Source organism: Eurosta solidaginis, chromosome 1, assembly GCF_040869045.1.
Source record: "Eurosta solidaginis isolate ZX-2024a chromosome 1, ASM4086904v1, whole genome shotgun sequence".
Taxonomy (NCBI): domain Eukaryota; kingdom Metazoa; phylum Arthropoda; class Insecta; order Diptera; family Tephritidae; genus Eurosta; species Eurosta solidaginis.
The window spans coordinates 56,326,269-56,387,216 of record NC_090319.1 but is presented as its reverse complement, the minus strand read 5'-3'; the positions used below and the strand labels follow the sequence as shown (position 1 = coordinate 56,387,216).

At 38.7% G+C, this 60,948-nt stretch overlaps 1 protein-coding gene and 1 long non-coding RNA gene across 2 annotated transcripts; one reads left to right on the top strand and one right to left on the bottom strand.

The window, feature by feature from the left end:
- Positions 1 to 1,382: 1,382 nt before the first annotated feature.
- Positions 1,383 to 24,097, bottom strand: Elp1 (elongator complex protein 1). Its single transcript, XM_067791189.1, has 6 exons — positions 23,413 to 24,097; positions 21,730 to 23,352; positions 20,767 to 21,599; positions 20,291 to 20,698; positions 1,953 to 2,311; positions 1,383 to 1,860 (listed from the first exon to the last, which is right to left on the bottom strand). Exons 1-6 carry the CDS (start codon positions 23,977 to 23,979, stop codon positions 1,796 to 1,798), a joined length of 3,855 nt encoding a protein of 1,284 aa, XP_067647290.1. The 5' UTR covers positions 23,980 to 24,097; the 3' UTR covers positions 1,383 to 1,795.
- Positions 24,098 to 28,042: 3,945 nt separating this feature from the next.
- Positions 28,043 to 35,123, top strand: LOC137253786 (uncharacterized). Its single transcript, XR_010953887.1, has 3 exons — positions 28,043 to 28,669; positions 34,315 to 34,639; positions 34,734 to 35,123. It is a non-coding gene; the product is annotated as an uncharacterized lncRNA (long non-coding RNA).
- Positions 35,124 to 60,948: the final 25,825 nt, after the last annotated feature.

The following is a 60,948-nucleotide window of genomic DNA, read 5'->3' as shown; positions in this document are numbered from 1 at the left end:
AGATACAAGTGACTGCTTAGTATCGGCTTAGAGATGATATTATGCCTTAGTGTTGCTAATATTCGTCACAATATGTTAAACCTTGTTTTAGCCTTTTGCAGAGGTTAGACTAGAAAATATCATTTATTTTATTTACAAGGACAACCCTAGTGTATAAATGTGTGAATCCTAATGTAATTACAACTGTTCAAAAACTACAAATCTCTAGACACTAAGTTGCATTAAACTCAATCAATGGCGTGTTATTTATAATATGAAAGATAAAAGATATTATATATGAAAGATAAAAGATATTATATAAAAGAAAAAGTAGAAAAGAAGTAGTAGTGGAAGTAGGATTAATGAAGACAAACAAAAAACCGCTGTGGTGGCTGAATGGTTATAGCAGCGGCGCCTAAACGTTGCCGATGAAGGAATTTAGCAGTTCCCGAAATGGATCTATACAACGAGCTTTGGCAGTTGTCTAAAATTTTTTCTTTCTTCTATTCTAATTAAAAAATTTTTTCAATTAAGAAAAAATTTATCATAACAATAATAATGATAAAAAATTATTGTTAGGCCTCGATTCGAACCCGCGATCTTAAAATCAGTAGGCCGATATAACAACAAAAATTGTTAATACATCCCAGAGCACGGGGAAAAAAGTGTCAATAAAATATGACACTATGGCAGCACCGTGGCGGCCACCGTGGTGTGATGGGTAGCGTGCTCCGCCTATCACACCGTATGCCCTGGGTTCAACTCCCGGGCAAAGCAACATCAAAAAAAAATTTTAGAAATAAGATTTTTCAATTAGAAGAAAATTTTTCTAAGCGGGGTCGCCCCTCGGCAGTGTTTGGCAAGCACTCCGGGTGTATTTCTGCCATGAAAAGCTCTCAGTGAAAACTCATCTGCTTTGCAGATGCCGTTCGGAGTCGGCATAAAACATGTAGGTCCCGTCCGGCCAATTTGTAGGGAAAATCAAGAGGAGCACGACGCAAATTGGAAGAGAAGCTCGGCCTTAGATCTCTTCGGAGGTTATCGCGCCTTACATTTATTTTATTTATTTATGGCAGCATTGCCAACAAACAAGTCCAATTTTCACAGCTATTCTGCAACAGATGTCGCAGTGTTGTGAATATCAATTGGCACGAACCAGAATGGAAGTAGGATTAATGAAGACAAACAAAAAGCCGCTGTGGTGGCTGAATGGTTATAGCAGCGGCGCCTAAAAGTTGCCGATGAAGGAATTTAGCAGTTCCCGAAATGGATCTATACAACGAGCTTTGGCAGTTGTCTAAAATTTTTTCTTTCTTCTATTCTAATTTAAAAATTTTTTCAATTAAGAAAAAATTTATCATAACAATAATAATGATAAAAAATTATTGTTAGGCCTTGAGCTCGATTCGAACCCGCGATCATAAAAGAAAAAGTATTTTAAAATTTTTGCATAATCTTTGCATTTACAAATCGTAAAAAATTTCACTTTCTGTTTTCATCTTTAAAAAATCTAGCGCATACATAAATACCTACATATATGCATACACAGTTAATATGCAATGCTTGTAACATTTGATTAACTTGTATACAAAGTTTTCATGTAAATACAGAGTTTTGATTAATTCCTAAAAATATTTTAATACATTAATTTATGCTTTATGCTAGACGATTAAACACTAGGCTAAGCAATCAAAACATGTATGCTCACTTAAACATTAAAAGTGATCCGTTAAGTGTTGGCTTGTTTTGATAAGTGTTTTCTTTTACTTTTCATTTTTATTTTTGGTTTATATGTACGTATGTATGTTGCGTTTACTCAGGCCAATATTTCACATTTCCAATCAATAAGATTAACTTGTGGCTTAAAACGTTTTTGTGGAGCTGTAAATAGTATGTATGTATGTAGATAGAAAAGAAAATGCTTTTAAAATAATGCATTTATGTGTTTGTTTGCATGCCATCAATAAACTTACCCAACACACCATAACGTTGTTCATTTTGTAGTTGTGTATAATCGGTGTTTGGTGTGGGTTTGTACTGTGGCACCGCTTGTGCATTCACCATTTCTTCGGTCCAAATTGCATCGTAGGAGTCTTGTAGCAATTTCAACAATTGACCATATTGCGTTTGAAGCTTAGCAGCCATCTCATCTAGGTGCAATTCGATTAAAGCTTTGCATGTGTCACGCATCTGTTGTTGCTGATTAAACAATTTTATAACTTGATTATATAGTGCATCGATGAGTGCCATATCTTCGAATGGATTGCCGGGCTTAAGACTTAATAATTTACGTTCGTGCTTTCGACGATTCTTGCTTGAGCGGAATGTTTTGCTGTTAATTGAATTTGAAAAGTAAAATTTAAAAATTACACATGTGCATACATATATGAATAAAAAATAGTTAATTCGATTATGGAGAAAAATTATTTAAATCGTAAATTTTCAAAACTATAGCTTACAATTTTTAATATTTTTATTTTATTTTTTATATTTCTTAAGCTTTTTTAATTGATTGTTAAATCTTTTTTCACTAGAATTTTGAAAATCTAATACGTGTATTTCAGATCAAAATTAATAAAATGATTAATATTTTGAGTCCAATATCAACCATAAGAGAAAAACTTTTTTATAAGAAGAAAAAAAGAGAAAAAAATTCGCCATAGCATTTTAGCATCAAAATACTTTTTTTTAATATTTATTTAATAAGTTCCCCTTTTTATAAATTTTTGGAACATTATTGATGATTTTTGATAGCCTTGTAAGTACTTGTTATTATAAAAAAAAATTTGAGCTGATAGGCCTTAGTTAAATAAAACACAATATTTAAAGTTGTATTTTAGTTTTACTTCGTCGATATTTCGATTTCAGTCTGAAATCATCTTCAGGACTGTCAAACACAAATAGAAAAAAGGACTATTAGAATAATATTCTATTTTGCATATAGGTATATAATAAACGAACTTACACATATGACTATGTTTGATCGACTGATCAGATGTTCAAAAATTAAGTATAATAAAGCATAAGAACGAAAGTAAACAATAGAAAATACCGCAAGTGTAAACAAATTTTTGCAATAACAATAATACATAGGACAAGGAACAATAAGACAGAAAAAATTACATGAGCCATAACTATGGTGTTTAGTTGTTGTCATTGGGTAGATTTTTAGCGGGATGTTGGCTGGACGCTGTTTGAATTTGCTGAGCACCGTGAAGCTTGCACTGCATGTTGTTGTTGCTTCAGCAATAGGCTCTGGCGACCCCAAGCTCCTCATGGAACTTGGGGGTAGGGAGGGAGGGAATGGCCTGAAAGTTTAACGTGGCCACATAAATCGTACCAGAGATGGTCGGGCTAACACCTTAATGGTGCTATGGTACCATCACACCGATAACACTCCCCAAAGCCTTCGGGGAGCAACCTTATCGCCACAACAACAACAACAACATAATTCATTACCAAAGACGGATAAAGCGATGAAACTTGGTAGGTGAGTTGAACTGATGACGCTGAATAGAGAATTAGTAAAATTTTGTACAATGGGCGTGGCACCGCCCACTTTTAAAAGAAGGTAATTTAAAACTGTTGCAGGCTGTAATTTGACAGTCGTTGAAGATATCGTGATGAAATTTGGCAGAAACGTTACCCCTATTACTATATATATGCTTAATAAAAATTAGCAAAATCGGAGAACAACCACGCCCACTTTAAAAAAAAAATTTTTTTTTAGTCAAATTTTAACAAAAAATTTAATATCTTTACAGTATATAAGTAAATTATGTCAACATTCAACTCCAGTAATGATATGGTGCAACAAAATACAAAAATAAAAGAAAATTTCAAAATGGGCGTGGCTCCGCCCTTTTTCATTTAATTTGTCTAGGATACTTTTAATGCCATAAGTCGAACAAAAATTTACCAATCCCTTTGAAATTTGGTAGGGGCATAGATTTTATGACGTTAACTGTTTTCTGTGAAAATGGGCGAAATCGGTTGAAGCCACGCCCAGTTTTTATACACAGCCGTCCGTCTGTCCTTCCGCATGGCCGTTAACACGATAACTTGAGCAAAAATCGACATATCTTTACTAAACTCAGTTCACGTACTTATCTGAACTCCTTTTATCTTGGTATAAAAAGTGAACGAAATCCGACTATGACCACGCCCACTTTTTCGATATCGAAAATTACGAAAAATGAAAAAAATGCAATAATTCTATACCAAATACGAAAAAAGGGATGAAACATGGTAAGGTAATTGGATTGGTTTATTGACGCGAAATATAACTTTAGAAAAAACTTTGTAAAATGGTTGTGACACCTACCATATTAAGTAGAAGAAAATGAAAAAGTTCTGCAGGGCAAAATAAAAAACCCTTGAAATCTTGGCAGGTATTACATATATAAATAAATTAGCGGTATCCAACAGATGATGTTCTGGGTCACCCTGGTCCACATTTTGGTCGATATCTGGAAAACGCCTGCACATATACAACTACCACCACTCCCTTTTAAAAGCCTCATTAATACCTTTAGTTTGATACCCATATCGTACAAACGCATTCTAGAGTCACCCCTGGTCCACCTTTATGGCGATATATCGAAAAGGCGTCCACCAAAAACTAAGCCCCACGCCCTTTTGAAATACTCATTAGCACCTTTAGTTTGATACCCATATTGTACAAACGCATTCTAGAGCCACCCCTGGTCCACCTTTATGGCGATATTTCGAAAAGTCTTCCACCTATAGAACTAAGGCCCACTCCCTTTTAAAATGCTCATTAACCCCTTTCATTTGATACCCATATCGTACAAACAAATTCTAGGGTCACCCCTGGTCCACCTTTATGGCGATATCTCGAAACGGCGTCCACCTATACGACTACCACCACTCCCTTTTAAAACCCTCATTAATACCTTTAATTTGATACCCACATCGTAAAACACATTCTAGAGTCGCCCACGGGCCACCTTTATGGCGATATCTCGAAAAGGCGTCCACCTATAGAACTAAGGCCTACTCCCTTTTAAAATACTCATTAGCACCTTTCCTTTGATACCCACATTCTAGAGCCACCCCTGGTCCACCTTTATGGCGATATTTCGAAAAGTCTTCCACCTATAGAACTAAGGCCCACTCGCTTTTAAAATGCTCATTAACCCATTTCATTTGATACCCATATCGTACAAACAAATTCTAAGGTCACCCATGGGCCACCTTTATGGCGATATCTCGAAAAAGCGTCCACCTATACAACTACCACCACTCCCTTTTAAAACCCTCATTAATACCTTTAATTTGATACCCATATCGTACAAACACATTCTAGAGTCACCCCTGGTCCACCTTTATGGCGATATCTCGAAAAGGCGTCCACCTATAGAACTAAGCCCCACGCCCTTTTAAAATACTCATTGACACCTTTCGTTTGATACCCATATTGTACAAACACATTCTAGAGTCACCCCTGGTCCACATTTATGGCGATATCTCGAAAAGGCCTCCACCTATACAACTACCACCACCCCCTTTTAAAACCTTCATTAATACCTTTAATTTGATACCCATATTGTACAAACGCATTCTAGAGTCACCCCTGATCCACCTTTATGCCGAAATCTCGAAAAGGCGACCACCTATACAACTACCACCACCCCCTTTTAAAACACTCATTAATACCTTTGATACCCATATCGTACAAACACATTCTAGAGTCACCCCTGGTCCACCTTTATGGCGATATATCGAAAAGGCGTCCACCAAAAACTAAGCCCCACGCCCTTTTGAAATACTCATTAGCACCTTTCGTTTGATACCCATATTGTACAAACGCATTCTAGAGCCACCCCTGGTGCACCTTTATGGCGATATTTCGAAAAGTCGTCCACCTATAGAACTAAGGCCCACTCCCTTTTAAAATGCTCATTAACCCCTTTCATTTGATACCCATATCGTACAAACAAATTCTAGGGTCACCCCTGGTCCACTTTTATGGCGATATCTCGAAACGGCGTCCACCTATACGACTACCACCACTCCCTTTTAAAACCCTCATTAATACCTTTAATTTGATACCCATATCGTAAAACACATTCTAGAGTCACCCATGGGCCACCTTTATGGCGATATCTCGAAAAGGCGTCCACCTATAAAACTAAGGCCTACTCCCTTTTAAAATACTCATTAGCACCTTTCGTTTGATACCCATATTGTACAGACGCATTCTAGAGTCACCCCTGGTCCACCTTTGTGCCGATATCTCGAAAAGGCGACTACCTATAGAACTAAGGCCCACTCCCTTTTAAAATGCTCATTAACCCATTTCATTTGATACCCATATCGTACAAACAAATTCTAGGGTCACCCATGGGCCACCTTTATGGCGATATCTCGAAAAGGCGTCCACCTATACAACTACCACCACTCCCTTTTAAAACCCTCATTAATACCTTTAATTTGATACCCATATCGTACAAACACATTCTAGAGTCACCCCTGGTCCACCTTTATGGCGATATCTCGAAAAGGCGTCCACCTATAGAACTAAGCCCCACGCCCTTTTAAAATACTCATTAACACCTTTCGTTTGATACCCATATTGTACAAACACATTCTAGAGTCACCCCTGGTCCACATTTATGGCGATATCTCGAAAAGGCCTCCACCTATACAACTACCACCACCCCCTTTTAAAACCTTCATTAATACCTTTAATTTGATACCCATATTGTACAAACGCATTCTAGAGTCACCCCTGGTCCACCTTTATGCCGAAATCTCGAAAAGGCGACCACCTATACAACTACCACCACCCCCTTTTAAAACACTCATTAATACCTTTGATACCCATATCGTACAAACACATTCTAGAGTCACCCCTGGTCCACCTTTATGCCGATATCTCGAAAAGGCGTCCACCTATAGAACTAAGCCCCACGCCCTTTTAAAATTCTCATTAACACCTTTCGTTTGATACCCATATTGTACAAACACATTCTAGAGTCACCCCTGGTCCACATTTATGGCGATATCTCGAAAAGGCCTCCACCTATACAACTACCACCACCCCCTTTTAAAACCTTAATTAATACCTTTAATTTGATACCCATATTGTACAAACGCATTCTAGAGTCACCCCTGGTCCACCTTTATGCCCAAATCTCGAAAAGGCGACCACCTATACAACTACCACCACCCCCTTTTAAAACCCTCATTAACACCTTTCGTTTGATACCCATATTGTACAAACACATTCTAGAGTCACCCCTGGTCCACATTTATGGCGATATCTCGAAAAGGCCTCCACCTATACAACTACCACCACCCCCTTTTAAAACCCTCATTAATACCTTTAATTTGATACACATATCGTACAAACAAATTCTAGGGTCACCCCTGGTCCACCTTTATGGCGATATCCCTAAATGGCGTCCACCTATAGAACTAAGGCCCACTTCCTCATAAAATACTCTTTAATACCTTTCATTTGATACACATGTCATACAAACACATTCCAGGATTACCCACGGTTCATCTTCCTACATGGTTATTTTCCCTTATGTTGTCACCATAGCTCTCAACTGAGCATGTAATGTTCGGTTACACCCGAACTTAACCTTCCTTACTTGTTCTATTTGTGTTTGACAGTCCTGAAGATGATTTCAGACTGAAATCGAAATATCGACGAAGTAAAACTAAAATACAACTTTAAATATTGTGTTTTATTTAACTAAGGCCTATCAGCTCAAAAATTTTTTATAATAATAAATTTTTGGAATTTAAAAAATTTTATTTAATAATAAAATTAAAAAATTGCTTCAAATAAATGTTTTCAAACATTTAAAAAACCATAACGGGCAATCCCCGATTAAATTAAAAAATTTTAATTATTTAAAAGGTTTTTTAAATTTATTTAAAGCAATTGTTTTTGTTTTATTTAAAGCAATAAAGAAGGACCCCACATAGCTGGTATTACTGTATATATTTTCTTAATCCCTTTTGTAATCTAGTTTTTATTTGTATTTTAATTTTAACTTTCTTATTAGTTTTATTTTACATTTTTATTTTCTGTAATTTTATTTTTAATTCCAAAACTTTTTTTTCATACCAAGAATTGGTTTAAAACAAATAATAAAAAGGTGTTTGGTTTTTTTTTGTAAACATTTATTTAAAAGTTGGCTAATAATTCTTTTCCTTATTTGTCCGGTATTTTGTTGTTAAATTATTCACAACAAGGACAATACTGGTTTTACGATAATCAGATTTTGGCATTATTTGAATAAAATTTTATTAACATAATTATTGGAATGAATATGCATCTTAAGAAAATAATTTTAAAATACTAGATCCATGAGTAAATTATCATTGAATATATTTTTTATAGATAATTCATTTTTGAAAAGTTTTCCGATTGAAAATTCGTTTCAAAAACTCATAGTTTGCTCATTTAAATATGAAGCAAAAAAAAATATTTTTTATATTCACTGCAAGGCGAATCTATACTAGGTGGTGGCAAAGCGAATTCAACCAATTCGCCGTGCAGAAGAATGTCAAGTCAAAAGAAAACTTTCATTGATTTCGATTAACTGACTTGTTGTAGTACAAGGTGCTGTATGGAAAATTATCAAGACGAAGCAATCAGCTGATGGGATAACACCACCTATAATGAATTCGCCTTGATTCACTGAAAGAAAATGAGTGTTTCTTTTCTTGTTTACTTATTATTCGAATAACGAACAAAATAATTTATTTGCCACTCAAAGAAATTTCTTTGAATAAAAAAACTATATGTATTTGTAATAAGCAGAGCTGCTCAAGCCCCATGATTCAATTTTCAATGATGACAGAGCTTTGACGCTCCCAAATTTAAAAATTTGGACGGGTTGCTTTTACGAAGTAAGGAAAATGGGGAATAACTCAATCCCCTTCATCCAAAATAGTAGTAGAAAAGTACCTTAGTAGTATATTAGTAGTGATAATAAATTTGAAAAGCCAACAGGTTTTGTGGGAAATAATTAATTTTCTACTAAATATTTCATGAATCGATAAAGAGTTATGTTGGTTTGGTCATTCTTTCAGAATTTGTTTGAAGAATGCTGTAGGTCAGAATTTTATTCAAAAATACACTATCTCAAAATTTGTTTCAAAAATTCCCTATTTGAGCGTAAGTTCAATGCATTTTAGCTGGAGTCATTGGTGCCGTATGTCGTATCGCTGTATCCGTATCCCTAACGTAATCAGCTGTTTATCGTTACGACGGTAACCAAAACCCAATTGGTTGGCTACGATACGGTTACGACCTTAGCGGCACCAATAATCGATTGCATTGATTCTCATAAGATTGGTTGAATCAGCTGTTAAAAGGTTACCGATACGGTTATCGATAAAGCACCAATGTCTCCAGCTTTTGACATAAGAGGGAGTTAATTAAAAGAATTCTGAGATAAGGCGTTCTTCAATCTAATTCTGATATAGAGCGTTCTTACGACAAATCCTGAAATGGGAAATTTTTGAAAAGTATTTTGAGATAGGGCGATTTCGAATTGGCAGCCGGCATGGGGTAATACTCTACTAATCAGCCGCAATGAACTGACAAAAACAAAAAAATTTAAGAAAATGGCTTATTGATTTAGAACTTTATATTCCGGCCTTGACTCTGGCAGAGGAGTTAAGCTTTTGTGCGGTCCTGCTACACAAGGAGTATTTACCTTTTTATTCTGAAATTTCGGAAAGCTCTTTTCCGTTTAAGTATTCAGGGAAGTGCTTCTGATGATTTAGAATATCCGAAACACGTTCGTTTGATACTACCTCACGGGCTCCGAAAATTCTTAAATGAAGACCAATGTTGAGAACATACGGAATTAATGAGTTAACATGCTCAATGAGTACATTTCGTTATGGCAACTCCATTATTTACTAATGACATTTTTACGTGAATCGATTTACTAGTCGATTTTTTGACGTTGAACCAAAGAGGATAAATACAATAAGAGGCGTCACTCGTTATATTTTTGGCATTTACTCGATGTATACTGAGAGGTAGTCGCTACTTTTTTTTGGGCGAGATGTTTATAAATGTCTTCTATACATTTTCGTGGAGTATTTGTGTTTATTTTTCGACTGTATTTAATTAATTTATTTAATTCTCTTTCCAAAAATCACAGTTGCACAAGGGGCCTACACGGCATGGATAAATGCGAGACAATTAAAAATGTCCCTCTCAGAAAACATTCGGCATCAATTTTTTCAATTTCCAGCGAGATACTCGCCACAAAATAACGAGTGACGGCTCTTATTGTATTCATCCTCTTTGGTTGAACGATGAATTTTAAATCTGTTTAGGTTTCGTATGTTCATAGGTTTACGAAAGTACACGATTCCTTGGTGTCGGTACTTTTCTATTAAATTACCTATGTTCAGCCACACTAATAGATCATCGCATAGTTAATATATTCCTCATAAAATTAAAAAATTGTTCCAAGGAATTATGCAGTTCAGTACTTATCGGGTATTTGTAAACTGATTTCTTCCTATTTCTACTACTAATATTTTTCGAAGAAACGCAAAGAAACAACACACCCAACAAACATTTAGGTTAGAAAACGATTAGAAGACGAATCGAATTCTAATGTATTTCTCTAAGGTAGAAGGTTAGACGACGATTTGCGAAACTGTCGGGAATTATAGCATTCTCGACAAAAAGGGGACTTCGTTCGCGATATCGAGAAAAGGGTTAGAATTCTAATCGAATTCTAACGTCAATTTCTAATATGTTTCTAATGAGAATTTTAAAGTGATGCGCAATTAAGTTCAATTATTTAAAATCAGCGAAATTTTCATTGTTTCATTATGTCAAATACTTTTGTTTGGTTATAAGCTTATGTATTAAGAATGAACATATTTCAAAGGCTTCTTCTATTATAATAAATTAAATTAAGTCTTTTAAGATTAAAGGTACTTTTTGCACATTTCATAATAAAAAATAGAACAAAAATAATTCAAAATCATATCGTATGTTTCACAGTTTTCAGTACTAGTTATTGTGTTGAAATTTTCGCTTCCACTTATTCCCTCAGGATTGAGCTCAGCGCGTTGGTTTGAGGTACGGATGAGGTAGCGTTTTCTTCATGCCATTCCAATAGCACTTTAATAATCTGCTCGTTTTCCTTTTTTTGATTCATTTTCACTTACTAGTATTTATTAGTATAAATAAATAAACTTATTTCGCAGCTTATATTTCCACACAGCTTTTCACTATTTTTAGGTGGTTTGTATAACACTAAGAATGAGTGATCATGTCGTGAAAATAATCGATAACTGTGACAATAATCATAACATCGCATTTCTAGTGTTATTGGAATCGTTTCGCAGTCGAATTCTAACCTAGTTTTCGATTCGAAATGCATTAGAGAACTACATTAGAATTCTAATTTAAAATTAAAATATTTCTCCAACGTTAGAAACTGTGTTTGATGGGCAGTTAACGGATGTCAACTCGACTTGGGAGCAAAATGGCTGCAATTGTCAAAAAATTTGTCAGCCGAGCAAACCTCTTGTAATTGAATCATGCTCAATCCCTATACACTTATATTAGTACTTTTGTTTTTGTTTTGCCTTGAAGAATAGGCACAGATACAAATTCACGCTTTGAATATAAAAAAAATTTCATATGGTTAGGCACTTCCATCTCATATGAAAATGCAAAGAAAAAGCCCTTCCATATGAAGCCCAGGCCCTTCGGTATGATATTCAAATTTACACTAAAAAGTTTACAAGAAAGAATTTTTCAAAAATAGTGTAGGACTGAGAAAAATTATAATTTATTCATTAAGCGAACCACCAAAACATCTAAAATAACATCTAAAATAATTTTTCTTTTGTTTTTCAATTTAAAAAAATTTCGGTGTACATATAATTTTGTATATGTACTGTGATTTGCACTTCAATATAAGAGTGTTTGAACAGCCCTGGTAATAACCGACAAAAAATTAATTTATCTTTTATTTGTTATTCGAAAAAGTTTTGCCCAACTTTAGCTATAACTATTTACAAATTCTTAGGTTATACCAAACTTTTTTTTATTTAAATTTTTTATTTATTTTCGGTTTTATGCTTTTATTTTCAATAAATTTTTTTTTAATTAACATTTGTTTTTTTTTTTTTTTTTTGTTACTTAATTTTAATTTTTGGTTTTTGTTACTTATTTTGTTTTTTTTTTTTGCGCGATAAATTTTTTTTAATACCAATTCACACTTTTTTTCATACCAGAAAAATTCTGTAACGTACTCTATGTTAAAAAACGTATAATGCAAGGCGCGATATTCTCCGAAGAGATTTTAGGCCGAGCTTCTCTTCCAATTTGCGTTAAGCTCCTTTTAATTTTCCTACAAATTGGCGGGACGGGACCCACATATTTTATGCCGTCTCCGAACGACATCTGCAAGGCTTGACTTTTCACTGAGAAGCTTTACATGGCAGAAATACACTCGGAGTGCTTGCCAAATCACGGCCGTGGGGCGACCCCGTTTAGAAAAACTCTCTTTTAAATTGTTTCTAAAAAAATTGTTTCTAAAATTTTGATGTTGCGGAACACTCTAGCACCACACCCTGGCGGCTGCCGAAATACGCATAGTCGGACGAAATATCGGAGATGTAAATTTTATACCAACATTGTCGCAACAGGAACTTTTCCATATGATTTGAAGCATTGAATGTTAGCTCCCATCCCTAAACCCGATAAAGCTTAAAATAATTTGATGAATGAACGAGTTTATATAAAAAAAAGAATTAAAAGAGTACTTGGGCTCAAATTTACCAAAACATTGCGATGGAACGAACACTGCAAATTTATAGCTGGCAGGCTTAACAATATAACAACGTCCTAAAAATTATCTGCTCGAGAAAAAAAAGGTCCACATAAAGAAAAAGCTTTAAGCATATGCCGATCACCTACTTCGGGTATAACACAACACTGCTTATCAATTTATGGTTGGAGAACTGCAGCTAATATTAGAAAAATAAACACCGTGAGCAACAAATACATATATATTGTAACGAATTTGCTGCAAATCCTCTTATTTGCCCTTTTGCTAGGTTCGTATCGCTAAATGTTGAATAAATAACTCCAATATTGAATACTGGAAAAATGGCCTTTATTAAAATACTTCACAATAACACTCAAACTGTGCAACGAATAGCTTAATAACCAAACTGATAGCTTAAATGAAACTGACTTTCAAAATAATACTGCTATTGCTCGCTAGATATCGTCTTAGTCGTAACCATAGATGAATGGATTTGCAACTCTTTGTTTCGAGAGAGCGCTGTCAAAATGCACATTTTTTATAACATTTATCAATGATGCCACTCCAAACAAAAATGAATAGATCTGAAAATGGGGATTTTTGACATACATTTCGGCGATTATAGTTTCAATAATTTAAAAAAATGATAGTCGTAAAATATTCATTTCTCTAAACTCATTTTACAATAATACTACTAGTTGGAGTCAAATATAAACAAATCTAAGTAAAATTTACATTTTGATTAAAGTAATTGGTCAAATATTGTAACGCATTTAACTCACAGTGAAAACCATATATTCTTTTGGAATTTCAGTAAATCCGACCTATGATATAATAGTTAACATCATTCAATGGTAGGGCCTATCCTACATGTCTGACGTTCCAGGTTCTGTGATCAAAATGGACTGGTTGCATCGGGACTTCATATTTACAGAACTTGTTTTTGTGATGACATTTGAATGGGAAATAATATTTACCCTTCGCCTTCGAACTAATAATATTTACACAAAAACAAGTATTTTTATCCTTTTTCCCATAATTTTTGAACGCTGTTCTACAGTTGTAGGTCAAACTAAAGTTTACCAAAATTTTTGGCACGTTTTTCGTTTTGGCTGGGACATTTTTTGTTCTGGCACCCGCTTCAGCTGGCGCGAGGGATTTATCTGTGATTGTTGCCAGCAACAACTAGAAGATAAATCCCTCGTGAGAGCGAAAATATGAGAGCGTAAACAAAAGATTCGTATCAATCTAATCTATGGTCGTAACTGCTTGACAACTCAAATCAAACTGAATTACAGCGCCTCTATATAGGTCGCCTTTTATACTCTTTGGTTTCCTCGTTCGCATTTTTCTAGAATCTACTAGCATTGTCCATGAGCTCTCAAACTTCTCAGCTATAACTAAAGTTGCACAATTTTATACATCTTTTAGGCGCTTCCAGAATCTACTAGTCCAGTAGCTCTCAAACTTCTCAGATATATGCATGTGTTAGTGTATTGACTCTCCGCTGCTCGTATACGTACATGGTACATATATGTAGACGCAGTTATTGTTTCGTTTATGTAGATACATAATGATTGAATTATTGATGTGAATGTTTGTACTTTACAGCATAGATTAGATTGATACGAATCTTTTGTTTACGCTCTCATATTTTCGCTCTCACGAGGGATTTATATCCTAGTTGTTGCTGGCAACAATCACAGATAAATACCTCGCGCCAGCTGAAGCGGGTGCCAGAACAAAAAATGTGCCAGCCAAAACGAAAAACGTGCCAAAAATTTTGGTAAACTTTAGTTTGACCTACAACTGTAGAATAGCGTTCAAAAATTATGGGAAAAAGGATAAAAATACTTGCTTAAGTGTAAGTATTATTCGTTCGAAGGCGGAGGGTAAATATTATTTCCCATTCAAAAGTTATCACTAAAAACAGGTTTTGTAAATATGAACTCTCGATGCAACCAGTCCATTTTGATCACAGAACCTGGAACGCCAGACATGTAGGATAAACCCTATCCATTAAATAATGTTAACTATTATATCATAGGTCCGATTTACTGAAATTTAAAAGAATATATGGTTTTCACTGCGAGTTAAATGCGTTACAATATTTGACTAATTAATTTAATCGAAATGTTAGTTTTACTTAGATTTGTTTATATTTAACTCTAACTAGTCGTATTATTTTAAAATAACTTTAAGGAAATAAATATTTTACGACTATCATTTTATTAAATGATTGAAACTATAATCGCCGAAATGTATGTCAAAAATCCCCATTTTCAGATCTATTCATTTTTGTTTGGAGTGGCATCATTGATAAATGTTATAAAAAATGTGCATTTTGACAGCGCTCTCTCGAAACAAAGAGTTGCAAATCCATTCATCTATGGTTTACAGTCTCTCGCGCACACATAGGCGTATAAGTAAATGCATCTGTGTGTGACATCTCTCGCTGCCTTATATATGTGTATACATGATTTGATTATTGACGTAAATATCGCTTAGCATGGCCTTAGTGATGGTATAGCTTAGTGAAGCTAATATCCGTGACAATATATATGTGTTGGCGACTGTCTTATCTATTTCTAAACCAACATGTAAAGCAAAAACTATGTCAGCTTATTAATCAAACGTTGAATAACTCTTGTTGTTGTTGTTGTTGTAGCAATGCTCGCCCCACCTAATAGCCGCGACCGATCACAAATTGTCATCAATATCCTCTAACGGGAGTCCAAGGAAACTTGCCGTTTCAACAGGGGTGGACCATAAGGAAAGGGGTGTTAGAGGCGTTGGTTCCACATTACAATTAAAGAGATGGTTGGTGTCATGTGGGGACACATTGCAAGCAGGGCATACATTTTGTATGTCGGGGTTGATTCTGGATAGGTAAGAGTTTAACCTGTTACAGTATCCAGAACGAAGTTGAGCAAGAGTGACACGCGTTTTTTTCTTCAAGTACTGGATTCACCGGGCAATTCCCGACATAAAGGTCCGACGCCTGTCTATGGAGTTCACCAAGGACCTGCTTGTGTTTTTCCGCTTCATACGGCTGGGTTCTCAGGTGCCGTATTTCCTCAAAATGCTTACGGAGATGACTCCTTAGGCCCCTAGGCGGTGCTGGTTCGTCAATCAGATGTCTGTTGGGATGCCCAGGTTTCTGGGTATTCAACAGAAACTGTTTGGTCAGCATCTCATTTCTCTCCCTGATGGGGAGTATTCTCGCCTCATTATGCAGATGGTGTTCTGGGGACATAAGAAGACAGCCCGTGGCGATTCTGAGAGCAGTATTTTGGCAGGCCTGTAGTTTCTTCCAGTGGGTGGTTTTTAGGCTTGGCGACCATATGGGTGACGCGTAGCACGTAATCGGCTGGCTAATTGCTTTGTATGTGGTCAAGAGCGTTTCTTTATCTTTTCCCCAGGTACTGCCAGCAAGGGATTTGAGGATTTTATTACGGCTCTGAATTCTTGGAACAATTGCGGTTGCGTGCGCACCAAAATGTAGATCCTGATCAAACGTCACACCCAAGATTTTGGGGTGTAGGACAGTCGGTAGCGTAGTGCCATCGACGTGGATGTTCAATATGGTCGACATTTGGGGCGTCCATGTTGTAAATAAGGTCACGGAAGATTTAGTCGGTGACAATGACAGGTTTCGCGAGGCGAAAAAACTGGAGAGATCAGGGAGATAGCCGTTTATTTTATTGCATAGCTCATCGATCTTTGGGCCTGGGCCTGTGGCCATTATTGTGCAGTCATCGGCGTAGGAAACGATTGTGACTCCTTCCGGTGGTGAAGGTAGCTTAGATATGTAGAAATTAAACAAAAGCGGGGATAGGACACCACCCTGTGGCACCCCTTGTTTAATTCTCCTTTGTTTTGATGTTTCGTTTCTGAATTGCACCGATGCCTGCCGACCACCCAGATAATTTGCGGTCCACCTTTTAAGACATGGGGGAAGGGTAGACCCTTCCAGGTCTTCCAGTAACGAGCCATGGTTGACCGTATCAAAAGCTTTTGATAGGTCTAACGCTACGAGTACTGTTCTATGGTTGGGATATTGATTCAAACCGCAATTTATCTGGGTGCTAATGACATTTAGCGCGGAGGTAGTGCTATGGAGTTTTCTGAAGCCATGCTGATGAGGGGCTAGCTGCAAATGTGCTTGGAAATGAGGGAGAAAAATGGCTTCAAGCGTCTTTGCCACTGGCGATAGGAGAGATATCGGACGATATGACTCACCTACGTTAGCTGGTTTCCCAGGCTTTAGTAGCGGGACCACCTTGGCCATTTTCCATTTCTCGGGTATGACAAAGGTGGAAAGAAACAGGTTGAAGACATGCGCTAAATATTTGAAACCCTCTTTTCCTAGGTTTTTAAGCATCGGCATGGCTATGCCCACTGCTTTGGATGGTTTAGCGCGACCAATGGCGTCCTCAACCTCTCTAGCGGTGATGGTAATTGGTGACGCGCTGAGTTTGTGTTTATGTGCACGTCTATTGGCTCTCCGTCTATCTTTGTCGACCGTAGGATGCATTATATATTGTCGGCAGAAAGCGCTCGCGCATTTTTTCGCATCCGACAGCACCTTATCGCCAAAGGCGATGGAAACTTTGTCTTTGTGCTTAGTCGGATTCGATAGGGACTTTACGGTGGACCAAAGTTTACCTACACCGGTAGAGAGGTTACAACCTCTTAGGTGCTCTTCCCATTTCGCCCGCTTGTGTTCGTCCACAAGCAATCTGATGCGTTGGTTTATATCCCTTATTTGGGGGTCGCCTGGATCAAGCTGTCTTATAAGGTCGCGTTCCCTCGCTAAGCTCGCGGCCTCCGCCGGGAAGTGGGGCCGGATTTCGGGAATTCTCCCGGCGGGAATGAAATGTGCCGAGGCGGATTCAATGACCTTACGGAAGGCACGCTCCCCTTGGCGGGCATCAGTCGGGATAGGGAGGGCAGCAAAGCTGCTGTCTGTTGCAGATTTATATTCTTCCCACTTTCCTTTTTTGAAGTTTATGAAAGTGCGTTTTTCGGTGACGATGAAGTCGGCGGTACGCTCGAACGAAATAAGTATGGGCAGGTGGTCGGATGCCAATGTTACCATCGGCTGCCAGTTGACGCAGTTTACGAGTTCTGCGCTCACGATTGAGATATCTGGCGAGCTATGACAGCTTCCTACAATACGTGTGGGGGCGTCTCCGTTAATTGTGCAGAACGTCGTTTCGTCTATTTGATCCGCCAACATCTCACCCCTACTGTCCGCCCGCAAGTTTATCGCCTAAGATAATGCGATTGTTGCCAGTGAGTAAGGCCTCGATATTAGGGCGGTATCCACTGGGGCAACAGGTGACAGGAGGGATGTAGATGTTGATGATTTCTAGATTTGCATCGCCTGACCGGACAGATAGGCCTTGACGTTCTAAGACATTGTCACTGCGGTCGATGCCAGGATCAAATATATGATATTGCACAGAGTGGTGTATAATAAACGCGAGGCCGCCTCCATTTCCGCTCTCGCGGTCTTTCCTGTGGACATTATAACCAGAGCAGGTCTGCAATGCAGATCTTGCTGTGAGTTTAGTCTCTTGAATCGCAGCAATGCGGATGTTGTGCCGCTTCATGAAATCGACTATCTCCGTAATCTTCCCAGTTAGTCCATTACAGTTGAACTGCAGAATTCTGAAGTGCATGAGGGGTGACGCCGCCACTCTAGGGGTAAGTGAGGGGTGACTACGCCTAGGTTGTGGAAGGCCAGGACGCAATTGCTGTTGTGGCCTTGGGACTGGGCGCCCTTGGGCAAGCATTGGGGTACCCGGATGATTTGGGTTTGCGACCTGGCAACATGGCGCGATGAAACCCGTCGAGGGGTTGCCGTCGCGGAGACCAGAACATCTAGGAAAGTGGCACCACCCAAGGCAGGAGCTGCATTGAGCGGATGTCGCAAACCTATATATTTTGTGCTGGCAGATGGTGCAAACGGAGGCAGGGACTAAGAGTCTGTTTCCCTGACCTGCACGATTGCTGACAGAAAAGAGGGGAGGAGAAGAAGACGGGGGGAGGGGCTGATGCTCAGCATTGCTACCAGCTCTACTACGAAGGTAGTAGTTATGAGTGGTATCAGCTGTTTGAGTTGTTGGCGCCGTGGGGCGCGAGCAGCAGCGGGTACTTGTTGTGGCTTGCTGAGCAGCGAAGCTGCTGGAAGGTAGTGGGAATACGCTTAGGCGTAGACTACGGGACGCCCTTGGGCGTGAGCAGCAAGGAGCCACAAAAGATTTATAAAAGTTACGTGGACGTCGGGTTTTGGGATCAAGCCCAGAACAACCTGTCCGATGCAACCATCCCTTGCACGAGACACACTGAACAGAGTATGACCGTCCTAAAAAGATTCTTTTCTGGCAAATGCAGCAAAACCATTTCTCAGGACCGGGGTGAGGAGACGGACCCGGATTGGGTTCGATACCTTCCCGGAGTAAGAGAATGTGTAGCAGTCCTGCTGCAAGGAGCTGCTGGGAGGATGACAATTTGTGGGAGGGACGAAACAAATTAAATGGGGTCACACTGATATGACAGTCCTTGGTCGGGAAAAATCCCGAATCGCTCCGGTACATAGAACCGACTGCCTTGGGAAGCGAAATAACTCTTCCCAACAAGTGTTACTTTGGACTGCGTAATTGAAAATTAAAGTTCTCTGGATGACGAACACAAACCACGCTCTACAATTCGCTTCAACAGACCTGTCCTGATGTATGGCTCTGTATCGTGGTTGGTGTCGAGAGAAGATGAGACGGCTCATGAGTGTTTGAAAGAAAAGTTATCCGGATGATTTATGGTCCTGTACGTGATAGCGACGGCGAGTATCGAAGGAGGTATAATAATGAAATGTATCAGGTTTACTTAGATCTTCTCTAGATAGCACAACGAAAAAGGTCCAAAGGCTTCGCTGGCTAGGTTATGTTAAGCGGATGGAAAAAGACGATCCGGCGGAAAACGTATTTCAGGCGACTCCGCTGCTAGGAAGCAGAGGAAGGGGGAGACCTGCACTGAGTTGGGGGACTCAGGTGGATGAAGACATGACTTCCTTTGGTGCCCCTGATTGGCGTCAGTTATCGCGAAACAGAATGACTTGTTACAAAACTGCCATATATTCGCTGAGGTGGTTAGGCGCTAATTAATGATGATGAACAACAAATGATTTAGAACCGCAGTAGAAGCTCAACTTGCAACTACTTTAGAAACACTCAAATAAGATATACCACGACTTCCAACAGATGAACGGTGGCGAGAAAAAATCTCTTACCAATCAAAGCCGAAGATATACAACCTTAAAGCAACGTCATTGACAGAAACCGGTTATGAATTGGCCCTCATAAAAAAGGTTTTAATAGTTACATTATTTTTATCTTTATCTATGTTAAATGAATGTTAAATTGCAATAAATTATACCGAACATTCCGGCATAAATCACATGACTAACTAAATAAACAAAGAAAGTAGCATCATATGTGTCTTACCCAGTGCCTTGCGAGCTACCTGTGTATCGTGATGAGCGCATACTCGTAGTATCTGATAGCAAATCTGCCTCATCAATATCATTTTCATAAAAATTTATTAGACCATCACGTTTTTGTTGCGCCAACACGCGCACTTCATTTAAACGCTCTTTATGCTCAACAAATAGATTTTCATCATCACCTAACTGCTCTTGCAATTGTTTACGGTATGCAAGCAGTTCTGGCTTTACCAGCTCCTCCAACAAATTAGTATCTTTACTATTCAAACGAACTTCTAGTATTGCCTGCAAATATAGATGGCCTTTGAGGAGGCACTGCAGAGATTCTTTGAAATTAGCGCCATATGCTTTATGTAACTGATGAGCAATTTCGTAATAACCTTGCTCCTGTAATGCTGGCACCATGGATCTAAACAAAAACGAAAAATTTAACAAAATTTTAAATATTTTAGATTAAAGAATGAATAATTTCCGTACAATGCTATTGCCGCTACATCTTGTCCATCGCGTTGCGCCAGCATCAAAACACGTCTCCAATCCAATATATTTTTTGCGCTGAGTAGCGCCTGTGTGACACTGCCGCCACGTTCGTACATAACACTCGCACTTTCAAGTTCACCTTTGGCACGCAGATGATCAGCAAAAGCTAAACATATTTGCTGTAGGCATTTACTCAAAGTATTTTCTTGCTCCTCATTATAGTATGTCGCCCCCTCGTACCTGTACAATTTTAAAGCTTCTTTGTAGAGCTCATGACGTTTAATGAATTCCAAAGCTTCATCGAACTTTTCAGTGCCACATTTTACGATATGCCCCAATGCTTTTTCGTGTCGCTTCAAATATTCATCAATTTTAAATTTACGGTAATTTAAATCCAATTTTTTTAGGTCATTGAGAAATGGCAAAAATTCTTTAGGGTCTTTTTGTGATTTTTGCGCAACAAAGAGTACTAATCCGAAATCGTATGTGCCCAGCGCCACATTATACAGCTCATTTACATCGACTAGATAGAGTAAATATTTGAGTGCATCTTCTGCGGGTGCTTCGTGTAAGGGTTCGTTTGGCTTGCTTTTTATATTTGCGCTTTGTTCTTTCTTCGCCTGCCAAACTAGTTGGAGTGCTTGTTCTAATTTTCCTATTTTGACATATGCTGTAATTATTGGGAGTCGGAAACGTTCATCGCCACTTGCGGCCATATGCGTACATAAGAGCGCAGCGAGGTATGTAACTTTGGATTCGATTTTGAAGTCTTCGGGATATGTTTGTTTGTCTGCAGTGTAGTTGCTTGCGTACATCGTTTTAGAAAAGTCCTGTTTTGAAAAAAAAAAAAAAAAAAAACAAGGTGATATTACACCTATTTTCCATGTAAAGAATCAATGTACTAATATCAACTAGTAATATTATTCAAATAAAGCTGATTGAATCACAGTTCACACTCACCTCATTTTGCAGATCAATCAAAAAAAGGTTCAACCAATGGGGATTTTTTATTTTCCGTAAAAATATGTGTACATTATTCACAAATCGTACCATATTATGATCACATAAAATATTTAAATTTATACGCTGTTTACGCAGCATATCAAAAGCCTCATGATAGCAAAAGCGGTCAAGCAATTCGCCCATTATCTCTAGCGCTAGTACACGTGGAGAAATGGCCTCCAAATTACCACGCGGCATTTGCAAAACAACACGCGCATCATTTTCTATGGTTGTCACCAATCTACCGCCACGTTCCATATTACGCGTGTAAACAATTTTACGTATGGAGAGTAATACAAAGTTCAATTCTGTCAATTTAGTATAGACTAAATAATTTCCTGCCAAACAGAAAGATGTCACGTCACCGGATATCAAGTCGCCATTAATATAGAGACGTTGATTGGGCAGCAAGGATATAAGGCAACCCGAATCGGAGGCTGCTGCTTTATGCCATTCCATACGTAATGATGCTTGCTCTAAATGTTCATACACTTTCTCCAACTTTAGTGTATTATCATTTTGTAATGTAATTTGTCTAATTTCGCCATTTATGGACTGTACAAAGAATTGACTCAATTTGGCATAACCCACGCAACTACTTGCCGCGTTGCTATTCAGCTGTAATACGTTGACAACTTTGTACGATTCTGTGGAAAGATCCAATACAAGCACACAGACATTACTATTTTGGCCAAAATTTGTATATGCTACTAAGCGCGATTCATCAAACCAGTACATATTGGTCAATTCGAGAGGTGAATTGTAGCTTTTAGACTCATTTTCCTTTCTTTTTAAAACACTTACTTTTTTAAATGTAAGTGAACTGCCAGAAACATCTGTGCAGTAAAGTTGTATATGATCTTCTACATCGTAAATGCACAATTGTAAATCATCGTGATTGCCCTCACCAATGGCGCATCCGTTGATGTATGCTTCTGATGCAATTTCTCGGCTACACATTGGCGGTGGCACAATTGCTTTGGAAAAGTCAGTTAATAATAACTTTTTACCATCTATAACTGCCACAATGCCACTGCGCTCGTAACGATCAAAGTCGAGACGCCACCTATAGATTAGATATGTACCATTTGTCAACCAAACATGTAATGTCTTTTCCTCGCCTATGCGTTGGTCCCACAAGTAATTTATGACAGCATTTGTTTTATCAAATGTGATCACCTGTTTCAAATACCAATGATAATTGCCGATGGTATAAAGATAAAGTAGCTGCTTTTCTGTGGATTTATTCATTGTTTCAATGGTAAGTATGTCGGAATCATTACTCCATTTCAGACTCTGCACAGGCTCGTCAAGCAATGAAAACGGTAATACAATTTCACGGTGTCTTAATCCATTCTTTTCAAAAAGCGAAATAGTACTTTTGTTTGGGAATAATTGAGGCACAGCAATCCAAGTGCCTGAAGGACGCCAAGCAATTGGTGGCTGTAAATCATTCCAACGTTCCGAAATATATGATAAGTCACCTTCTTTGTTGAACACTTTGAACATACGCCCCACTTCTGTACTCACAAAAGATACCGCAAAAAATGCGCTATCAGCACGCCAAGTTATTTGAATATCCTGAAATTTAAAAGCATTTCAAAAATAAATACTACACACAATATTAGCTTTCAGACTAACCTGTGGCAGTTGCTCTGTATTTGTTGGTGGTTTAAACTCACTCATTCTTTTGGCGGCAATCTTACCTTCTGTACCATGGAATTGTGTTTCTTTCTTGCCCCATCCTACATTCACGAATTGATTGTCGGGATCACATTGCTCCGTTAGCAAATATTCGGTTATAACATCATAGGTGCAAGTCATAACTACTACACTTCCGGGTTTTGTAATAAAAACTGCAACTTCCTGATCTGGACTCCATGCCATAAGTTGCAAACCGACATCACAAAACGTGCATTCTTCGTGTGCATCAGTGCTTGGGTTCACAGCCAAGACTTCACCACCCTCGGTAGCCAAACAAATCTCATTATTTAAAGCTAAATATTCTGCGGCCACAATACCAGGCACTGTAGTGATTAATTTTGTTGCACCTGTGCTTGTTTTTATTTCAAATAGATCGAACTCAGTCACTGCATAGAGGGGTGAATCTATTTCCTTGTCACTTTCGCTTGGATCAAGTAAATAGTATTTAAATTCGGGTCCCTTTATATTCAGCTGCTGACAGGACTGTAGTTTGAGATTTCTCATTTTATGTATTGATAACTATAACTATTTTATTATAATCCTCTAGTTAAATTTAGAGAGCAGCAAATACAAAATGTGATGAAATTTTGGCTTTTTAACGTGCACAGATTAATATAGAGATTCCAAATCATATTCGATATATAGTAATATCGATTCTGATAAGTGTAAAATTTTCCCGTTCAATTTCGCATAACTGAATTGCTAAAGGGCTGATTAAACTGCTTTAACCCTAACGCCATAGTCGTAACCATACACATATCCATAACTATCTCCAATGTGTCGATTAATGGTGCCTTAACATAAGAATCGTGAAATTTTCATAAAAATGAAGAAAACGCAAAAAATTATGCAAACATTCCACAAAAAATAAGTCTATGAGTCATATGTATCCAAAACAGTGAATAAAATCTACAAAAAGTTATTAATTATATTATAGTGTTAGCGTTATGGTATGGAACCATTAATCGATTACATTGATTTCCATAAGGTAGGTTCGATCAGCTGTTTTATGTGGTTATGGTTTTATGATTATAAGGCACCATTAATTGGCCTTTAAGGAAGTTTAAATGACCCTTAAAACGGCTACGTTTTGCAAGACAGCACATATTATAATCTACAATACATCAACAATAGCTGTGTTTTTCTTTTCTATATAAGTTTACGCTTACACTTTATATGGACTGCTAAGCGTTAAACTTTATTACTCTTCTGAAATTGCTAACTGAAATATGTGTCTATGTTTCACCTCTACACTAATTCTGTGTATAACCTCTACAAATGGTGTGTGACCACTATTCATCGCAACCGATTCATCTATAGGTTTACACAGGCATACAACAGAGGTTTGGGTCTCCGCTTTTCGGTACAATATGGTATGTAGCTAGTTGCCGCTAGATGGGTCTTCTAAGTATTATCTAAGTGAGGATAAGCTTTTTTTTACGCGCATACGTAGGCGTATATACGTGTAAAAAAAACACGGCTACATTGCATTCTCTACCCTACAAGAAACGCTGATAGTTTTACTAATACACTCACACTTGTAATTGACAATGCTGATCCTGCGATGACGTAAACATTGATACTCAAATTTATGTATGTTCCTACGATCGCTCACGCATGTCCGCATGTTCCCAACGACAGCCTATAATCATGAAAAAGGACTCAAACTGGGAAAGCTTCGGACACCTGGTACAGAGCAAAAGAACATACAGCAGATACCACTATGCATGTGAGACAGATACATAATTCTCAACGGAATTTTATGTATGCGAGAATAGTTTATCCGATTTAATCATGTTGTCACTACTGACTGTCATATGACAATCAAATGATTATCACGGTTGTTTTGTTATTTTTTAAATTCCGCCAATTTTAACCGACGAAAACCATATAAAAAATAAGTTTAAAAAATGAAAAAGAGAGCATTTCAAAGCCCCATGCTAAAAGAAAAAAATCGAAAATAATATTAAAAAATACCAAAATCTGTCGGAATGTATGGGGCGCACTCAAAAAATTTATACGCGAAAAATAATAGTGGTTAGTGGTGATTCATTTTTGAATGTGTTTCCGCATGAGGAAAGCGCTCTTCTGTTGTTTTGGTATTTTCTGAATTTAAATTGAACATTCTGAACTCGAATTCTTATAAAACTATTCATTTTAAACAAATAAGAAACACGTATGCTTGTTTCACGTACAAAATTAAAAACGTAATGAAATAAAGTAAATAAAAAGCAAAAAGCATTGTTTCATTTTTGGTGGAATATAACAATGGTCATTTATGATAGTATACCAGTCAAACCTGATATCTACAGTAAACTATCATTTATGACACGTTTTGATAGTTAGAGGGTCAGAACTGATCCAGGAAAAGGAATGAGAGTGAGCAGTACGGCTATATACTTAATCAGTAGGCGATGTTGGTGTATAAGAAGGAGACAAAAACTCACACGTACACAGATGTTTACATCACATTTGCGCAAGTCCCCTTAAGTTTGTGATAGAAAGTTTGTATGAGGCGCTGATCGTTAGGTTGACATTGCTGACAATCAGATGATAGTCATATGATAGTCATATGATAGTCAGTATTCTTGTAGGGTATTTATCTTGACAATCCCTACGCCAGTACAATGAAAAAAAAATAAGATCAGCTGATAAATCCTGCTATATTTAACAGGTAGGGATGAAAATGGTGGAACTATAATATAGGAACTCAGAGTGATACTGATTGACAGGTCAGCCTATTAAAAACGTCTTGCAGAAGTTTTCTGTAAAAATGACACATGTACAAATTGTACGACAGCAACCGAAATTGCCTATATGACACTAATTTATTTTGTCTTGGATTCCAAGTTAGAACAATTTACGAAACTTTATCGGAACTTCAAAACACAAAAAAAATTTCTACCATGAGAACACGAGACCACTATTCCCCCCAAAATTAGTGAGTTTGACATGTTTTTGTTTATGTTTTAAATTTTATTTTTTATTAACATTTTTAGCAATAAAAACAATGCAAATAACACGGAAAATGATTTCGGTCTCTAATGGTTCACTTTTTTCACAAGAAAGTTGATTTTAGTTGTGTTTTTATGCACAAAATTTTCAAACTAAAAACAAAATTTTCATTTGTCAGAAAAAATAAAGGCAAAACGGCCGAACGTCAAAAAAACGTATCGAAATACCAACTGGCTAGTTTGTTTTTAATGAACTGGATAGTATTTTCCTTGTATTTCGTTAGTTTTTTGAAAAATAGCTTACATACTTACACCAGTACTGAAACCGTATTAGGAGGGAGGGCGACAAAAAAATATAAGAGAAAAAACAAGAAAAACAGAGAAATTAAACTAGCGTCATATAGGTAAATTGAATTTATTGCGCAAAAACATGAAAGCTCCGACACATAAGCAGAATTTCATATAGATGCGTTTTACTCAATCTTATGCACTATGAGTACATTGCACGTATTTTTATTTTCGTTGGTAACTTTTCTAACATTTTTGGCTATTAAAAACTGCAATATAACAAATGAAAACGACACAAAATATGTTAGCAAGTATTTTTTGTTGCATAGGGAGTATGTGCCGGGCAAAGTTTGTATGTGAATGGGCAAGGCGAAATAAACTTTAATTTGCCAAGTCTAAAGTCCTTAATATTTATACACGCGACATCTTGGTTGATTGTGGCGATGTTACTGGAATGCATAAACTTGTGTTAAACGCATCTACGTGAAAAGTTTCAATGTGCGGCGGCCTTAAATTAATTAAATCCTGAGCCAGATAAATAATTTTGCATGTAAATGCAACAAGAACGATTTGAGCCAGATATATCCAGATAGAAGTCTGGTTCAATTTGTGAGCCAGAGAATTTGTTAATTACTTCTTTTTAGGTTGGCAACGCGGCCTTTAATATACCTACTTTTTCAAAAATAGATGTCGCTGCTTAGCCCTTTCACCGTATGAGTTAAATAAAAAACAGCGGCGACATCTGCCTATCACATTTCACGTGTGCGAAAATTTCACGACATCTGCTTCTCAAGTCTCTCAATGATCCAGAGCATTCCCGTGAGAATTGAGCGTGAGCCGGAGCTGTAAAAATCACTGAAAGACGGCAAATGTCTGCAGCTTTACGTATATCGGTCTGAGCGTTGAGGAAAACGGACTGAATTTTTATTAGGTTTGCTTGTGACAGGCCGTATCTTTCGAAATTCACCATTTTATCCCCATTTGGCCCTAACATTTTGAAAACTACGGCAGCGCTGTGCTTCTACCCAAGATTTGTTGGTTGCGCCATCTTACGTGGAATAGCGAGAAAAGGTATGAGTTTTGTAATTTGTGTAACTAAAATTAAATGCTATATTAAATATATAAAATTTTTAGTAATGTTTCTATTGAAGTATGTATGTACAAGCTTTGCCGAATATGAATCGCTTTTATTAAAATTTACTCGCCAATTAATTTTGTGGAACGTTAACCGAATATTCAAACCTTTATCTGTGTTTATTAGTACTTTTTTGCATTTTCCGTAAAAAAAAAAAACAATATGTGGTGAATTCCTTATTAAAAGGTTGGCAGCGCTGTAGGTGTGTAAAGTATTTTCCCCAAAAGACAGCAAGAAAATATTCGAGCTGCTACATTTATGGACAAAAAGTTATTTAATCTATTATTTCGTTGCAAATGTTTTAAATATACATAAACGAGCTGACAAATTGCATGGTAGTATATGTAAAATTGTGAAAGAAAAGTTAAGCCGAAAGTTGCGCCGAAGAATTTTTGTAGGCCGTGCTTTTTGCTTTGTATTTTATTTTTTTTATTTTTCCACTTGTAATTATCCGCTGTTGTAAGGTGTGCAGCAATGAATACGTGGAGAATAGCGTAGAGCGAATAAACGAGTAAAACGAGACGGTAACGCGAATGCAAACGTATAAAATAATAAAAAAAAATAATAAATTATGTGAAAAATTAAGTGCAAAAGGTACGCAGATATCTTTAAGCGAAAGCGAAATATTTTAGAAGGAAAGTGTGAGTGTATGTGTAGAAAAATTATATGTAAAAGTGCAAGCAGAAAAAATACTTTTCCAATAAGAAAATTCCTGTATGCAGCTTATAACTGAAACACCAACTTCTTAGCTACAGCAGAAAAAGGAAAGCACTGAAAGGATTACATTTAACAGAATTTAAATAGGACTTATTTAAAGGTAAGTTTGAATAGCAATACCACAATACAAGTCACATCCTTGGATTTGTTAGCTACTGGGACCGCCAATTCGATACAATTTTCATCGCTTTGCGTTTGATTTGAGAACATGAAAATTACCAAGAAGGCTACAGGGCCATATTGGCAGCCAACGCTCATAATTATTGCACAATACACACATACATATTATAGGCAAATGCAGACGTCAAACAAATATATATACATATGTAGCTGCTTAAACACTGTAATTCTGTAGGAACTTGTAACTGCTGTTTCCCGACAGAACTGAATTGCAGCCCAAGCGGGTGCTTCTAAGTAAATTTAGTTTACAAAAAGCAACCTTCTTCCGGAAACAGGATATTACAAGTATAAAAAATTACAACTTTAAAATACCTAATCTTTTCATCTTCCCTTTGTCGATTCGTATGATAGCTCGCTTTTAAAACTTAACAGTGGTCGATGTAGCACATCTGAACTCATTCATTAGTGTCACAAATGTACACGAATAGTAGATGATAGTAGTCAACGCAAATCATAGAGATAAAAAAAAAAAAAATGAAATAAAAAGTGTAAATGGATAGATTGTCGTAGCCTCAACAACAAAAATTTAAGCAGGATGCAATGGACAACACGTTCGTTAGTAGTGGAGAGGGTTTTACGAATTTTCAGCGACGATGTGCTTTTGCCTTTTCAAATCTTTGCGGCTGACGCACTATGTTGGCTACGTCAAAAACGATTTTTTCTTTTAGACATATTGAGTGGTGGGGTGAGATGGGTGGGCGCTCAAAAGGAAGCTCATTCATGTACGGGGCATGTGCTAAAAGCAAAGTGCGTATTGCCTTGCTCTGTGCGCAATTGCTATTCCTTTTTTTCTTTTTTTTTTTTTTTACATAATTTCCCACCACCATATTGGTAACATATGTATGAATGTTTGCAATGGGCGCGCCTCGGCCTTGCATATGTATGTACATATTTAGCTCGATATTTTCCACACATTTCATTCATGTGCAATCAATTGTTTATTTTGTTGGTTACTCTGCATGTTACGATTCATGTTTATATTTATTGTAATTAAAAATTGTAAATGGCGTAGGATTATCTCTTGAGATTTCAGTTTTGAAATCTACTAATTCGTGATATACATACATATAAAGAGGGGAATAGCACTTCATCTTTCTTTATATATTTCAATATTGATTTGCCTAAAATCATTTGAAACCCTCGGAAGTTGAACACATCCGAAATATAATATAATAATGATCCCTTCACTGCGCCTCAGAAAATCGAGGATTGTACTCAGGACTATATCCCCCAATACTCTAGGCCTCGCGAGTCCGTAATGTGCCCCCACATGATACAACCATTTTTTCAATTATTATGTGGAACCTGCGCCTCTAACAACAACCTCAGTATGGTACACCCCTGTTGAAACTGTTAGTTTTATTTATTTATTTATTTATTTATTACGACTCGAAGAGCCTAGCTTATACAATTGAAAAAAATTATTGCATTAATTAACAATAGGTACAGTAGTTTAACAATAGGTACATCAGTTTAAATAGATATATGTAGATATATAAATTAGGAATACGTATCACAACCCTTTGTAAAAAAGACTATTCTGTTCAGATTCTGTTTTATAATTAGGTAATTTGAAATCATTTCTTTGTCTTGTATTTCTTCCATGGACATCATAATTAACTCTAATATTTGCTCTTAAGTATTCAGGTAAATTTCCGGTTTTTATATTGTATATAAACTTCATCGTACAGAAAAATATTTGTTGCTTCACGCTCATCCAATTTAAACTAAGTAGCATATCTTTTATTGTGGTATCATAACGTTTGTTTAAGATGAATCGCATAGCTTTATTCAGCATTTTTTGCAATTTATCGATTTGTGGATCTTTCATAACAAATAAAATTGTAGAGCAATATAAAAAGTAAGGTTCGACAATAGATCGATATACTTTAGTTTTATAGTAATTACTTAGGTTTTTGCAGGTTCTTTGAATAAACCATATTTTAGTTGCTATTTTATTTGTTATATAAGCGACATGGGCGTTGAATTTTAATTTACAATCTATTACGATACCAAGCTATTTAATAGTATCTACGTTTTCAATTTCTGAATTGTTTCTTTTGAGAGTACCAACATCGGAAACATTCTTTCTAGTTATTAAAATGTATTTAGTTTTTTCGATATTAAGTTTAAGTTTGTTAGCACACAACCAAATATAAAGGGCATTTAAGTCACTTTGTAATTTATTTCTTAAATCATTTTCGTTTCTACCACTTATCCAAATTAGTGCATCGTCAGCAAACAATTTTATTGAACTATTTTTCAAAATTGAATTAATATCATTAATGTAAATGTTGAACAAAATTGGAGCGAGGACAGAGCCTTGTGGAAGCCCAACCTTAACATCCACTTCATCTGACAACGATGAGCCAATGATTGTTCTTTGCTTACGCTTGCTTAAAAAACTTTTAAACCAGTCTAGTTCTAAACCTTAAATGCCTATGTCTGATAATTTTTCCACTAGTATTTTTATATCTATGGTTTCAAAAGCTCTTTTAAGATCAACAAAATTTGCTAAAATCGCCATTTTATTACTAAGATCATCTTTCCATTCAGCTAAAACCATATTTAAGGCTGTTTCACAGGAATGATTTTTTCTAAAGCCTGATTGTTGAGGTATAAGTATTGAATTTTTTCCTAAGTACTGTACCAATTGGTTCTTTACCACAAGTTCTAAAATTTTTTCATCGCTGGGCAATGAATTTATGGGCCGTAACTCCTCTGCTTTAATATTATTTTGAACTTTCTCTATAGGAACAATTGTTGAAGTTTTCCACATACTAGGCATTACGCCACTACTTAAACTTTCATTTACTATTTGAGAATAGAAGAAGCCCAAATAGGGGGTTGCCTCTTTCACCACACCATCTGACAATAATTTTTTTCCACCTCTCACAGCTTTGAACTTACTGATAAGTTCAGCGATGTCATCTGATCCAACTTTGACAAATTTAAAAACGCAGTTTCTTTGATTAGTTATATATAATTCTCTATTAAATACCTCTATATTATTACAAATATCAGTAATACTATCAACAAAATATTTATTTAAGTTGGCAGTAATTTCCGATTCGCCATTGTATATTTGACCGTTTATTTTTTTTTGGACCCCCGTTAGAGGACTTTGTTGGAGATTTGTGAGTTATTAGTAATATACGGTGTTCTCGAGATGGCATTCCATTCGTAAATATATCTGGAAGCAGTTCCATTTGCACTATCTCAGGAGGTAAACAGCACTTGCCTTAAAGCGTTGTGTTTTATGTTCCCCTCCATTGCCTTTGCCCATCGAAGTGTTTTGTTTTGAAACTAGCACTCATCTCAAGCCCTTACATATGTACATACATATATGCGGCTTATCGTATGCTGTATTCTGTGTGACCTTGACAAGGATGGTTCAGCCTCAGACCTTTTGAGCCGGATTTTTTTTTAATTTGTTAATATGTTTTCGCTCAGACTTTGTGGTCCGTGAATAAATATAAGAAGCTGGTGTTACGATCTGTTAAATTTGTTGATTTTTTAAATCACCCAAGGGCTAATGGTTCTTTCGTTCCTGTTTTTTTTTACTTCGGTGAAGATCTTAGCAATTCCATATGCTACGTATGGTTCGGTAATTGCCTAGGCATTCCAAACTAAAGAAGGCTGTATACAATTTTTTTATTTTATGACCTCTAGACTTAGATAATAATAATTTATTTCTACAATAACGTTCAAGAGTGACGTAAGCTGATAACAATGATAACACGTGGGCCAGGTTCATAAACCAGAATGTTAGGGATTAAGGCCGGCCAAGCCTGTTTTTTTCCGTAAACGCCTGTTTCAATCACCACTTTCCATATCAATGGTGGGATACACTCATCTATAAGGGCGAAGCACTGCTACAACCAACTTATTCACGCCTTCATAGCCATATAACTAGTTAGCCTTCTTCTAGCGAAAAGGTTTGTCCCACTAAGGTACCATTCCGAACATTTGGTGATACATTCATATTTGCGACAGGATTTGCCTAGCGTAGGTAAGATTTACAATTAGGTTGGAGAAGCCATAATTGTGCTGCACAACTCCTTGAATGTTAGTCTGTGGTTAACGTGGTGATACATCTGTATTTTTGTTTAAAAAAAAAAGTTGTTTTATTATGCATATATATATAAAATAAAACAATGCAAAATTCAAACAAATATTTAGAAATATGGTCAAACCATTTTTATGATTTTTTGTGCGACACAAATAAAAACAAAAAACTAGACAATAAATTTAATAAAAAGTTGTTTTCCGAAATGCGAAAGAAGCGACAAATCCAGTTTTAAAATCGCTACATACCTATGGCGTAAACAATTTTATAGATAAATACAAATATGTACATATGTATATTTTGGTACATTCAAATGAAACCGACTGTTGTTTGATAGATAGATAGATAGATTGATATTTATTATTAATATGTTTACATATTTTTTGATTTCACAATAAATTTTAAATATCACAAATTCATTTTCAATTCACAGACGTGTATGATATATATATATTAAGTAATAAAAAGTAAAAAGTAATAAAAAGTATTTTAGCCTCGAATAAGATCTATACATAGCCGTTTAAAATTCATAATATTATTCTCTCGTTTGATATAATCAGGTAACGAGTTAAATATGTTAAGGCCCTTATATAATAATGTGTTTGTTTACTGATGATGACAGTCATCGTTTGAGCTGCTATACTGGAGTCACTTTTCTTGTAATCCCATTCACAAAAGGGGAGTGAACAGTGATAGGTAATGAAGCAGAAGCCGTACAATATCATACACTCACCCAGGTCCGTCAAGCTGGACCCCCCCCCCCCCCACGATGGATTAGAAATTTGGACGTCCAGCTAGACCCCCCCCCCCCCCCCCCCGCCGCCCCCCCCTCATAATCACTAGGTCAAACAAAAAATTTAAATGTGGGAATTATGTGCTATTTATGTGCTCCAACATAAGCTACGGTCTGTCCAGAAAAACAGAGGGTGAAGGGTATGGAGAAAGGAGGATTTGCCAGAATTGCGCAAAAAGAAATGACATTGAAGAAGTAATTTCAAGTCGGAGAACAGAAAATTGGAGAAATTTGATCCGCGATAAAGAAAATGATTTACCGAGATCATTTTTTATGAGGAAAAATTTTACAGAAAATGACTTTAAAACTTACGGAATAGTGGCAGGAAAAAGTTCTAAAAAATGCAAATTCATTGAAAGCTAAAACATATAGTATTAGCGGATTTACATATTCATTAATAAACCTTGCTGTTTCGATGCAATTTCACAGGTTATGCTCAAAACGATAAGAAATAAAGAAAAGAATTAGAAAAATCTTAATTTCCTGGGAGTAAAATTTTTGTGATTTTGTTACAAAAATTTTTGAGTTAGGTAAGTTTGATGTATGAAATATGTATGTAATTCACTTTTTAAATATTTTCCTTATTTGCTCGAACAAAAACCGTTTCGATTTAACTTCAGAAACTAAGCAATTGGCTTTGTTCTATATGATTTGCGTTATAAAGTATAATACTACATTTTGTCATATACAACATATTTTTTAGGCATAACGTGTAATACTTATTCAACTCGTGCACATTGTATTGCCACCTACACATTTTGTTGAAAGACTGGGACTCAGACTTTTAAAGTGTGAGGCAAATGCGGCAGAGCTGTGGCGCCTACTTACAAAAAATAAGAACTTGATCATCGAGGAAATTCATTGCGACCTATGTAAAAAGCACATTGAAATGGACATGTCGTCAATATCTCTGGAACTTTGTCAACTTAAGCACGCTGAGCAAGTTTTGGAAGAAATTTGCCAAAAAAGAATAAGCCGGTGCAGCGAAACGTGCAGAGGAACACAAACCTCTAGCTTAAAAATACACGGTAAGCTATTGACAGCAGTGATAACGAAATTTTATTAGTCTAAAATATAACTAAATCTGTTCATTAAATATTAAATGTAAAATTTTCCTTTCAGGCCCATTACTGGCAATAGATTTATATACTGTTACACCAACAGGAGAGCGACTCAAATTACAAGATTTACCTAAAGAAATTTGGGTCAACAAAACCCAATATCTATTACAGGGCTTCGTCGGATATAAACCGCCAATCCCGCACACAAGGGGAAAGAATTATGAGGAAAACTCCACAAACCAATATGTAGCGGAGGCATCAAAACTTGGCCATTATCCCGCAGTTTTACTGCAAGAAAATCTCAAGTGGACGGAAATTGATGATTTGCTCGTTTCTGAAAAGCCAATTTCATCGAAATCATATATCATACCCCACTTAATGATATATGCAACTCAACAAAATTGTTAAACAATCGGCCGTGCAATAAAATAAAAAACATTTACTTAAAAAATTTCATTTTATTAATTATAAAAAAATTAAAAAGGCTTATAAACTCTTATAGTGGGAAAACTGTAGGGTACCGTTGTTTAACGAAGCTTTACAAACCTTTTTATTTTTTATAGCTTTGAAGATTTTATTTATGGAAAAAAAGTAAGTAGTTTTTAATTTGGGTACGATGGAAGTCCAGCTGGACACCCCACTTTTGATGTTTAAAAAAAAAAACATTAAAAGTTGTCAAAAAAACGAATCGTTTTTGGAACTATTAAGCCCATAAAAATTAAAATTTTTTTGTTTGGCTAGCTGGAGGTCCAGCACATTAAATTCCAGCTGGACCTTCATCTTTTGATGTTTTAAAAAAACATTAAAAGTTAGAAAACGAATCGTTTTTGGAACTATTGAGCCCATAAATAGCACAAAATGCTGCACCTATCCCGTTTCGATTTTGCCGTCTGGGGTTATATGCGCCCGCTCCCCCCTTGTCACCCCTCTGTTTTTCTGGACAGACGGTAGCTTATGTTGGAGCACATAAATAGCACATAATTCCCACATTTAAATTTTTTTGTTTGACCTAGTGCTTATGAGGGGGGTCTAGCTCGACGACCAGCTGGACCCCCCACTTTTGAAGTTTTAAAGAAATCATTAAAAGTTGTCAAAAAACCGAATTCTTTTTGGCACTATTGAGCACGTAAAGAGCACATAATTCCCACATTTAAATTGTTTTGTTTAGCCTAGTGCTTACGAGGGGGGTCTAACTGGACGTCCAGCTGGACCCCCCACATTTGAAGTTTTAAGAAATCATTAAAAGTTGTCAACAACCCGAATTCTTTTTGGCTTTATTGAGCACGTAAATAGCACATAATTCCCACATCTAAATTACTTTCTTTGTCCTAGTGCGGGAGGGCGGGTCTAGCTGGACGTCCAGCTGTACCCCCACTTTTGACGTTTTAAAAGATCATTAAAAGTTGTCAAAAAACCCAATTCTTTTTCGCACTATTGAGCACGTAAATAGCACATAATTCCCACATTTAAATTGTTTTGTTTGGCCTAGTGCTTACGTGGGGGGTCTAGCTGGACCCCCCACTTTTGAAGTTTTAAAAAAATCATTAAAAGTTGTCAAAAAACCGAATTCTTTTTGGCACTATTGAGCACGTAAATAGCACATAATTCCCACATTTAAATTGTTTTGTTTGGCCTAGTGCTTACGAGGGGGGTCTAGCTGGACGTCCACGTGGACCCCCCACTTTTGAAGTTTTCAAAAAATCATTAAAAGTTGTCATAAACCCGAATTCTTTTTGGCACTATTGAGCACGTAAATAGCACGTAATTCCCACATTTAAATTGTTTTGTTTGGCCTAGTGCTTACGAGGGGGGGTCTAGTTGGGCGTCCAGCTTGACCCCCACTTTTGAAGTTTTAAAAAATCATTAAAAGTTGTCAAAAAACCGAATTCTTTTTGACTTTACTGAGCACGTAAATAGCACATAATTCCCACATTTAAATTACTTTGTTTGGCCTAGTGCATACGAGGGGGGGTCCAGCTGGACGTCCACTTTTGACGTTTTAAAAAATCATTAAAAGTTGTCAAAAAACCCAATTCTTTTTGGTACTATTGAGCACGTAAATAGCACATAATTCCCACATTTAAATTGTTTTGTTTGGCCTAGTGCTTACGAGGGGGGGTCTAGCTGGACCCCCCACTTTAGAAGTTTTAAAAAAATCATTAAAAGTTGTCAAAAAACCGAATTCTTTTTGGCACTATTGAGCACGTAAATAGCACATAATTCCCACATTTAAATTGTTTTGTTTGGCCTAGTGCTTACGAGGGGGGTCTAGCTGGACGTCCAGCTGGACCAAACACTTTTGATGTTTTAAAAAAAAACATTAAAAGTTGTCAAAAAAACGAATCGTTTTTGGAACTATCGAGCCCATAAATAGCACAAAATTCTGCATCTATCCCGTTTCGAGTTTTCCGTCTGGGGTTATATGCCCCCGCTCCCCCCTTGTCATCCCTCTATTTTCTGGACAGACCGTAGCTTATGTTGGAGCACATAAATAGCACATAATTCCCACATTTAAATTTTTTTGTTTGACCTAGTGCTTATGAGGGGGGGGGGGGCGTCTAGCTGGACGTCCAGCTGGACCCCCAATTTTGGTTAAAAATAAAATTTCTTAAATTTTGAGCACAAATTTTTTTATTTTGGGAAGAAATTAGCACATAAATAGCGCATAATACCTGGCCTACCAAATTTCGTATCCATCGTGGGGGGGTCCAGCTTGGCGGACCTCACCCAAATATACACATCGTTATACAGCAATAATACGCAGATCAATTTATGACCGTATTAGATTCGAATTGAAAAGACCAGATACTTCATAAGTAAGCCCAAAAATTAAATTTTGCAGCTCATTTTTGAAGCGAGCTATTCGTCAGGAATTGAGAACAACAAAATTTTGGCAAGTTATAGTATAGAAATTTCCGTGTCAATAGAGGTAGCCTATTTTTATACCTTCCATGAAAATGAAATAATATATTAGATATGTATGTTTTGTACCAATCCCAAAATTGTTAGTCCTTCAAAAGGGGGTGAGAGACCCACCAATAAATATGCCAAAAAGATCAGCATTACGATCTCAGCTGGTTTAACCATGTTCGTCTGTCTGTTTGAACGCACTAGAACCACAATTTTTGAGACACGATAAAATTTGGCGAGCAGTCTTATTTTGGTGTCGATTAGACATTTGTCGGAACCGATCGGGCATATATCTCCCATATAACCGATTTTTCAGAAAAGAGTTTTTTGTCATATCTTCCTCAATTTATCAGATAGAAGCTTCAAATTTCGCCAGATGCTTTCGTCTATAACACATATTGTTATGGAAATCTCTTTCGAAGGATACAAAAAGATGTCGGAATGGGATAGTTTTTTTTTTAACAAAATTTTTAGTGAAAAAATATTTACACGATTATTGAAAATATCTAAAATAAACCTTTTGCGGAGGGTACAAAAATAAAAAAAATATCCTATTCCGAAAATTTTCACCAAATTACATATGCATATGCCAAATTATAAAACGTCTAAAAATTTAAAAACTCATGAATTTTTTTTTGTTTGTTTGAATGTTTTGAAGTACTATAAATTACACATGGAATGTTGCATGAATAGAGGGCGAATAAATCGCCTTCACAAAAGTTGGGACATAACAACGTCTACCAGGTCTGCTAGTAACTATATAAACCTTTTTCAAGAGCAAATAGCAGCGTAATAATATATCCGCGGCAGGTAGGTATGCCTAGCGAAAGTAGTGGCTAAAATACCAAATTCATTCAAGGGTTTGTGTAGGCCAACCCTTTCAAATAGTTGCCAGCGCAATTTATAGCTTGTACAGAAGAGGAAGAGAGTGTCCAGCACCTTCTCTGTCATTGTCCAGCGCTTAGTAGGCGTAGGTCGGCCATCCTTGGTAAACCTTTTCTACATGACCTCGCTGAGGTCTCTAGCTATGAAGTAAAGGCTCCAGCAAAATTTATGTTGTTGTTGTTGTTGTAGCGATAAGGTTGCTCCCCGAAGGTTTTGGGGAGTGTTATCGATCTGATGCTCCTTTGCCGTATACAGATCCGGTACGCTCCGGTACCATAGCACCATTAAGGCGCTAGCCCCATCATCTCGGGAACGATTTACATATGTGACCACATTAAACCTTCAGTCCATTCCCTCTCCCCACCCCCGAGTTGCATGAGGAGCTTGGGGTCGCCAGAGCCTCGTCTGTTAGTGAAACAGGATTCGCCGCGGATAGGTGAGGTTGACAATTGGGTTTGGAGAAGCTATATATTGCGCTGGCAACCTGAAGGGTTGCGATACACAGCCCCTTGAATCTGGTATTTCAGTCGCCTCTTACGACAGGCATACCTACCGCGGGTATATTCTGATCCCCTAATCCGCTGGGGTAGCAAAATTTATAATTTCCACGAGGTGGTTAGACCCGCTTTAGGCAGGATAGGGGTCCTCTTTGAGACCTTATATGGTATTACAATAGGCCTACTGGTGGCCTAAGTAGTGAGCTGTTACCATAGTGTCCAGCTCAGCCCTTGCAACCTAACCTAACCTAACCCAATTATTACTTTCATATAATATATCCGGACACTAAAATCCACAGATCTAGAAAGTTTGTCATCATATTTTTACACAAGAATACGCAACTCAAAACTCCATAGTTTATATTTACTATATTTCAATCGTTTGCGTCCGTGCCGAACAGACGTGTTTTATCTCGCTCTCTGTTTTTTATTCTTTTCGTCCAGTTTTTATTTATTTATTTTACCTATTACGTTATCTGGTGTAATGGATAAATATTGTGCCAAGTGTGACAAGCATTTTTTGCGTTCGGATACCCTTATTGTGCCTTGTGGTGGCTTTTGCAAGAAAGTCTACCATCGTTCTTGCTGTGAAGGCAACTTTTCAGTATACGACGTGAATTTGCTTATGAAGAACCGCCACCTTATACGGCCCATACATGACACAAAAACCTTGCGCAAATATAAAACGACGAAATTTGTGCAAATGAAAATTTTTACATACACGGCTCAAAAACACTGCGCAATATTCATTTTTAAAGTAGCGCAACAAATGAAACATGTATTTTAATTGTATAAAAAAGGCATTAATTTTATAAAAATTCACTATTTATTTTCCACAGTGCTGGTAATTCACGGAATTAGTCGAAAAACTCGCACAGAAGCATTTATTTTCCATTGTATTTATAAAATATATATTTTAATTGCAAGACCAGCTCAACTCATTGCACCACTGCGCAATATTAATTTTTCAACTACCGCAACAAATGAAACATGTGTTCTAATTGTATAAAAAATTATTATTTATTATTGAATTTGTGTGAATTCATGTTACAAGCTAGAGATGGTCCTTGCGCCTTCGATATTAACATTTTAAAGCAATAATTACTGATGTTATATTAGCCGTGTTTTTTAACACGCGCGTATACGTTTCGTTTGCGCGTGTTAAAAAACGCCTATCTTCGCTTAGATAATGCTTAGGAGACCCATCTAGCGGCTGTGGTAAAACAACTAGCTACAGCAACAGGGTGTACCGAAAAGCGGAGACGCAACGCTCTGATGGCCATAGGGTATAACATATAGCTGAATCAGTTGCGATGAATTGTGGACACACATAGAATACATAGAATTAGTGTACAGGGTGAAACAAGGCACATATTTCAGTTACATCTGAGTATAATGCGTATTGAAATTTAGTAGGACAAAATTTATGCGCAGCAATTTCAGAGGTGTATTTCAGGGATGCACCTTAACGTTAAGCTAATCGTTTATCAAAAAATTTCCACCGTTTCCGTTGAAACACTTCGAAATATTATCGATAAAGAAATTATCAAGATAAATTGTATCTCGTTTTTAACCGAAACGAAAAGCTTTCGTTAACGCTAAAAACGTTAACGAAAACGTGATATTTTATGTTTGAATTGTGCTGGCAATGCTATAGCCATGGTGAAGCCGTAAGGTGGCAACAACGAGCGCACATACACACACAAACTCTATGTAATTTGTTTGTGTAATTCGTTGGTGGTAATGTCAAAAATACTCTGAGAAATGTTCGTACTGTCAAAATCCATGAGAAAAGTTGCAATCAGCTTGGCTAATGCTTTCACCTTTAATGACTCCGCCATCAATCAGCTTTGCCAGCATAGTTTGAAATTAATAATCAACATAAACGATTTGATTTCGTTTTGATATGGCAGAAAACGAAACGAAATCATTTCGTTAATTTGACGATCTTAACGTTAATAAACGAAACCAAATGACTTCGTTTCGTTTATTAACGTTGATTATCGTAACGAAATGATATCGTTTCGTTGGTTAAGCATGCCTGGTGTATTTATAGTTTGTCTCTTAGCAGTCAATATAAAGTTTAAGCGTAAACGGATATACGCGTGTTAAAAAACACGGCTATTATCAGGAACCACAGGTAAACTGTGTAATATTCACCACACACGAAGAAAAAAGCATGTGCAATATTTGCAGACATGCGTAAATATCAAAATCGTTTTCATTTTAGCGCAGTTTTCTGCGCAAATAGCGCAACCAGTGCACACACCGGGCAAATCCTTGTGCAAATTGGTAATTGGCAGAAGGATACTTGAGCCGTGTAATTGGCGTATAAGTTATATGTGCGCGGATTGCCTAAATGCCTACGGCAAGCTTTGTAACGCCTATGACGCTGTGTTGGCATCCCATAAAGCTACAATGGAGTCCACAATGCTTGCCTTGGATCTTAAATTTAAGGATTTGTTTGCGGAGATGGCTGATATGAAAAGTGTCATCAAAAAACATTTTAAAGATAATGAAGACGACTCTAACAAAAACAATGAAAGGTGTGTGGAGGTGATGGCTGATGGCATAAATAAAATAAAAAATGTTGTTAGCTCTATCAGTAATCCAAACTCGTTGAGTAGTGGTAATATTAGTTGCGCGCTCAAACCTCATACTCTATCGATTTCACCTACACTAATGCAGCCATGTATACATTGCCATTTGCTCGCCCGATCACCTGTTTATGCAAGTCCAATTTCTGCTGATAACAATAGTGAGCCTTTTTGCGTACACTCAGCCACCCCCTCGCATGATTTCAATACACAAATGTCTTATGCTAAACGATTGACAGACCTGTTAATACTGATGATATTCCCAATACAACTGTTAACCCAGTGCTGCTGCTAACATTGCAATGTTTAGTAAGAACAAGACTCCAGCTTCGAAAAACAAAGCGAATGCTGTTGGGAACAGCACTAATTCTGTTAATGCTGATGCTGTTAATGTTCCTGCTATTCATCCCAATTCTGGTAATGATTCGACTGCTGTAACAACAACTGCACTCGCAGTCCCAATCACTGCCCCTGTTTCTGAATCGGTTGCTTTAGAAACTGGTGCTCCTAGGGAGGTGACTGCTCCTAAACGAGTTTGCAGATGTTGGACTTTCTCAAGTTAACAACATTCAGAATAAATTCGGTAAATGCTTGGATTAAATTTTCTCAGACCATTCAAATTGTTTTGTAAATCGATGCGACCCCCTTGCCCTGCCTGAAGATGTGTATCATCCTGCTCTCGCGATGTTTATGGAATCTTACAATTTATCTGAGTGTTCCTCCAACGTAGTGCGAAAGACCCCTCAACGATTTCTGTTTAGAAAAGCCAATTGGTCTAAAGTAATACTCGAAGTATCGAGAATAAATTGGCCTGAGTACGATGGGGATATTGATGACAGTATATCCCATTTTAATAATCAGACCAATTCTAAATATTCTCGCGGATTTTTTATTTCCGCGGAAAATTCCTCCAATTATTTTCTCCTAGGGAGAACAATAATTGGGGAATAGGAATTTCGAATTTTCGAAGTCAGCTGTTTTGTCGATTGAAATTTCGTTGCGCATCTCTTATTTTGTTTAAAAAATTGAAAAGTTTAATTATTGTTGCAAATTTGTTTGAAATTAAGAAATAAAATATTGTAACGATTTTACTTGCAAATCCTCTTATTTGCCCTTTTGCTAGGTTCGTATCGCTAAACTGTTGAATAAATAACTCCAATATTGAATAATGGAAAAATGGCCTTTATTAAAGTACTTCACAATAACACTTATACTTTGCTACTCGCTGGCTTAATAACCAAACTGATTGATAACTCAAATGAAACTCTACTATTGGCCGCCAGATCGCGTGCTTAATCAAACTGATTGATAGCTCAACTCAAACTGAATTACAGCGCCTCTACATCTGTTGCCTTTTATACTCTTTGGTTTCCTCGTTCGCATTTTTCTAGAATCTACTAGCATTGTCCATGAGCTCTCAGCTATAACTAAAATTGCACAATTTTATACATCTTTTAGGCGCTTCCAGAATCTACTAGTCCAGTAGCTCTCAAACTTCTCAGATATATGCATGTGTTAGTGCATTGACTCTCCGCTGCTCGTATTCGTACATGGTACATATGTGTAGACGCAATTATTTATTCGTTTATGTAGATACATAATGATTGAATTATTGATGTGAATGTTTGTAGTTTACAGTCTCTCGCGCATACATAGGTGTATAAGTAAATGCATCTGTGTCTGACATCTTTCGGCTGCCTTATATATGTGTATACATGATTTGATTATTGACGTAAATACTGCTTGGCATGGCCTTAGCATCGCCTTAGTGATGGTATAGCTTAGTGATGCTAATATCCGTGACACTGCCCTCCACCTAAGTCTGATCGTCCCGATCAGACAAATCTCTCGATCTAAACGCTGCTAATCTCTCCAAATGAACCACTTTCATTTTGGTTCGTGGTTTGGTAGTGGTTTGTATGCGGTATACTACATCGTTGATCCGTTTTACAACTTTGTATGGGCCTTCCCAGTTACACTGCAATTTCGGGGACAAACCTTTTTTTCGTTGTGGGTTGTATAGCAGCACCAAATCTCCTTCCTGAAACCCTTCCGAATTAATTGCTTTATCGTACCTCGCTTTCATCTTGTCACTCATAATCTTTGCTCGTTGCCTTACCGGATCGTGTATCTCTCTCAGCTCTTCTTCCAAGACACCAGTGGATTTCTTGACATTCCTCTCCGCATCGGCATCTATCATACTTCAAATCAGCTGGCAGTCGAAGGTCATTGCCAAAAATTACCTTTGCGGGAGTTTGGCCTGTTGTGTCATGTACTGCCGATCGGTAGGCCATCAAGAATAATGATATGTGTGTATCCCAGTCCTTATGGTACTTGTCTACTACTTTCCTTAAATGCTCTTCCAATGTTCTATTGAAACGTCCCACCATACCATCGGACTGAGGATGCAATGCAGTTGTCCGTGTTTTTCGAATGCCCAACTTCTTGGACATTTCTTGGAACACAGCTGATTCAAAATTCCTGCCTTGGTCAGAATGTAACTCCATTGGTACACCATACCTTGCAACCCATTCGTTTTTAACCACTTCTGCTACTGTTTCTGCTTCTTGGTTTGGGATTGGGTATACCTCTGGCCATTTACTGAAATAATCCATAACCACCAGTACGTATTTGTTTCCGCGGTTGCTAGTAGGAAATGGACCTGCGACATCCATGGCGATCCTTTCAAATGGTGCACCTGAAATATACTGCTTCATCTGGCCATGACTTCGGGTTTTGGGTCCTTTCGCTCTGTTGCATACCTCGCAGTTGGCAATCCACTCGGTGACCGACTGACGGCAACCAACCCAATAGAATCTCTGCTTAATTTTCTCGAGTGCCTTCGTGATTCGAAGATGACCTCCACTTGGACCATTGTGCAGCTCGCTGAGCACGTCAGGAATCCTCTTTCTGGGAACAACTATCAGTTTCTTCTTGCATTGACCATCCTCACTCTCCCATACTCGATGCAAGCAACCGGGATATCAATTCTAAACTGTTCCACTGTGCCCAATATGACTTCGCAATGGGACTCTCTGCTGACATATCCTCTCTGCTTGGTCTTTCGTTTCGTTCGAGCCCTTGCATAACATGTGACAGATCTGTATCTTCTAGCTGACACTTTCTTAGTTGTTCCTTGTCCCATTCATCCGTACACGTTATAGTCATTAGTCGGACATCTATAATGTCTTCTTTAGCCTCGGCCTTTGAACAGTGCTTGCATTCCTAACTACATGGCCTTCGTGACATTGCATTGGCATTTCCATGGGTACTACCTTTTCGATGCTCAATGGAAAAGTCATAGCTTTGTAGTCGCTCGATCCACCGTGCCAATTGTCCTTCCGGATTACGGAACTGCAGAAGCCATTTCAACGCTGCGTGATCTGTCCTGACACGAAATCGCTGGCCGTAGAGGTATTTGTGAAAATGTTTAATGCACTCTACCAATGCCAACAGCTCTCTCCGCGTAACACAGTAGATCCTCTCTGGTTTTCCAATCGAACGGCTGTAATATGCAACTACCTTCTCCTGTCCATCGACCAGTTGTGATAAAACGCCTCCTATAGCATATCCACTCGCATCTGTATCTAGAATAAATGTTGCTCCTGAAATCGGATATGCTAACATTGGGGCAGTGCACAAACGCTCCTTCAATGTTTGGAAAGCCACTTCTTGCTCCTTCTTCCATTCAAAAGCTTTATTTTTTCTTGTAAGCTCATGGAGGCTATGGACTACGCTGGAAAAATTTGGTACAAATCGGCGGTAATATGTGCACAGCCCAAGGAAACTTCTTAATTCATGTAGGTTCTGTGGTCTTGGCCAATCCTTTACAGCCTCTATCTTTTCGTTCGCAGTGCAGATGTCCTCTGTCGTTACCTTGTGACCCAAATAATTTACTTCCTTTTTAAACAGCGCACACTTTTTGGGACTTAACTTTAGACCAGCGCCAGCTATTCTTTGGAAAACTTCCTCCAAGTTCCTAAGATGTTCATCAAAATTCTTGCCCAATACGATGATGTCGTCCAGGTACACCAAGCATGTTTTCCAATGTAGTCCTTTCAGTACCTGGTCCATGTGTCTCTCAAAAGTAGCTGGTGCATTACAAAGTCCAAAAGGCATCACTGTAAATTGCCAAAGACCATCACCGACACTGAAGGCTGTTTCTCTTTATCTTCCTCCTTCACCTCCACTTGCCAGTAGCCGCTTTTCAAGTCCAGCGTGGAAAACCATTTCGTACCAGATAGCGAGTCCAGAGTGTCGTCAATTCTTGGCAACGGGTAGCTATCCTTTTTCGTAACGTCATTCAACTTTCGGTAGTCCACGCAAAACCTCATTTTTCCATCCTTCTTCTTTACAAGTACTACCGGTGAGCTCCATGGACTAGCTAATGGTTCGATGACGCCGCTGTCACTCATTTCTTGTATGATTTGACTAACAACTTCTCGCTTCGCCAGTGGAACACTACGTGGAGCTTGACGGATCGGCCTCGCATCTCCAGTGTCAATTTGATGTTTCACAACATTGGTGCGGCCTAGTTTGGAACCATCCTGGTCAAATATGTTCGCGTATTTTATGAGCAGTTGTTTTGCCTTACTCTGATAGGCTTCCTCTAGCCCATGCGTCCATGCCGTGATGTCATTTGAAAGATCAGTATTACTAGATGAAACGTGTTCCTGGAGCTGTTCACAGTTAATAACTACTTCGGCCTCTTGGCATCTTCCCAAAATAGCTCCTTTGGTCAAATTGAATGGTGACTTGAACTCATTGAGTACTCTTACCGGAATACGTCCATCTTGTTTTGTCATAGCCAGGGTTTTTCCTACAAGTATGTTCAGTGCTGATTTATTTGCTGCTTCGACAACCCACAATTTGTTTGTCCCACAATCTCCATCAACCTTTGCCCAGATGACTGCTTCTGATTTTGGTGGTATTTGTTGACTCTCTTCCACCAGCACTCGTTTACTGCTGTAGCCTCTCTCGTAGCCGAAATTAAGTGACACATCCATGTTCGTATATCGCATCGTCTTGCTTTGCATATCGATTTTGATGCCTTGGTTGATTAAGAAGTCCACTCCAATTATGATTTCATCAACAATACCTGCCACTATAAAATTGTGTAGTACCGTGACGTTCCCAATTGCTACTTCACATTCTACTTCTCCAATTACCTGGGTGTCTTCTCCAGTGGCTGTACGCAATATTGCTCCATGCAATGATGTTGTTGTTGTTGTAGCAGTGCTTCGCCCCACCTAACAGACGCGACCGATCACAAACTGTCATCAATATCCTCTAACGGTAGTCCAAGGAAACTTGCTGTTTCAACAGGGGTGGACCATAGGGAAAGGGGTGTTAGAGGCGTTGGTTCCACATTACAATTAAAGAGATGGTTGGTGTCATGTGGGGACACATTGCAAGCGGGGCATACATTTTGTATGTCGGGGTTGATTCTGGATAGGTAAGAGTTTAACCTGTTACAGTATCCAGAACGAAGTTGAGCCAGAGTGACACGCGTTTCCCTGGGGAGTATGCGTTCCTCTTCCGCAAGTTTTGGATACTTTACTTTGGGTACTGGGTTCACCGGGCAATTCCCGGCATAAAGGTCCGACGCCTGTTTGCGGAGTTCACCAAGGACCTGCTTGTGTTTTTTCGCTTCATACGGCTGTGTTCTTAGATGTCGTATTTCCTCAAAATGCTTACGGAGATGACTCCTTAAGCCCCTAGGCGGTGCTGGCTCGTCAATCAGATGTCTGTTGGGATGCCCAGGTTTCTGGGTATTCAACAGGAACTGTTTGGTCAGCATCTCGTTTCTTTCCCTGATGGGGAGTATTCTCGCCTCATTATGTAGATGGTGTTCTGGGGACATAAGAAGACAGCCCGTGGCAATTCTGAGAGCAGTATTTTGGCAGGCCTGTAGCTTCTTCCAGTGGGTAATTTTTAGGCTTGGCGACCATATGGGTGACGCGTAGCACGTAATCGGCTGGCTAATTGCTTTGTATGTAGTCATGAGCGTTTCTTTATCTTTTCCCCAGGTACTGCCAGCAAGGGATTTGAGGATTTTGTTACGGCTCTGAATTCTCGGAACAATTGCGGCTGCGTGCTCACCAAAATGTAGATCCTGATCAAACGTCACACCCAAGATTTTGGGGTGTAGGACAGTCGGTAGCGTAGAGCCATCGACGTGGATGTTCAAAATGGTCGACATTTGGGACGTCCATGTTGTAAATAAGGTCGCGGAAGATTTAGTCGGTGATAATGCCAGGTTTCGCGAGGCGAAAAAACTGGAGAGATCAGGGAGGTAGCCGTTTATTTTATTGCATAGCTCATCGATCTGTGGGCCTGGGCCTGTGGCCATTACTGTGCAGTCATCGGCGTAGGAAACGATTGTGACTCCTTCCGGTGGTGAAGGTAGCTTAGATATATAGAAATTAAACAAAAGTGGGGATAGGACACCACCCTGTGGCACCCCTTTTTTAATTCTCCTTGGCTTTGATGTTTCGTTTCTAAATAGCACCGATGCCTGCCGACCACCCAGATAATTTGCGGTCCACCTTTTAAGACATGGGGGAAGGGTAGACCCTTCCAGGTCTTGCAGTAACGAGCCATGGTTGACCGTATCAAAAGCTTTTGATAGGTCTAGCGCTACGAGTACTGTTCTATGGTGGGGGTTTTGATTTAAACCGCAATTTATCTGGGTGCTAATGGCATTTAGCGCGGAGGTAGTGCTATGGAGTTTTCTGAAGCCATGCTGATGGGAGGCTAGTTGCAAATTTGCTTGGAAATAAGGGAGCAAAATGGCTTCGAGCGTCTTTGCTACTGGCGATAGGAGAGATATCGGACGATACGACTCTCCTATGTTAGCTGGTTTACCAGGCTTTAGTAGCGGGACCACCTTGGCCATTCTCCATTTCTCGGGTATGACAAAGGTGGAAAGAGACAGGTTGAAGACCTGCGCTAAATATTTGAAACCCTCTTTCCCTAGGCTTTTAAGCATCGGCATGGCTATGCCGTCTGGGCCCACTGCTTTGGATGGTTTAGCGCGACCAATGGCGTCCTCAACCTCTTTAGCGGTGATGGTGATTGGTGACGCGCTGAATTTGTGTTTATGTGCGTGTCTGTTGGCCCTCCGTCTAACTTTGTCGACCGTAGAATGCATTATATATTGTCGGCAGAAAGCGCTCGCGCATTTTTTCGCATCCGACAGCACTTTGTCGCCAAAGGCGATGGAAACTTTGTCTTTGTGCTTAGTCGGATTCGATAGGGACTTTACGGTGGACCAAAGTTTACCCACACCGGTAGAGAGGTTACAACCTCTTAGGTGCTCCTCCCATTTCGCCCGCTTGTGTTCATCCACAAGCAATCTGATGCGTTTGTTTATATCCCTTATTTGGGGGTCGCCTGGATCAAGCTGCTTTATAAGGTCACGTTCTCTCGCTAAGTTTGCGGCCTCCGCCGGGAAGTGGGGCCGGATTTCGGGAATTCTCCCGGCGGGAATGAAACCTGCCGAGGCGGATTCAATGACCTTGCGGAAGGCACGCTCCCCTTGGCGGGCATCAGTCGGGATAGGGAGGGCAGCAAAGAGGTTGTCTGTAAAGGATTTATATTCTTCCCACTTTCCTTTTTTAAAGTTTATGAAAGTGCGTTTTTCGGTGACGATGAAGTCGGCGGTACGCTCGAGCGAAACAAGTATAGGCAGGTGGTCGGATGCCAATGATACCATCGGCTGCCAGTTGACGCAGTTTACGAGTTCTGCGCTCACGATTGAGATATCTGGCGAACTGTGACAGCTTCCTACCATACGTGTGGGGGCGTCTCCGTTTATTGTGCAGAACGTCGTTTCTTCTATTTGATCCGCCAACATCTCGCCCCTACTGTCCGCCCGCAAATTTGAATGCCATAGATCATGATGGGCATTGAAGTCGCCTAAAATAATGCGATTGTTTCCAGTGAGTAAGGCTCTGATATTAGGGTGGTATCCACCAGGGCAACAGGTGGCAGGGGGGATGTAGATGTTGATGATTTCTAGGTTTGCATCGCCTGACCGGACAGATAGGCCCTGACGTTCTAAGACGTTGTCCCTGCGGTCGATGCCAGGATCAAATATGTGATATTGCACAGAGTGGTGTATTATAAACGCGAGGCCGCCTCCATTTCCGCTCTCGCGATCTTTTCTGTGGACATTATACCCAGAGCAGGTCTGCAATGCAGATCGTGCTGTGAGTTTAGTCTCTTGAATCGCAGCAATGCGGATGTTGTGCCGCTTCATGAAATTGACTATCTCCGTAATCTTCCCAGTTAGTCCATTACAGTTTAATTGCAGAATTCTGAAGTGCATGAGGGGAGACGTCGCCACTCTGGGGGTAAGTGACGGGTGACTACGCCTGGGTTGAGGAAGGCCAGGACGCAATTGCTGTTGTGGCCCTGGGACTGGGCGTCCTTGGGCAAGCATTGGGGTACCCGGATGATTTGGGTTTGCGACCTGGCAACATGGCGCGATGAAACCCGTCGAGGGGTTGCCGTCGCGGAGACCAGAACATCTAGGAAAGTGGCACCACCCAAGGCAGGAGCTGCATTGGGCGGATGTCGCAAACATATATATTCTGTGCTGGCAAACGGTGCAAACGGAGGTAGGGACTAAGAGTCTGGTTCCCTGACCTACACGATTGCTGCCGGAAAAGAGAGGGGCAGAAGACGGGGGCAGGGGCTGTTGCTCAGCATTGCTTCCGACTCTACTACGAAGATTGTAGTTATGAGTGGTAGCAGCTGTTAGAGTTGTTGGCGCCGTAAAGCGCGAGCAGCAGCGGGTACTTGTTGTGGCTTGCTGAGCAGCGGGGCTGCTGGAAGGTAATGGGGGGGGGGGGGGCGCTTAGACGTAGACTACGGGGCGCCCTTGGGCGTGAACAGCAAGGAGCCACAAAAGATTTATAAAAGTTACGTGGACGTCGGGTTTTGGGATCAAGCCCAGAACAACCTGTCCGATGCAACCATCCCTTACACGAGACACACTGAACAGAGTATGACCGTCCTAAAAAGATTCTTTTCCGGCAGATGCAGCAAAACTATTTCTCAGGACCGGGGTCAGGAGACGGACCCGGATTGGATTCGATACCTTCCCGGAGCAAGAGAATATGGAGCAGTCCTGCTGCAAGGAGCTGCTGGGAGGATGACAATTTGTGGGAGGGACGAAACAAATTAAATGGGGTTACACTGAAATGACAGTCCTTGGTCGGGAAAAATCCCGAGTCGCTCCGGTACATAGAACCGACTGCCTTGGGAAGCGCTCCATGCAATGATCTTATCTTCTTGTTGACTAAATCCGTTCGAATGATGGAATGAGATGCACCCGTATCTACAGTCAGTAAACGTTCCTTTCCATCCACATGTCCTCCGACAGTAAGATTGCTCGACCTTCTTCCAATTTGTGAGATAGAGATTATGGGGCATTCAATTGAGGGAGGCAGCTGTCGCCCCTTGCTGCTGACTCGCTTTAGTTTAACGATTGATTTGTCTTGGAGATTTGCTCATCTCCTTCTGCTCTGCGTTTACGACCACCCACATTGTTGGAACTATTGGAATTTCTACTGCAATGACGTGCAATGTGACCTGGGTTACCGCACTTGAAACATTTCATAACCCCGGCATTTTTCTGTTGTGATCCCTTCAGATCTTCCAAAATTGTATCTACCCACTCTGGCCTTTTTACTTCCACACGATGAGCTTTGTATGCTGGTTTACTCAATAATGACGCCGTTTCCTGAGTCAATGCATGGGATACCGTTTCAGAAAATGTTTGCTTTGGGTTCGCGTATGTGGCTCGCTTCGTTTCGACGCCCGTATGCCATTTATAAAGCTCTGAATCTTCACTCTTTCCGTGTATTCCACGGGTGCATCCGCATTTGCAAGATGAGCCAATCTTTCAATGTCCGAAGCAAACTCCTGCAAAGTCTCGTTAGCTTTTTGGTAGCGGTTTTGCAATTCTATTTGAAATATCTGTTTCCTGTGTTCGCTTCCGTATCGCCGTTCTACAGCAGCCATCAATGCGTCATAACTGTTCCGTTCGTACTCTGGAATAGTCTGTAAGATTTCGGCAGCTGGTCCTTTCAATGCCACAAAGAGTGCGGCAACTTTATCTTCCACATTCCAGTTGTTCACTGCTGCGGTCTTCTCAAACTGTAGCTTAAAGACCTGGAAAGGAACAGAACCGTCAAAGGATGGTGTTTTTACCTTTGGATTACTCGCTGAAACTGCTGGACGATTTAATTGTAACTGATCCATACGACCCTTCAAATCATCGACTTCTGCCTGAAATTGAGCTTGGAGCACCAAAGAATTGAAACGCCTGAAAAATCAGAAGACGCGTTCATTCAAACGTTACATACTTTCTGGATCAATGACTGACTATGCGCCCTACTCAATTTTACGTCACAAATAACAAATGAAACACATTGAACAGAATTTGTTACAAGAACTATATCAGTAGGATTAAAAGCCACATTTTTGTCAACCCTAAGTCGTTTTACAGCTTCGGTTATTCAAAAAGGAAGATAAAAGGGTTTCCTTCTACAATGAAGCTGAATGATCAGATTTCCAACGATAGCTTCGAAATTGCTAACATGTTTGCGGATTTCTTCGAATCTAATTATTCAAACACCTATGATTACCCGCCATCGAATTATCCTTTCAGATTGTCTCCTCTGGATTACCAGGCAGACCCATATATATGTACTGATGATGTTTTAACTCATCTGGAAAATCTAAAAATTTCTTACTCTAGTGGTCCGGATCATATTCCGTCGGTAGTGCTGAAATCTTGTGCTCGATACTTATATCGACCTCTAACCTGTTTGTTTAATACGTCCCTGAAGCAAGGGGTATTCCCCAAGAAGTGGAAAGAATCATTCATTATACCACTGCATAAAAATGGAAGCAGAACGTGGGTTATAAATTATAGAGGAATAGCCAAACTCAACACTATTCCTAAACTATTAAAAATGATTATCACAAAACAGATTGCTTTTAGAGTATCTTCATTAATTGACTTTTCACAACACGGCTTTTGCAAGGGTAAATCAACGGTGTCCAACTTGCTCGAGTTTACAACCTTTGTATCCAACAGTTTTAAGAATAATTGTCAAGTTGATGTTATTTATACTGATTTTAGTAAGGCATTTGATAAAGTTTCTCATTCTATACTTTTATTCAAACTTGATCGGTTAGGATTTCCTCCTTTGCTTCTATCTTGGGTTTCTTCTTATGTGAGGGAAAGAAAACAAACAGTTATATTTAATAATTGTTGGTCTCGGTTCATAAACGTAACTTCTGGTGTTCCCCAAGGCAGCCATCTTGGTCCGGTTTTGTTCCTGTTGTTCATTAATGACCTTCCTAGTGTTTTGAAGAGCTGCAAGCCGTTGATGTACGCTGATGATGTCAAACTTGTAATGCCTCTCCGCTCACCCGTGGATAGGGCATGTCTTCAGGCTGATATGAATAGTCTTGGTGACTGGTGTAATGTAAACGCCATGTCACTAAACCTACCTAAATGTAAGTTCATGTGTTTTACAAGGAAGTCCTTCCAATCCCATGATTATGTTATTGGCACTATGTAATCAAGCAAGTCACTAATTTTATTGATTTAGGTGTTACAATGGACCCAAAACTCGATTTTAAACTTCATATTGAATCTTGCGTGAATAGCGCTAAAGGTACTTTGGCTTTCATTAAACGTGGCTCTAAAGAATTTAATGGCCCATACGTTACAAAAACTCTTTTCACATCATTGGTCAGACCTACTTTGGAATATGCTGAAATAATTTGGAATCCGCGTTATCAGGTTCATTCTGACAAGCTGGAATCGGTCCAGAAACAATTTTTGCTTTTCGCTTTAAAAAACTTACCATGGGATCCTTCTAAAAATCTTCCCCCCTATTGCAGCAGGTTAAAACTAATACAGCTACCCACATTGCAGAGCCGCAGGGAGATGCTTGGTGTCTTATTTATTGTTAAATTAATAAGAGGGTCAATAAATAGTCCATTTTTGCTTGGTGAAATTAAGTTTAACGTTCCTCTTAGGCCATCTAGACATTTTCAATCCATTTTTGTAGCTACATGCAGGTCGAATTATGAAATGCATAAACCACTTCACTGTTTATGTCGTGATTTTAATAAAAACTGTAAAAATTTAGACGTCTGCGACTCGTTTCTTGGTATTAAAAAATACCTTTTAATTACATTAAATTTGTAATTCGAAATGAAGCAAAGAACGCTAAACCGTGATATACTGTGCAACCCTCTGTTTCAAATTTGAAGTACCAGTTACTTGAAACTTGTTTGCAAAATTGCGTTGTGATCATTATTTTTATATGTATGCAATCAAATTTACTCTGCAAAAATTCTATTCTGTATATATTTTATCTACTATTAATTTGCTTTATTGTCAATTTCATAAATTGTTATTTACTAGCTCCTTCATGAGTACATTTTAACACATTTACAACATTTTATCTTTTGCTTACTTCTAAGTTTTTAATTGAAATTGTCAAGCGTTTAGTTCAATACTGTTTAAATATTACTTTAAAATTGATGACTGCTTATGTTGTTTATATCGTGTATTACATCTGAGATTTAAGTGGCGGTATATTTGGTCTGTATAATTGTTTAATTTGTAGACTGATAAATAAATTAATAAATAAATAGTTCATATAAGAAAACAATTCGATATTAATTTAATTTGAAAGTATGATTAGTTCACATGCAGTCTTAAGTATTTGGTAATCTACTAATAAAAATGCAACTCACATGCACAAACACTGATTGACCTGCTACTGTTTCTAGTCAGTGCAGCTCAACTTAACTAAGTACTACGAAAAATAGCACAAATAACAATACATATTTTTTTCGGTTTTTGTTTTATTCAAGTCCATACATATGTAAGGTCATCCTAAGTATACGAGCAATATAATATAAAGGCAACCTAATCTATGGTCAATATAATACAACGGTTAGGCTGACCCTACCTTAGTAATTAATCCTACGAAATACATCATCTCTGCACATGAACGGAATAATAATCAATTGGCAACCCTTACTCAATGTCAGCGACAAAAGGGCAGTTTAGATTTGAACAACGCGCCGTGAACAACGTCGGTTCGGCAACGGGCAGAGAAATCATTCTAATACTCATTTTACTTTCACTAAATTAAACTATTTAATCAATTTCATTTAAACACACATATTTTCATATATTTAACTTTAAACTTTAATAAACATGAATTGTTAGTTATAATGTGCTAATGTGCATAAATCGGCAGCGTTTTTATTTAATCGGAATCCAGAAATCCTGACAACCCGAAAGATCTTGAATAAAGACTCTTTCACATATGTAGCGTAAATTTTTTGGTATTCTTTTTGGTGTTTCGACAAAAAAATTTTATGAAATACACACGTAGTACGCATTTTACCACTTGCGCATGGCCAAACACCGGGCAACCGAACATTATATACTCAGCGTGAGCTTCAATCGTACTTTTCATTTCAGATAAATTACTTTTCTACATAACCCGTTTAAAAGTCTCCCTATTTCCTCCTACAATAAAACTTGATAAGTGAAATATCATAGATTCAAAACTATTTTTTGCTAATTTATTGCTTATTATTCTAGTCTACGACCCTTCTAAACTTGTTTTATATCTAAGTTGCCGTGGTATTTAACCGATCCCGTCCATTTTTAATTTTTACTAGAAATATTTTCTGCTATAAAGAAGATATGTGTACAGAATTTCATTACGATATGTTAATTTTTCTTCAAGTTATGGCTCCCGAAACATAGAAAATTGCTTAGTAATAAAAGGGGCGGTGCCACGCCCATTTTTTTTAAATTTGAAGTTTTTCCTATTTAATGTTATAAATCCACTTGGGAAATGAAATAACATTGACATAAAGCTCTCTTTTGCAAAGATAAAGCTTATTTTATTCGTCCACAAGCCTTTTAAAAATCTTTTATATAAAAGTGGGCGTGGTCCTTAACCGATTTCGTTAATTTTTCTTCAAAGCATTCCTTATAGTAACGGCAACCTCTCTGCCGAATTTTGTTACGATAGGTTTAACGGTTTTTGATTTATGATTAATAATATTTGTAAATTTTAAAAAAATTTTACAAATTTTTATCAAGAGTCTCAATATCAGTCCACACGTCAAATTTCAAAATTCTAGGTGTATTATTTACTAAATAATCAGGTTTTTTCTCCAAAATGTGTGCAAAGCACACTGAGTATAAAAATAGCAGCTACAGCAACAACACGTCTGCTGTATGGAATATGAGTATTTCACTAAATGAACCGAAAGTAGTTACGTATATTTCATACACTGATTTGCATATTCTTAGTATCGGACCAAAAAAAGCGTATCTCGTTTATTTTCTCAAAATTTCAGGTTGTATATATTGTGGTTCACCTTGTGCGTAAATATGATTATTTATGTTTGGTTATAATGAAAAACATTGGAATGATAGTCAATTTATTAAAAAAAATTATCTAGTGCCTCAGAATTGTGAAACTTTTTCCGTCTCCAGTGAAATCTTGAAATAGCGAGGTACACGCTTTCCAAGCTATATAGTATATAAAGTCCTCTCTCGGCGAACGAAAATCATACTCTACAAGTCACTTATCGTACCCGTCCTGCTATATGGGGCAGAAGCATGGACCATGACATCAGCAGATGAAGCGGCTTTGGGAGTGTTCGGGAGAAAAGTTCTTCGAAAGATTTATGGACCTCCACGCGTTGACGATGGCGAGTACCGAAGAAGATTTAAGGATGAGCTGTACGAGCTATGCGCAGACATCAACATAGTCCAGCGAATTAAAACGCAGCGGCTGCGCTGGCTAGGCCATGTTATGCGAATGAAAGATGATGCTCCGGCCAAGAAAGTGTTTCTATCGGAACCCTCCTATGGAAGCAGTGGTGGAGGGCGGCCTCCACTCCGTTGGAAGGACCAGGTGGAAAACGATTTAAACTCTCTTGGTGTGACCAATTGGCGCCGGATGGCGGAGCGAAGGAGCGACTGGCGCGCCTTGTTGGACGGCCATAACCGTTTAGACGGTTAAGCGCCAATTAAGTAAGTAAGTAGCATATATACATATGTATTAACGATATGTATGTTTGTATGTTTGTATGTTTAAGTCTTAAGTCCAAGCGGTTATTCATAGATAAACTACGGATGAATGCTAAGCAATACATTCGTCGCTGTCATAGTTGGTCGGCTGATATGAATTGCTGCTGGCGAGCACGAATATAACAGTGGCAAATTTTATCAAATTAAATTCTTTTAGGTAGGTAAGTAGGTGAAATGGCTGCGACCCTGGTCGCCCAAGTAGCTATTTAAAGCCGTTTTGATGCCATGTAACTCGTCTAAAAACCTACGGAATATTACGGTCAATGTATTACAACCAGCCAGAGTTGTTGATAAAATTAAGAATACTCGGGATTGCTATCACAGATAACCCTCTGAGGTCTTCTAGAAACGGGGTTCCAAGGAACCTTAGCCGGGCTCTAGCTAGAGCCGGGCATTTACACATAAAGTGTTCTACTGTCTCCCTGGCATTTGGATCTTTGCAGCTTCTGCAGTAATCGTTATACGGAATGCCCATCTTTTCCGCATGCGTACCTACTGCCCAATGACCGGTGCAGACTGCTATCAGTTTGCGTGTGTTAACCCTGGATTTGTTCAGAAGACTTCTCGTCCTCTTTCCATCATAGTTTGGCCAAATGGATTTTGATATTGCACAGGTGGTGATGTTATTCCACCTTCTTTCTTCAAATAGAAGCTTTGGATATTCCCCTTGGCTACTGCTAAGGGTATGCCTTCTTCGACACTGGTTATTTCCTCGTTCATCTCCGATGAGCCCCTGCGTGCTAGCTCGTCGGCCTTCTTGTTACCCTCTATCCCCCTATGACCCGGGACCCAGATAACGCATTGCTCTAGATTGGTGGATAACTGGGATATGAGTCGCTTACAAGCCCACACTAATTTTGAGTTAATGTGTGGCGAGGAAAGCGCTTTTATCGCTGCTTGGCTATCCGACAGGATGCTAACTTTACCAGCTACATTCAAGCCCTTCAGTGATTTGCAGGCTTGCCAAATCGCGAGGATTTCTGCTTTAAACACGCTGCAGTGCGATGTGAGTCTGAATGATGCAGACAAATCTAGGGACTCAGAGAAGACTCCGGCCCCCACTCACGATTCCATCTTGGAGCCGTCAGTGTAGATTTGGATGTCGTCGACCCTTATGCCCGGGTTTCTCTTCCACTCGTTCCTGCTTGGAATGGCGGTATTACAACCGTACTCAAACTTCAGTTTGCGAGGGTAATAATCTGTCTCGGTACTACATGTACCATCCGGAAGTTTCTTTAGGATACTACTATGCCCTTGCTGAGTATCCTTCCAACACCCAGACTCTCTGAGTCTCAGTGCGGTTTGTGACGATGTACAAACTATATGCAAGGCGATCGGAAGCAGGTGCAAAATGGGGTCTAAAGCAGCTGTGGCAAGTGCGTCCGGCCCCTATGGCACCAACGCACACAGTGCGCTGGACTTTTTGCAGGCTGGTGAGATTGTAGCTCTTACTTAGAGCTTCCCACCAGACTATGGAACCATAGGTAAGCACCGGTCGCACCACCGCCTCGTACATCCAAAGTACCATGCTTGGCTTGAGTCCCCATTTCTTACCAAACATTGATTTGCAGGCATAGAGGGCGATGCAGGCCTCCGTACCCGCTCTTCGATGCATACCTTCCAATTGAACTTGCTGTCAATTGTTAGTCCCAGATACTTGGTACTCGATGACAGGGTTAGTTGCTGGCCGTTCAAGAATGGTCGTCTGAAGACCTCTCTGAAGTTGGCAAGACAACTTTTACGTGGAAAAAAATTACCTATTGGGAAAATTGCCGTGAATTTGCCGTAATTTATCCGTGAAAGAAAAAAATTTGCCGTGGCCATATTTTAGAAAATACAGGGTGGCACGCCAACTTCACGTGAAGTTAGCGTGCCACCCTCAGAAAACCACCTTAGAGACCAGCTAGGAAAATAATTCTTGCACACGAATTTGCCGTAAATTTGCCGTAGATAAGTGGCATATTTTATAAATTCGAAAAAAAAAAATTTCAAATTTTTTTTATGGTGCACCGCCAACTTCACGTGAAGTTAGCGTGCCACTTTTCGAAAACCACCTTAGACACCAGTTAGGAAAATAATTCTTGCCGTTGAATTTGCCGTAAATTTGCCGTGAATTATACGTGAAACAAAAAAATTTGCCGCGGCCATGTTTTAGAAAATACTGGGTGGCACGCCAATTTCACGTGAAGTTAGCGTGCCACCCTCAGAAAACCACCTTAGAGGCCAGCTAGGAAAACAATTCTTGCACACGAATTTGCCGTAAATTTGCCGTAGATAAGTGGCATATTTTATAAATTCGAAAAAAAAAATTTCAAATTTTTTTTATGGTGCACCGCCAACTTCACGTGAAGTTAGCGTGCCACCCTCAGAAAACCACCTCAGAGGCCAGCTAGGAAAATAATTCTTGCACACGAATTTGCCGTAAATTTGCCGTAGATAAGTGGCATATTTTATAAATTGGAAAACAAAATTTTCATATTTTTTTATGGTGCACCGCCAACTTCACGTGAAGTTAGCGTGCCACCCTCAGAAAACCACCTTAGAGGCCAGCTAGGAAAATAATTCTTGCACACGAATTTGCCGTAAATTTGCCGTAGGTAAGTGGCATATTTTATAAATTCGAAAAAAAAATTTTCATATTTTTTTTATGGTGCACCGCCAACTTCACGTGAAGTTAGCGTGCCACCCTCAGAAAACCACCTTAGAGGCCAGCTAGGAAAATAATTCTTGCACACGAATTTGCCGTAAATTTGCCGTAGATAAGTGGCATATTTTATAAATTCGAAAAAAAATTTCAAATTTTTTTTATGGTGCACCGCCAACTTCACGTGAAGTTAGCGTGCCACCCTCAGAAAACCACCTTAGAGGCCTGCTAAGAAAATAATTCTTGCACACGAATTTGCCGTAAATTTGCCGTAGATAAGTGGCGTATTTTATAAATTCGAAAAAAAAAATTGAAATTTTATTTATAAAATATGCCACTTACCAAGACCAAGATCGCCATGTCGTCGGCATACGCCACGATCTTAACCCCCCTGTGTTAAGTTTTCCTAGGATTTCATTTATGGTGATCAACCAAAACAGTGGTGAAAGCACCACCCCCTTGTTTTCGTCCACGAGACGAATGCATGCCTTGAAGTTCTCCTTTAGTTCTTTAACCAAAGATTTCTGAGTCTTCTGCAGTATAATAGGTAGAATGCCATCAACGCCCGGTGATTTATATGGAGAGAAGCTATCTATTGCCCATGGAATTTTCTTCTCCGCTAAAAGGTTGTCTATGAGGCCAACAGGTACTTTCTGATGTGCCGTCTCTGTATCGCGTACTCCCTCCCCCGATCCATCCGGGAAGTGAGCATCTACAAGGATCTCGGAGTCTTAGAGTCTCAGCCGCCGATCCTGCCCATATTCCATCGGCGCGCTTAACAAATGTCTTGCTTGAATGACTCTTGGCAAGAATCTTTCCCAGCCTGGCTGAGTCCTTCGTGGATTCAATCGACTCGCAGTGTTCTCGCCGGGAGCTTGATTTTGCTGTCCATATGGCTTTCTTATATCCCTCAGAGCCGTGCTGTACTCCTGGAAATCGTTCCTGAAGTGACAGTCGTTGAAGACCCTCCTCAGCTTTGACCTCAGGTCGCTGAGATTTTTGTCCCACCACGGTGGTGAGGTCTTTTTGCTCCTCGAAATTGGACAGGCGACTTTAAAGGCCACCTGAAAACTTTTCCAGAGAACGGACTCGGTCTTCAATACTGTCTGTAGATTGAATAGGCGTCCTACTTCTATGGAGCCTATCACTGACTATCTTGTCAAATAGGCTCCAGGACATTTGTTTAGGGTTACTGTGCGGCTGACTCATTTCTTTTTCCCAGTCTATGTTGAATAGGATCAACCGGTGATCCGACAGGGAAAGTTTTTTCGACACCTCCCAGTTTCTAACCCTAACCTCCCGGGAGTCAGATGTTAGTGTTATATCAAGGACTTCCTCCCACCCCGCGTAGTTCGCCGTACTCGGAAAACTAAAGGTGGGAGAACTGCCCTTGTTACATACGTAAAGGTTGTTAGCTAATATAAATTCAAACAGAGACTCACCCCGTTCGTTTATCTCGCTGCTCCCCCAAACCGCGTGCCTTGCGTTGGCGTCGCAACCCATCACGTCCGTCTCCTTCTTTGCTGTTTGTGCTACCATTTGCGCTACCTCCTCTGGAGGAGCGGGCCGATCGTGAGCCA

What these genes read in the sequence shown, in the direction of transcription:
- Elp1 (XM_067791189.1), bottom strand. Translation starts at nt 23,979, where the DNA reads ATGAGAAATCTCAAACTACAGTCCTGTCAGCAGCTGAATATAAAGGGA. An exon ending in ATACAGAGCAACTGCCACAG is followed by an intron (nt 23,353 to 23,412) that starts GTTAGTCTGAAA and finishes TTTAAATTTCAG; the next exon opens with GATATTCAAATAACTTGGCG. An exon ending in GATGTAGCGGCAATAGCATT is followed by an intron (nt 20,699 to 20,766) that starts GTACGGAAATTA and finishes GTTTTTGTTTAG; the next exon opens with ATCCATGGTGCCAGCATTAC.